Raw genomic sequence first — 72089 nt, forward strand, 5'->3', positions numbered from 1 at the left:
ATTGGAAAAAAGTAGCTTTTCAGGAATAAACTGAATGGAAATGGTGAAGTAACAAGGAACAAGGAAAGATTAGTATGTAAAGGATATGCTCAAGAACGAGTTAACTATAGAGAAACTTTTGTTCCTGTTGCAAGACTAGAAGGAGTCAGAACTCTGCTTGCATATTCAACCTACAGAAATTTTAAGGTATGTCAGAAGGATGTCAAATCTGCATTTTTAAATGGTATACTTGAGGAAGAAGTGTAAATAGAACAACCTAAAAGATTTGTAGATACAAACAAGAAGAATATGGTATGCAAACTGAACAAAGCCCTTTATGGATTGAAACAAGCCCTAGGAGCATGGTATGAAAGACATCATAATTACTTAGTAAAGATTGGTTTTGAAAGGATAAATGATAATAGTAATCTATACTTGAAGACTAGTAAGAACAATGAAGTACTGCTATCTTTTTTTAATTTTTATGGCATTATATTTGGAGGAAAGGAAGCAAGAATTTGAAGAGAAGTTTCTAGAAAAGAAGAATATGGATAGATATGTTGAATGTGATGAATCAAATCATAAACCCTAAGATCTATGGTGATTATGAAAAATGACCAAGCTAGAATTACCTATTTGAGGAGGCATAGAGTCAATGAGAATGGGTGAGTGTGAGAATGAAGCAAGAGAAAGAAATGCTTGTGTAGATGTTATTGAAAGTTGATAAGTGAATCAGAGAAAAAGGCTTAAGTTTGATGTGGAGAAGATTGAATTCTTAAAGGGTTTCCAACCAGATTAAGAGACAGAGTTGACAAGGGGGACTTATCAAGGAATCAACACATGAACCGAATAGTGATTTAAAACTACAAAGTGAGTTATAATCAAACAGATCAAAACCTAATGTTTTCTTTCTAATAATGATGAATAGTTTGTATTGAATCCCTTTTAATTAAAGGTCAACCTAACAATCATTGAAGGACTTAATAGTCTATGTAAATCATTTAGCAATGTGACATTCTAAATGGAATGATCAAAGTCCTCTAACAAGGCCACTTCTAACAGGGTGATTCAATCCTCTAACAAAGTCACATTTAATAATGTGTATTATAACCTTTAACAAGGTTGGCTCCTAATAGAGCTCACTTTGAAAGAGTGAAAAAGAAGTGACATGTTACTGGTGATTTTTTCCCAAATTGGGTTTCCATGTAGAATCCTAGTGTCAAAATTTTCAATGTTTTATTGTGTTTTGTATTTACATGTTTACATTAAAAAAAGTCTATTATAATAGGATAGTGAAATACTAGTAATTTTTTTTATCAATACACAATAGAGACTAGGCTACAACAGGATGTTTAATGTTTTGATTGTTCAAATGGTACCTATGGACCTTGAGTAATTGATTCACCCCTCGCACCCTCTTAGTTATTCTAAACATTCTAATAGTAATGCCCTCTAGAACATGAATTTGCATAACATTAACCATATACTCAAAAAATGTTTATAAGGTATGTGCACACACATTCTCATAATGCTTACCATATAAAAATCCACCATGCAAAGTATAATCTATCATGATCTGCATAGGCATTGTAAGGTATCCTTCATAATAGAAAATTAAGTTATTATAAGATCATCACCTTTGAATAACTTTTATAAATACAAATGATGATTGTTTGGAAGTCGTCACTTCCACATGATGTACACATGGGGTAGGCCCATTAAATCATGTAGTCACACACATGACGTCAATAGTTTACATGAATTTAAAACTCCCTCTAATTTTGATATGATCAAGATCTTCACAAATCAATTGAAACATATCCTCTATTCACTCCTTTGGATGGATGTGTCAAACTCCCTTTGAACATCAATCTTTTGAGCTTCTTATCCAAACTTGCCTTTAACAAAGTGTCTGACTTCCTCTAAATCTGATATCAGTTATTTTTCCTCAATTTAAATGGTTACCTTTATTTGTTTTGTCAATATACTCGAGCATAGGGCCCAATGTCCACTATCTCTAAGTTAAAATCTTACTCACAATGCTTATGCAGTGCTTACTCACTTTCCCTTTCATTTCTGTAGACATAAATTCACTTCCAATACTGAGCTACCTCCATGTTAATTTTGAAGACATATTTCTTGGTGCTAAATAAATTATAATCTTCCTTATTTAGATTGAATATTAAGGCATTTTGTTCATGTGAATATCTTTGTAATCATGGAATGCATGCAACGCCTTCTTTGTACGATTCTTTCCCCTGGTTTCTGGTGAGCTATCATTTTCCATGATGCTTAACGACATGAATCCTTCCAAAGTCCTCTCTTGAAAAGCTGATTTGGGATCAACTAAAAGGTTCTGGTCAATCTTACAACCTACTAGAATCCATTTAGTTGAATATAAATGTTTTTGTTCATAGGGAGGCCTTTGCTAGTTCAGACCAATTTCAGATAAGATGATCAATCTACTTGCTGTTTCAAAATTAACCACAAAAAGAGATATGTTTTTTGGTATTTTTTTTAAAAATGAATGCAATTTAACAATGCAACTATATGAATTCCTAATTTAACCAAGGGTTAGAAAAGAAAATAATGAAGATAAGGTAATAAGAGATGAAATAAAATAGCATCAAAAAGGAAATTCATAAGAGACATAAACCATAGTAACAACACGTTTGTGAGTTAAATTGTCAAAAAGATCAGGTAGGAAACCAATGAAAGTAGGAGCAATGCTTCCTCAAATCCATTGATGCAATCATCGATGATAATTTAGTAAAACCAAAAGATATTTCACTTCTTATCAAATCATAATGCCACAAAAAGTGCACTCATACGAGACGAGAAGATATGAAGGAACAATAGGGTGATTTCTTCTCCAACTCGATACGTTGGTAGAATTCATCAACACACAACAAACACCAAAACTAAAACATTGCATAGTAAAATCAACACAAAATAAACTATTGGCTCCATTATTATCATGAACAAGAATCCATAAAAATAACACACTCCAGCAAGAATAACTACACTTAGAATGAGAGAACCAAAAGCATATATTATTGCATCAACATAACGGCCTAGAATACGTGTTACATTCCTCAATTTATAAGAAATCATATCCTCAATTTTTTTTGAGAATGAAAGATATCTTCATGCAAATATATTCTTAAAACAAATTAAAAAAATCTAATTATGTACAAATCGACTCTCTGAATGGTGCTAAAAAGGACTCCACCCCTGTTTACATCAATTAACGGGTGCATGAGCCTTTACATGTATTAAAATAAAGAAAAGAAGTAGTAGATAAGAAGAATGAAGTTGTAAGAGGATCTAGAAGTCATTGGAAGCTTTGAAAATGGAAGCTTGGCCTACTCTAAATGTTTCTAGGAGTTAAATTTCCATTAGAATCCATTTTCGGTGCATGGAAAGCTCTAAATTTGGAACTAGCAATTAATTGTCGATGCACCTCTGACTTCTTCAAAAAATTTGGTTCACCTTTAGAGTATTGCACCTTTCACACCTTGCACACCTTGTGCACCTTTGGAGCAATGCACCTTAGTGGGAGGTTCAAAAATCCAAAATTTTCCCAAGTGTCAAAACTAAATTTCTAGCTTTTGAGTTTTCTTCCCCTTTATACTAGAGTGATGTCTAGATGTTTTCTCTTGAATTTCTCTATAATCTCCATCACTTGGGAAGCTTTTGGTAAATATAATATCTCATACTTATTCCTAACTATTTATTGATAGTTACTGATATCTATTCGAGTTTCTACAAAATTGTCAAGTCTACTATCAAGTTTCAACAATACCTCTTTAGTCTTGAATGCTTGCCTAATATCTTCATTAGATGAAGCATCCTCAAAAGTTCTTCAAAATTGTTCAACCACTACTTGCACTAACTTGAGTATTGTCTTCAACTCATCTTCAAAAATCTCAAGGGAAATAACATCATAATACCTATCTACATCCAAAATTATCTCTTAAGACTAACCTTTTAACTTCCAAATATCTTCATGAAGTTCTTCCATGACCTTATTTATGGCAACTATCTTTTCAATCCAATCCTCAAGTTTATCAATCTCATCTATTGTATACACTTCCATAAGTGTACGATACCTTTGACCTTTTATTGTTCGGAGTGCTTGGAAGTCGTTTCCCTAGGTATGTACCTCATCCATAAGCCCAAAATCTTGGTCTACTATAGATACCAATTTCTCCGCATTGGAATGAACATTATACAACAGGTTCAAATTAGCCTGTATTATCTCTACACCTTTCTACTCAACATTGTCATGCCATTGCTAACATGCTCCCAAAAATGAATCAACTTGGACATTCCCCTTATCTCTCTTTTCTAGTGCCATAGTGAGAGTAACCTATGGGTGGTCTTGATCTAATGGACCTACCATTCCATGTAGATAGCCTCTTGGTAGCTCATTCTCCTTTTGCAACTTTATTAATTTATTCTCATTTTCATCAAAATGCCTAAAGACCTTCTTGATGCCCATAGTGATCATTACTTTAGTTCTATCTATTGTGGGCTTTCCTAATAGGAATTCTATAATTTGATAGTCCTTAGGAGTCAAATCTTTGGTCTCAAAATGTGGAGGAGGAATGGCTATGTGAGTAACTAGGTCTTGATCTCTATTCTTCATTATGGAGGTCAATTGTTGTGCATCACCCATAGGTGGCTCAAGCCTCTTGATGGCTTCTACTAGTGTATCTATACTCTCATCTTCATCTAGGTTCAACTATTTCTTTTGTCAAACCATAACTTCCCTCTTCAACCAGGCTAGTGCAGTGCCCAATAGAGATAAATATTTGGTTGAAAAGGAGGTTTTCCCAATAGGCCTTTTTCCCTTATCTCTCCTTTTTTGAGTCTTCTCCTTTAGAGAGAGATCTACATTTGGTGTCCCTATATTTGTTTTATCTAAAGTCCTTAACTCTGTATCTCGAGAATTTTTTTGAGGTTCTTCAGGTATCTATCCTTCCTCAGATACTTCATCAGTTGGTATCTGTTCAGGGTCTTCTTTACACACCACTCTCTCTTCTTCCATGATAGGAGGGAGAGGAGTGGCTGACCCTTTGTCCAAAAATAAAAAATCCTAAAATGATGGTGATGAGGTACCAAAAGATCCTTGTGGTAGAGGTGGCATTTGATTCCAATCCTTTCCCAAAGGTTGGTTCGTGGGTGTATCTTTTATTTTATCACCCACCATTGCAGTTCCTATAGGCATAAAGTTGAAATTAGATATGTTGAAAATATCTATTCCCTGCCCCTCTTACTTATCTATCCAATATTGTTTTTCATCCTCTAAAGTTGTAACCTCAATCAGTTGCCTAGGAATAGATGGTGGCATAATGGTGGAGCTTCTCCTTCTCTCTTTCTAGGCAACCCTTGCCAAGTGTGTCCTTTGATTCAATGGGAGATTATCTTCTTCAACTTATTCATCCTCTCCATCCACCTCAGGGATGGTTTTCAGGACTAGAGAAATAGGTATAACCTTTCTTTGTATCTCCTACCTTCTAGTCCTTTTGACTGTAGTTCTAACCTTAGCTTTCTTACCAACTTCTTCCTCTTGTACAAGTGGTAACACCTCTAGTGCTTTCTATTTTGGTTCTTGTTACAATTCATGTTTTGGAAGAGGCACTTGTGGAATATCCTGATCTTGAGTTGCTTCTTCATTTTAAGGTTCTTAGTTCTTAGGTGCTTGAGCTACCTCTTGAGGTTGAGGTTCTTCAACTTTAGGCTCATCTTGCTTAGGATAATCTCTTTTCCTCTTGTTTTTTCCTTTGTCTTCCTAAAGTTACCAACTTCCCTATCATGCTTATGTATCATTTCCAGCATGACTAGAGATTGGATAGGAAAATTTGGTATGGTGACTTTTACACCTTTACCCTTAACTGGGTAGGTTGTGGCTTGACAGATCACAGTCTAAGGAATTGGGTCTAGCTTAAAGGGATTCTTGATCTAGTCCCTTGTCAATTGGATTATATGTCTTGCCTTGTGATTGATATATGTATTCTATTCCCTGTCAACCTCTGCATTCATGGTTGGCCTATCAAATACCTTGTCATGATTGTACAAGGGATCTAAGACATCTTGAGTGTCTTGTTGGATATCCTTTAGTGGGATCTTTACCTTCAAGGTGCTTCCTACCGGATACAGAGTCATCCTACAATAATCCCTTATTCAGATATCATAATTATCTATTGCATTCATCCATTAATCTTGTACTACATCTCCGTGCACAAACTATTTTCCTGCCATATGTTGAACTCTGCCAATATTGTCAAAATATGGATGAGGGTAGTTGTATTCCTCCAAGGGGTATTGATCATGTTCTACATCAAAGGTCATGATATCTTGTTTCTACTTAACTTCAAATGGACCTATATTGATGGGCTATACCCAAGTCTTCTTATGTTGTTTCCTCACTCTATCATATGTAGATGTGAGTTGTCTCACAATCCCTATTAAAATGAGCCTATCTAATGGATATCTTAGAAGTTTCTTTGGATTCATAGTTTTACCCACTACCCTTAGGTAGGTAAATGTCTTGAACTAGATGTAGTAGGCACCTATCTTTGCAATCCTTGTTGTTGCCTCTACTGACATCCTCTTTTTCATAATCACCCTCAATGAACTAGATGATTACAAAAATGAAGCCATCATTCGCTATTTTGTATTACTTTCTCTGATCTGAGAGCTTATTTTTTACTAGTTGGGGGTATACCACATAAGGCCAAGCATTAGCATCTTGCATGCTTCCCCTCTTGAATAGTCTTGGACAGTTAATAGTCCTTTCCACCAATAAATACACCAAGTATGATGTCATATAAAACTTAGGGTTGACCTTTACTCCTACCAACTGCTCATCTAAGTTTTCACTTAGTATTGTAGCCCAATCAATTGGCAATTTAGCTATTCTAATGGTCTTGATGAAATGTACCATCCAAATGTTTAGGTGTCCAGCTGCCGATAGACCCATAACCCTTCTTAGAAGTATAGTGGATTATCTGATGTCATCCTTCATGTATCCTCTAGTCATGTTTACCTTGCCTACTCTTCATCCCACTGATGTTCTATCAATCAAGAATGATGATTGTATGATTTTTGTAGCCTTTTTCTTGTTATCCCTATACCATCTTTCTACTTGATGATAAATAATCTTAACATATTGATCTAATTTTGGAAGATGTAAGACTTTCTTAATGTTCCTCCATCTTATGTCCAAGACTATCTCTCCTTTTATGCTTTTCACAACTCTTTCTTTTGACACATAGTTTTCTTCCAAGGTCATAACAAGCTTCGAAGATTGCACTGATGTAGGATATGAGGCCACATTAACCAAGCCTGATCTGATAAATGCTGAGACCATCAAGGACCTCTTCTTAATCTTGTTTCAAATTATTAGGAATGTGTTCCAAACTATATGTCCCAATTTCATATCTCTAATTTCTGAATGTCCATCTTGGAAGCATGATTTCTTCGGTGCACCTTGAAACTTGAAGACAATTGGTTTTGGAGAAATATTCTCTATGAGTGAGGATGAGGAGGAAGCCATTTTATCTATACAAACATAAACACATTAGTCTGGAGGGATGAAAATTGAACCCTAACAAAACCTTAATTGCTAAAAAGCCAAACCTTGAACACCAAAACCCTAAAAAGCTACTCAAAACCCCCCTTATAGCTTTGATATGTAGTTTAGTGCACCTTGTACACCTTGATAGGTGCACTAGGTGTGCTAAATAACCTCTAAAAGGTTATTGAGTGTGCAGTGGTGCAAGTGTGCACCCTTGTGGAGTGTGCACATGTGCATGTGTGCTACTTGAACATGCATCTTTCATGTTGTTAGATGGGGGGCTAAGTAATTCTATAGGGTTAAGGATTCGCACCCATGCACCTTTATGGGGTGCACATGTGCACACCCTTATATAGTCTAGTGTTAAGGGAAAAGCAATAGTACACATATGTACACCTAGCCAAGGTGTGCATTTGCGCACCACTGCCTATGTTTTTAGGTGTTTTTGCTTTCGAAAGGTGTACACATGTGAACCTTAGATCAGTGTACATGTGTGCACTTTTACTTAGAGGTTTTTGTTAAGTTTGTTTTAGGTTTTGTGAATAAAGGTGTGCACCTACACACCTTGGATATGTGCACATGTGCACACCTTTATTTTGTTGACTTAGTGTTGTGTGCGTAGGTTGCAGATATTTGGCAAACCTCTGAAGGTGCAGAGGTGCACTCATCCATGCTTTGAAGGATATAATGAGTGAAGGAAAGGGTGATGGCCCTGGGTATTTATAGACCCAGGGTCATGCAGACCCTTTGGATGTACGTACTTGCACATGTACATAGGTGAGCACTTCTAAAGGAAAGAACATGCACACTAGCACACCTAAGAGAGGTGCGCAAGTGCGCTAGCTGTGCCAATGCAGTCCTTCACACATCAATCACATTTATCTCCAAAATTCCTCAATTCTGATAACTAGGTTTTTCAACTGAAGGGCTCTAGCTTGACTCAAACTCTAGGTGGAGTCTCAAAAATGACTCAGACCTTGGACTAGGGGTTTGGGAAAGCAAAAATTTACTAGGGTTCCCCAATTCTGGAAGAAATGGGGCATGCGTTGTGAAACTACAACAATTTCCCATCTTGAGAACATGTTGATTTGTAATGTTGATTACTAAATAACTTCTACAAACTCTTAATATTATGTCTTCCCACTGAAGTGGTTATTTCAATCTCTTATGAGGGTGACATAGATTCGAGGCTAGCCATGTAATCTGAATGGGTCTATTTTGCTACAAACACCCATTCTCAAATATGTGGGACCCCAACATTCTTTGGATTTCTTATACATGATTTAATTTATACATATTGTGATTAGGATTCTCAATATCCTCATGACTTTGTATTTGGCATGCCAAATTATAGTTGAGAGAGTGTGGAATCTTGTCTTCGACGTGGTAGTCTTTGTTGAATATCAAATCTCTTCCAAATTTCACATTTTCATAGGCCAAAAACCCTATGTTCAATATGGTTTCATGAAATGAAATGGTCACCAACAATTGAGATGACACCCAAAGTCTCCTCGAATTTTCATTCTGATCAAATATTACTTTCCTTTTCTGATGGTTTTTCTTCCAACAATGGCGAAAACTCATCACTCCAAAGTAAAAGGAATACATATTAAATCTCCATGTAAATGAGAACAATATTGAATAGGAGATGAGATGATGTCATGTGTCTTGGCATATGAAAAACACATAGGATGGATGACAACTGTATAACTAAATTTGATTTTCCATAATATGTTGTGTCATTTCTCTCAATAACTGATAGTTGCAAATGTCTTTGTTCATAAGTTCATGTTGTTGAACCTTCACATATTCCTTTCCATAATTCTCAGTCCCAATCACTTTCAATATCCTCAAGTGCCATTTATTTTAATAGCACTAGATCGCTCCATTAGGTCTCCCTTCTCCACTAATTTTTTGGGTATACAATTTCTTTTCATGTGTGGATCTTCAATGTGGTATGATCATGTAAATTGACAGTAAAAATGTGATTCTCCCAAATGATGTTTGTGTCCTTGCCTTAATTCCCCCCACTTTTGCACCAAACCATGTACTGGAAATTTGTTTGTGCTCATGAAGATCTGGTCTTGGTCCTTCCAATCTAGGAATTACTCTCATTGCTACAGGGTTGAATTTCTTGCCGCCTTCTATGGCCATTGCCAGGTGTAAATAACATAGAGTATTGGGTTAAATGTATGGATTCACCATTTCTATTGTTTGTTTATTTTATCTTTTGAATTTTACTATCAAATTCCATTCCTCAAAACACCAATATCTTGGAAATCGATTCATATAGTCATTCACAATGATCATACAAGGCATATAGATTCAATCATCACTTAGTGACTTCCATTTTATGGGATTCACCATAAATTAACACCACTATGATTTGAAATAGTTATTGAAGATTACACCTCAGATCTATCACTCCATTGCACTCAATTTAGATTTGACTCTTTATGACTATCAAGATTGTAATATGTGCTCTAATATCATATTTTTTATTTTCAAAGGTTGCTGCAAATGTAATGATATTGCCTTCAAGGTGTATACTTTCCATAAACAACGATCTCATATTTATATTAGAGAAAGAATCAAGAGTAGACATGTCCCTTCGTGGGACATGTCTATTCATTAACATAATGATATATATATATATATATCCTTGTATTAAATTATCTAATATAATAACACATTATTTAACATGTGATTATATAAATATATAATATATATAAGTACACACACACACATATAGATATATAGATATATAATATCTCACATATACATTTAGTATCATAGTTTATCCAACTGAAGCTACCTAACATCAACACTAAACACTAACCCTAACGATAATTATAAACTTAAGCCAGATCCAATCCCTAACCCTAATCCCAAATTTTATATAAACCATAATTCTAATCCTAACCCTAAAACTTAACCCTAACTAAAATCCCAACTCCAAGCCCAACCATAGCCAAAACCCTAACCCAACATGTTTGTCCAACCTAAGAATCATTCCAAGTTTAACTATATCACTAACCCAAAATCTTACTCAAACCCTTACCATGATGCAAATGCTAATCACGACCCTAAATCCTAACAATCACCCTAGATGTACTTAAAACCCTAAACCTAACTGTATCATTAACCCAAAACCTATCCTAACACTAATCATGATATAAACCAAAGCTATAAATGTCATCCTAACTATAACCCTAACTAAACCTTAATTTAAACCCCGACAAGCATATTTAATTTAATAATATACCCTACCAAGATAAACCTAGCCCTAACCATAAGCTTAATTCTAATAATTAACGTTAAACCCTTATCCTTACTCTAATCATATGCTATAAACCCTAATACTAGATTATAAACCCCAATAAAAAATGTTGAACCCTAATCTTATCATAAATTACTTAACCCTAATTCTAAATGTAGCCCTAATCCTAATCCTAGCCATTGCATAAACCCTAGTCTTAGTCCTAATCCTAAACCTTACACTTACCCTAACCAAACCCTAATTGTAACAATAATCCTAATCCTAACTTCAAAACTTAACTATAATCCTAACCCTAATTGTAACCCTGACACTAATCCATACCCTAATCTTAACCATTTTTTAAGCCCTAATTATAACCATAATTCCAATTGTAATCCTGAAACCTAATCATAATCCTAACCTAATTGGAACCCTAACCCCTATCCTATACTAGCCATAATTATTTTGTAAACTCTAACACTAACCATAATTCTAACCATTACCCTAACCCATAGCATAATCCTAATTCTAACAATAATCATAACCTAAATCCAAAGCCTAACTCTAACTGTTTCTCTAACCATATATGACTCTAAACCTAATTGTATTACTAACAAAAACCTAACACGAACTCTAACAATGATAGAAAGTGTAACCTTAACCCTAAACCATAACATTTAGTTAAGATATATTGTATATAATTACAAATTAATTTATCCAATGTTTTACAAACTTCATAGGAGATACTAGCAAATACATAATCTAAATGAAATACGAGACTTTTAATTTAGTCAATATTCAACTTTAATAAAAATTAAAGTTAAGCAAATTGCATGCCTAGATACATCTAAACATTTAATTTTTTCAACATTCAACTTCATTAAAAAAAATTGGAAAAATTCTGAAAGCGTAAATCTATCTAGACTTATTAGTCCCTACCTGTTTATAAAGGCAGGGAACTAATGTAATCTTTTACCCCCCTTCCAATTAATTTTCAAGACAAAATCTATTTTTACAGCTAAGGTTTGGGATTCTATATTTTATAATTCATTTATCACAACTAAAATTTTCATTTCTGATTGGTGTAAGGCTATTTTCTTGGCCATATTAGCTTTTTTTTGAAGAGATAAACATCTAATTAATGTCCTATTAGTACATACATTTCGGAAAGCGTAATGAAGTCCAAAGAATCTGTGCAATGTGAAGTCTTCAATCGCAGAAGAAAAATACTAAGGTTCTTAAATGCTCATAAAATACCCACGTCAACATCTTTTCTAAAAGTACAGTGTTTTATTTATTTATACACCATTCTCCAGACATCTGGAGTCTTCAATTTTTTATTCTAACTACTGGAACGCAATGTTAATTAGCATGGGTGAATTCTGAGAAATCAGCTAACAGGATTTTACTTAGTAACTTTTAGCCAAAATCAAGAAAGTAAAAATGCTAAATTTGATAAAGCGTCAGCCATAGAGGGGAATCAAAAATATATATATATATATATATATATATTATTAGTTTCTTAATAATAATATAAAAAAGCAATAGTTTTGAAATAAATTTATTATTACATTATAGTGTGATTTAGTTTATAATTATATTATGCTATAATTTGTTGACATTTATTTTTTAATTATTGAAACAAGAAAGAAGCATGTACATATATTATTGTTAAAGTTCAATGATTTACTTTAACGAAACTTAATAATATTAAATAATTATATTATATTTTATTATTCAATTAATTAAATTTAAGTAAACTTAAGATATGATTTTAAAAATGAATTATTATGAACTAATTTTGATTTTGTTTCTTGTTATTTATTCCTATTTTCTTAAGTAGAAAACTATAAAAATTAGAGAGCAGTGTTCAAAAACATTCTCCCTTCTTCTTCGTTGTTGCAAGAAATTCTAGAATCTTCTCCTTTATAGAGGATAATCTTTTGATTTTGTATAAAATCTAAGTACTTTTAATATAAATCTTTAATCTATTTTTAATGATGAAATTTAACTGTATACAAAATAATTAACATATTCATTTACAAATTTTTCTAACAATTAGACAACATTCGTTGAATTCATTTTAACGTAAATGTATTTAATTCATTTTACAATTAGATATAATTTAGAAATATAAATAAATTTCAAACATTCTTCTAAAAATTAATTTCAAGAAATATTATAACTAAACTATTAGAACGTAAATGTATTTAATTCATTTTACAATTAGATATAATTTAGAAATATAAATAAATTTCAAACATTCTTCTAAAAATTAATTTCAAGAAATCTGACCTTCATTATTGCAGTCAGTTTTCTTGCACAAATAAATCTTTAATCTATTTTTAATGATGAAATTTGTAAAAATGTATACAAGATAATTAACATATTCATTTATAAATTTTTCTAACAATTAGACAACATTAATTGAATTTAATTTTTACGACTACACTATTATAACTTAAATGTATTTAATTCATTTTACATTTAGATATAATTTAGAAATACAAATAGATATCAAATATTCTCCTAAGAATCAATTTCAAGAAATATGATTGCACAAATGATTACATAACTAGTATTGTTGTAGGTTAATACCACACTTATTATCCACCTAAAAATAGAAAACACTACAAACTTGATCCAAAACAATCAATTCAAAGTCATGGCACACAATAACACATTTCAGTTCACACATAAACATTGCAAGATGATTTTCTCTATGAACCTACATTGATAGCTACAACTCCACTGTGACCCAAAAGACAGGGACTCCAGCTCACAAAGAGCTCTTGTTTTATATATAGATTAAATATTTCCCAATATTAACAAATTAGCGAGCCAATTATATACATCTTCAATTACATATTCTACCATTAAAATCAAAACTAAATCTGACGTACAAATATCTAAATTTCAATGTGCCAATGGAAAACTTACTACGCTGATTTGAGGCATTAAACAATTCAACGATTCTGTTTGTTGGGTCTATCATGTTTCGGTACGACATTCAGCATGTGAACCACATTCAACATGCATGATCACAGCAACTGATTCGGAGGGTAACTGTTCTATAGTACTAGGGGATGAGGGTGAAATGTGTGATGAATGCATTTAGAAAGTCCGTGAACATCCATTGAGTGGTGATACTGTTTTCTCAAGCTCTTTTGCTGTACATGTAAAGTAGTTCACAAGGGCGAAGTGTAAATTGTTTTAAACTTAATATGGCTTCCTTTGATTCAGTTTAGGTAGTGGAGACTTTTATATTCCTTTGACATTTAGTTATTGTTATGGATGGCCCGCATATTTGTTTCTGTGTCCCCTTGCAATATAATTTCTCTGCATGTACATTACTACATGGGCCTTGAAGACTGATCTATTTCAGTCTTCGCTGGTATCTAGGTATTAAGTCTGATACTGACCGGAATTCACGATCCCTGCCACACTTTTGAAGTGTATCTTGCTTTAGATGAAAGCGTATATACTTCATTAATGGAGGATTCTTAGGTTCATAAAGTCTTTTTTAGCTACTTGATTCTTGAGGAGCAGAGTACAAGCCTTTACGCCGAACTTCAGCAAGTACTCTGGGGTGTTCCAATCTGCTAATTTCGTTAGGCACAAACTCTCACCCGAGTCCGTCGGTCCATTATGATATCACTCTCACCCCGCTCCATTAGTCCATTATGACATCAGGGTCTTGCATTCAACAAGTTTGGATTTCTGATAAGCTCAATGAGATCTTTCAACTCCACCTATAGAACAGAAGACCCTGAAGGTTTTTTCCAACTCCACTAACCAACCAAATGCCCTTAATTCTTAAAACACAGAATTCTAATTTGAATTTTATAGGCTTTTGCGTTGAATTTTATAGGCCGAGACTCTCTCAGGTTGAAGCTTCTCAAACCACCATAAGTTGTGATTAGTAGAGGCGCAACATAGGTTTGCTTGAGAGGAAGCATCCATGGCAGATAGAAATATAGAGGCCATGGAAACAGAGACACCAACAGGCAATGGAAAGGCCTTAGAGGGTGGTGCAGAATTCGATTCAATACAGAACAGTGAATTGCATGTGCAGGGATCTGTAAAGCCACAGAAAGAATGGAACATGAGGCAGGCCTGGAATGCTTTTGTATGGCATGGAGGTTCTGTTTTTGATGCCTGGCTCAATGCCGTTTCTGCTCAGGTCCGTCATGGCTTTCTCTCTTTTGCTTTAGATACTTCTTGTACTTGTATATATAAGATGGGATAAGACGAATGCTGAAGCTTTTTAGACCAAATGGTAAGCATACCTCATTAAACTGAATTTTCTTGTTTACATGATTGCTTCTAGGGTTATCTGGAGTAAAATCAAATATGGGTATTGGGAAGGGGCTAAAATTGATTCAATTTGTAACCTTTCTCTCGTTGATTTAACCTGTTCTGGCCTTGAAATGCCACTAGTATTAAGTTTTGTTTTGTAGAAACTAAGTGTTTCGACTGTATTATCAGGTTGGATCAGTGATTTTGACTCTGCCATACACTTTATCTCAAATGGGTTATGGTTTGGGCGTCGGATTCCAGATTCTTTATGGTGCCTTTGGATGTTGGACTGTCTATCTCCTTAGTTACCTCTATGCGGAGGCCTCGTCTCGAACCAGGACGGCTGGATTACTTCACCAGAAACACATACTTCAGGTACAACATGATGGTTAGGGTTTAACTTTTTACTGTAAATATTGAAATTCAAACCCACCTGACGAACTCTATATGACTATTGTGAATGGACTTATATTTGTTAGAATTGATTTGTCTTAAAATCTAAAATATGTTAAATAATGAAATAGGGTTTTGACGGTTTTAGATTACAGTATTTCTGTATTCACTTATCAGCTGTAAAAGTTTATTCTGGCAGTACCATGAAGTAATAGGTATTGTAGCTGGAAAATGGCTTGGACGCATCGTACTTGGGTTCAATATGACAGCCCTTACTTTTGCCTGTGTGTTGCAATTGATCGCATGTTCCAGGTATTCTCACAATGCTTCCCAATTTGTTCGACGGCTTTAACAGGCGTTAAGAGGAATTCTCATCTGTTAGAGCTATCAGATTTCTTCAATTCATTAGTATTATTAGTTTGTTTTCTAGATTTGATTGCGTGAACAATTTTTGTCATCAATGTTCTGGATCCCAGTATATTTAGTGTTTAGGCTGGTCTTTCTTGTTGTTGGGTGTTGTTGTTCTTGGTTCACGTGCTGTCTTCCTTTTCTTACCCCTATAGGATGCCTGGTCTGCAATCTATCTCATTTCTCCTCATTTTCTTTAGCATGCGTCCTCATGATAGATCACGTAGTGTGATCCAAAACGTTGATGAGAAAAACTGTTCCCACAATCAAATCCAGAAGTCAAACTAATAATTCTTATCTGTGTTATGTATATAAGTTGACTACACTTGCATAGCAGGGAAGACCAATAATCTGTGCAAATTGTTGAGCTAGTTGTTCTTAATTGAATGTTTCAATTTTACTTGTTCTTTTCTGAAACAGTTAGATACTCCGTTCTTCATAATCATATGGTCTACACTAACATTCTATTGATGCAGTGATGTATATTACATGAACTCTAACTGGAACAAGAGAGAATGGCTTTATTTATTTGGGTTTTTGGCAATACCAACTGTTATGTTACCATCTCTTCATAATTTCCGTCTGGTGTCAATTCTGGGGATTGCCACAACCACACTGACATCAGCTTACATGACAGTTGCTGCCGTTCAACATGGCCAGGTCAGTAAACAGGTCTTGGTTTAAGATTTTTAATGTCCTTGCTCTCCTGCATTCTGGTGATGGATCATGTAGTATAATCTGAAATATCTATACTGAAAACGCCTTTGTTTAAGGTGTCCTTCATCGTCCAAGGAATTAGAAGCTTATTCCAAATGAAACTTGCATTTGTAGATTAAGAATGTAAAACACCAAGGTCCAAAGAGCATGGTGCAATTTTTCTCAGGGGCTACCAACATTCTGTTCTCTTTTGGCAGCCATGGATTGTGCATGTGATTTCTGTAACCTTTTTCTGCTTTTGTATTCCTTACAAATTTAGTCTTTCAAATTCTCTAAAATTGTATACCCAAAGCTGAAATGAAATCTCATACTACTATGTTTGTACAGAGAGCTGATGGAGGCCATGTGGAAGCCTAGGAATTACAAATATGCGTATGTGACTGCAGTGCTGTATACCTATTTGCTGACAGTGCCTGATTCAGTTTCTGTTTACTGGGCCTATGGAGATACACTCTTGCACAACTCTAATGCATTTGGAGTCCTACCGCACTCCAAAATGAAAAATGTTGCTATCATCGCCATGATTCTACATCAGGTATGAACTCTTTCCGACCTCAGTACATCTTAGATGACGATAATCAAATGAGGTGAGTTGAATCTTACCTTCATTAAGTTGATCTGTAAAGTCTGTCCAGCTTACCATCTAATTCCCCATTTCTCATTTTTACAGATTATCATTTACCCATTACTTTGACTCATTCCCTTGAAACTCATACTCATCCCTCATTGATGGATTACCAATTTAGACCAGATATCCCTAATTCCACAGGAACCAATCTCTCATTGGTTGAAGTGGTTCACATGGCATTTACTAGTGAAGAGCTCTGATATATTAATCCCTATAACCATCACCTATTTACCACAAACTTAGGGAACATGTAATCCTGTAAAATCACTCACTTCACCTAGGTCACTGAAAATTGAAATAAAAAAATCCTGAAAACGACAATGTTAACCTAAAGACTATACTTACTTCTAGCATGAATATTTCATTTCAAAACAAATTCTATTAGCTATATCTGATCGCCATGACCCAAATTCATGACTGTTTAGATTGGGGTATCATTCTCTAAACCTTGGGTGACAATTATACTTTACTACTGGCATAAATGTTTCGTTTCAAAACAAATTCTGTAAGTTCTTTCTGATTGGCGTGATCTAAATCTATGATTGTTTAGTTTAGGGTTTTCATCCTGTAAACCTAGGATAACAAGTGGGTATTGGGCTTTGAACAGTATGTGGCGTTGATGTTGAATGTAAATCCATTGTTTCTGGCGTGGGAGAAAGCAATGGGTATTCACACTTCAAAGGGATTTGCAGTGAAGGCATTAGTGAGAATACCAGTGATACTGGTCATATGGTTTTTAGCCTTGGCTATTCCATTCTTTGGTCCTATCAACTCGGTTATGGGGGCTTTCCTCATTTCATTTTCAGTGTACATCATTCCCAGCATTGCCTTCATGCGGGCTTACATCAAGCGAGACATTGAAGAGGTGAGTACACATTTCATGCCAAATATTTCATCAAAATTTCATCCAGTCTTCAACTGCAATTTTGTTTTTATCATGGTGGTTAGTTTAATTCTGGTATGACAAAGGCTTGTGCAGTATAAACAGGGTAGTATAATGATGAAATCTTCCATAGATAATTGTTCTTGATGTGAGTTATGCCATTCAAGGTCGCCCCACGTCACTATCCCTAGGCAACGTAGTCAATCAAGTTCTTGTCTAACTAGTGATATTTTTCGCTCAAATTTATTGACTTTACAATCAACTTTGAGACTTTTAACTGATTCAATAAACTATTCTAGATGTGAAGTTTGTCCAAGAAAACTTTACAAATCCACTTTGAAAAATTTAACTACTAAGGTAGTATAGATGTAGAGTTCAACTTTGACTAAATTAATATAGGCGTTAATAAAGATATATTTTATACCTTCATATATAAAATGAGAATATATTTTTATTTTGAGGTAAAGTGTGTCTATATATAGATAAGAATTAGAAGGAGAAGTGTGTCTATATATATATATATATAAGAATTAGAAGGAAAAACATGGTTAATAAGGTAAATAAATGAAGTACATATGGAGTTCAAGATTGCATGTGGTTTAATGGTTTTAAATGTTGTGGAATATAATATTTTATAGAGAATGAGACATAATCATTATAATCTATAATAGTAATAAATAAGGGAAGAGATTGTTTGGTTTTGCAATTGAAGAACAATTATCATTCATAAAAGAAATGAGGTTTATATATCTTGATTTGGAAACACTTTTGAGAGTTATTTATGTGCATTAAATCAAAATGTTCCTTTTTGCTCTATGTGCAATTGACTTTGTAGTTTTAGATATAGTCAATTAATGTGAAATTTGTAATATCCTCCCCTGATTTGAACTTTGACTTGTAGAAATTTAACTTAAGGAATACTGTCAGACACTTTGTATGCAAACTCATAAAGCTGATTTCCTTAATAAATTGCTTTCCAATGAGTAGATTTACGAACAACTATGAAGTGACATTAAAATGCATAATACACATCATAACATTTTCACAAACACTTGGCACACATTCAACAGTATATGAAAAATCTAGAAACTCTTTCAATCTGCTGATAAAGGGTGATTTTTAAATGTAGATGTGCACTTACAACTGCCTTAAAGGCTGCAACAACTATTCAGACTTGTATTCAACAATTATTATGCAAAGTATCAAAATTTGACAGAAGAAACTTGGAATTAATTGCCGTAGTATTTTGCAGATGTAGTTGGCAGCCCTCCAAACTTCTAATCAGCCGGAAAAACAAGTAAACTTGATACCAACACTGTTCACGTCGTACTGTAGCAAAATACTGTTCATGCCGACTGTAGCAAAATACTGTTCATGCAGCACTATAGCAATAACTAACTTCAGATCTGCATCTCAAACCCTTGTAAATTTCTTTATGCGAACGCCCCAAATGAAACCCAATGTGTTTCTTGAAGTGAAAACACCCTTGATTCTCCTGACTGTGTCTTCCAACAGCGAAGAGAATGCTAGCAAAGAGGGATTCCGTCCTCCAAGCCCGATAACCAGATATCCAACAACATAACATTAATCTTCATCCAAGCATACAAAAAAAAACTCTTCCATTTCTTATATAGTGTTCTCATAAGAGCTCAATCCTTTTTTTTCTCAATGTGGGATAAAGCATAACTCCCTTTATGTACCTTATGTCTCCAATGTGTTATAAAAATAAAGGGAACTCTTTTAATTTAAATATTTCCCACAAACTATAGTCTATGCATTAATAAAGTTAAATATTTAAATTTAACTTTATAAAATGGCTTTATCAATGCATAACAAATCTTATCAATGATAAATAAGTTTTCCTGTCGATTTTAAACAATTACCATCAACATTCCACTGTGACTGAATGTCCGGCCATGTCCAAGATGACTTACTATAAATAGTAAGTATGCCCAAAGTTGCCCCAGAACCCCTCAGAAAGACCTGCAACTGAAATTGTCTAGGCCAAATGGCTTTTAAGCCCCTTTAATGTCCTAGTTAGCCTACGAGACTATGGGGAAATAGGCTAACGACAACATCATGCTATGAATGGTAGAAAGGGGACATTACAGTCCGCCCTTCCCAAAATTGCTTGTCCTCGAGCAATTTCAGCTCTAGATGCTGCAATATCTGCTCATTTTCCCAAGTAGCATCATTGACAGGTAGGTTCCTCCACTTCACTAGATACTCCCTGATAGTCCTCCTGCGAAGCACCCTCTCCCTGGAGTCAAGTATGGCCTCGAGAACTAAGATAAGCTTTCCCTCATCATCAAGAGGTGGCAATACTACTGAAGGCACCACATTGTGACCCAATGCCTTCTTAAGGCGTGACACATGGAACATATTATGCACTTTACTGTCTGTAGGCAACTCCAACTCATAAGCTACTTCGCCCACTCTCCTGATTACTTTGAATGGTCCATAGTAGTGTGGTTTCAATTTCTCTGCTCCACTCTTCTTGAGAGAGGACTGTCTATACGACTGTAACATGAGGTACACCATATCTCCCACCTCAAAAGACCTCTCAACCCTGTGCTGATCAACATATTGCTTCTGTTGATTTTGTGCTTTTTGCAAATTTTCCTTCAAGGATCGCATAATGTCCTAGAACTCCTGCAAAGTATCCTTGGCCTTAGGCACCCTGCTGTCCCCAAATAACAAATCCAAAAAATTAGGAGCATCATACCCATACAGTGCCATAAAAGGGGACATTTGAATAGACATATGGAAAGAGGTATTATAGCAGTACTCCCCTAGATGTAGCCACTTCACCCAAGCCTTCTGCTCTCCTGCAATGTAGTTTTGAAGGTACCCCTCAACCCATTTGTTCACTATCTCTGTCTGCCCATCAGTTTGGGGGTGGTAGCTGGTACTCGGAGTGAGCTCTGTTCCACATAACCTGAACAACTCCTGCCAAAAGTGGCTCATAAATCTGTTGTCTCTGTCACTGACTATGCTCCGTGGTATCCCATGTAGTCTGAATACCTTTCGAAAAAATAGTTCTGCTGTTTGTGCTGCTGAATATGTAGACGAAATTGCAAAGAAATGTGCAAATTTCGTCAATCTGTCTACCACAACAAAGATACAATCCCGATCCTGTGCCTTGGGGAGGCCTGTGATAAAATCCATGGAAATGCTATCCCACTTCTTCTCTGGTATGGGTAGGGGCTGTAGTAAACCACCCGGAAAAGAATGTTCCTGTTTGTTCTGCTGACACACAGGGCATTCCCTCACAAATTGAAGCACCTCTGATTTGAGTCGTTTCCAAGTGAAGCGCTCTCTCACCTGCCGATATGTCTTACAGAATCTGGGATGTCCTGCCATTGGTGAATCATGAAATGCCCTCAAAATCTTCTGCTTCATAGCAAACCCGGGTACTAAATAAATCCTTTCCTTGTAGATGATCAGATCATTTACGACAGTGTATCGACTATCTTGAATAGCTCCCTCAATAATGCTAGATGCCCAACTATCCTTAGCATATTCTGCCAAGATCATCTCTCTCCAATCATCCATGACTATCCCAACAGCAAGCAAATGAGGCCTTCTAGATAAAGCATCTGCAACCATATCTTTCTTCCCTTTGACATAGGCTATGTCAAAATCATAGGCCTGTAATTTACTCACCCATTTCTGTTGCCTGTCATTAAGGTCCTTCTGTCCAAGGAAATGTTTGAAGCTATTATGATCTGTTTTTACTGTAAAACGGCTTCCCACTAAGTACTGCCTGAACTTAGCTAGCGCGTGCATGATTGCTAGCATCTCTTTGTCGTAGATGTTGTAGGTTCTCTCCACACCTTGTAATTTTCTACCCTCATATGCGATGGGATGTTTGTCTTGCATGAGAACAGCTCCTATGCCCTCTCCTGAGGCATCACACTGCAGCTCAAAGGGCCTGGTGAAATCTGGAATGGCTAAAACAGGACATGTACTCATCAGCTCCTTAAACCTGTCAAAACAATCCTGAGCCCTCTCTAACCACTTGAAACTATCTTTCCGTGTCAAATATGTAAGTGGTGCTGCTATCTATGAAAATCCCTTCACAAATCTACGGTAGAACCCACAAAGCCCGAGAAATCCCTTGAGTTGTGAAGTGTTCCTCGGTGGTGGCCAATCCAGAATGGCCCTGATCTTGTCTGGGTCAACCCGAACACTTCCTGCACTAATAATATGCCCTAAATAGAGCAACTCTGTCATCCCAAACTCACATTTACTCATCTTGGCATATAATGACTCCCTCTATAGAATACTGAGCACTATATCAATATGCTTCAAATGTTCCTCCCAAGTACGGCTATATATCAGTATATCATCAAAAAATATCAACACAAACTTCCTCAACTAATCTCTGAACACTCTATTCATACAAGATTGGAAAGTGGCAGGGGCATTTGTCAACCCAAAGGGCATGACTAAGAACTCAAAATGTCCATAGTGGCATCTAAAAGCTGTCTTCTCCACATCCACCTCTCTAACCCGTATCTGATGGTAGCCGGATCTCAAATCAATCTTGGAGAAGTAGCATGCACCATGCAATTCATCAATAAGCTCATCGATGCGCAGGATAGGGTATCGGTTCTTGATTGTCTTCTTGTTTAGCTCCCTATAATCAATGCACATCCTCATTGTACCATCCTTCTTCTTCACCAATACTACTGAAGAAGCGAGAGGACTTTTGCTTGGCCGTATGTGCTCCATGTCAATCAACTCCTTAATTGCTTTTCCTATTTCATCCTCACATCTCTTTGGATGGCGGTAAGGTGTGATGATAACGGGCTTAGCCCCTTCCTTTAATTCAATAACATGCTCGATTCCCCTATCCGGGGGTCTCCCTAGAGGTATCTCACCAAACACCTTAGTATGTTTGGTTATTATTTTTTGTACATTAGGTGGATACTCTTGTTTATGCTGCTCTGTCATCTCAGGCATTACTCTAAACTCTGCTGCCCACTGCACCTGATCATGTCTAAAGAAACTCTGCATCCGCTTGAGTGACACCACTCGAAGTCTCCCATCTGACAAACCTCTGAGCACTATCTTCTTACCATTTGCCTCAAACCTCATTTCCATTTTCTCAAGGTTAAATGTAAACTCTACCAGAGACTTCATCTAGTTCATCCCAAGCACCATATCCTGATCACCAATGTTGACTGCAAAGAAATCTCCTGTCATGTCATAATCTCCCAAACGAAGCTGCAAGTTGGAGATTTTCTTGGTACATTCAATTTTGAAGCCATCGGCAACCATCACCTTAAATCCCCTATGCTCCTCTGTATGTAGCCCTCTGCGTGTCACAAACTTCTCATCAATGAAGTTATGTGTCGCCCCTGTATCAATGAGTGCCACAACTCTCTGTCCATCCAAGGTTCCCCTAACTCTGAAAGTGACGGCCTCCTGTATACTTGACAACTGAGCTATCGTGCTATCACCGCGTGCTTCCTCCTGTGAAGAACTATCATCATCTCCATCTGATTCAGATGACTGCTCTGAATCTCCATCTACTGACTCTTCGGCTGAAAAGTACTCCATCTGCTTAGCTTTTGCTTTCAATGGACACTTATGTGACAAATCCCAAGGCTCCCTGCAATGAAAACAAAGCTTCTTCTTCTTGAGATCATTAAGTGTCTCATTGTCCAACCTCTTACTTTCCTCCTTAGCTGGCTGAACCTCTTTATGAAAAGGTTTCCTGTCCTTATCTTTCCTTGAAGGGAAACTCTTTGCCTGGAATTTATTTTTTGAAGATGAAGAGGAATCCATGTCACGAACTTTCTTAATGGCTTCCTGCAAAGTGGGAGGGTTGAGAGCTTTAATCCACCCTCTCAACGGATCAACTAACCCATCCATAAACAGAACTAGTATCCTCCGTTTAGATACATCTGTTACTAACACTACAAGTTTCTGAAACTCTGAAATGTATGTTTCCAATGATCCCCACTGTTTAAGCTGAGCTAACTCCTTGAAATGGAGTTCTGGATCCTTCCTATCAAAACGTTCAATCAGCCTCTCTGTAAACTCCACATATGAGGTAATGTTTGCATGTCCCATAGTGACCATACCATGATGCCACCACTTGTGTGCTAACCCATCCAGATAAATTGCTACGTACTTAATAGGTTCTTCCTCGGGCATAGGGTTCAACTGAAAGTATGTGTCAAGCTTTTGAACGCAAGCTCTTGCTGTAGACTTTCCTAAGCCATCATAATATGGTAACTCAAGTCTCCCTACTTTCTTCCGTAGCTCATAGCTTTGGTTCCTGTCATGTCCATGTGGCATATGTTTCATCCGCACATCCATATATTCCCTAAAGGTAATTGCAGCAGTAAAATCTGGCCCTCTGGCTTCCTAATCTCTCCTCAACTGGTCCTGTATATCAGTAATCTGGGGCTCTGGTACGAGCTGCTCTGGAGCTCTAGGAGGAAATGTAGGAATCATGGGCCTTGAACTCACTGTCCTAGCTCGCTGGGGTGCATGACCGAAATTGTTCCCAACTTGTTCATCTCCATTATGTGTCCCATCCTGATCATTTCCATTCTGATTGTTACCATTCTGATTATTTCCTCCACCCATGTTAGCATTCAACCCCATTTGATGAGCCATCATCTGCATCATAAGATCCAATCTCTGATTCTGTTCATGTGCCCTTTGTTCTATTACTTGCTGACCCTGTACCAAAGTCTCTAATAACTATAAGAATCTTTCCTCTCCAGGCTCTGGATCGGCATTTCCACCTCCACCTAATCTTGTATTCCTGTCATCTCGGTCACCCATATTGCTGTCTTGATCAAAGAATACCTCCGCTGTGTCTATATGACTGGATTCTATATCCCCCTGTACGAATGAACTAGACTGTTTGCTTTGCAGGTCTGAACTCCTACTTTGTCTTGCTCTGGTATTGCGGAAATTATAAGGCCCCTATCGCATGCTCAAACATAAATGCTCTGATTTTAGTGTTTTGACATTTCATCAAACACTTTCCCCTCTATCCGCCAGTTCCAAATTTCCTATGAGACCTCCACAGGATGGCATGACTTATAGCTCTGATACCACTGTAATATCCTCCTCTGATTTGAACTTTGACTTGTAGAAATTTAACTTAAGGAATATTGTCAAACACTTTGTATGCAAACTCATAAAGCTGATTTCCTTAATAAATTGCTTTCTAATGAGTAGATTTATGAACAACTATGAAGTGACATTAAAATGCATAATACACATCATAACATTTTCACAAACACTTGGCACACATTCAACAGTATATGAAAAATCTAGAAACTCTTTCAATCTGCTAATAAAGGGTGATTTTTAAATGTAGATGTGCATTTACAGCTGCCTTAAAGGCTGCAACAACTATTCAGACTTGTATTTAACAATTATTATGCAAAGTATCAAAATTTGACAGAAGAAACCTGGAATTAATCGCCGTAGTATTTTGCAGATGTAGTTGGCAACCCTCCAAACTTCTAATCAGCCGGAAAAACAAGTAAACTTGATACCAACACTGTTCACGCCGTACTGTAGCAAAATACTGTTCATGCCAACTGTAGCAAAATACTGTTTATGCGGCACTATAGCAATAACTAACTTCAGATCTGCATCTCAAACCCGTGTAAATTTCTTTATGCGAACACCCCAAATGAAACCCAGTGTATTTCCTGAAGTGAAAACACCCTTGATCCTCCTGACTGTGTCTTCCAATAGCGAAGAGAATGCTAGCAAAGAGGGATTCCGTCCTCCAAGCCCGATAACCAGATATCCAACAACATAACATTAATCTTCATCCAAGCATACAAAAAAAAACTCTTCCATTTCTTTTATAGTGTTCTCACAAGAGCTCAATCCTTCGTTTTCTCAATGTGGGATAAAACATAACTCCCTTTATGTACCTTATGTCTCCAATGTGTTATAAAAATAAAGGGAACTCTTTTAATTTAAATATTTCTCACAAACTATAGTCTATGCATTAATAAAGTTAAATATTTAAATTTAACTTTATAAAATGGCTTTATCAATGCATAACAAATCTTATCAATGATAAATAAGTTTTCCTGTTGATTTTAAACAATTACCATCTACATTCCACTGTGACTGAATGTCCGGCCATGTCCAAGATGACTTACTATAAATAGTAAGTATGCCCAAAGTTGCCCCAGAACCCCTCAGAAAGACCTACAACTGAAATTGTCTAGGCCAAATGGCCTCTAAGCCCCTTTAATGTCCTAGTTAGCCTACGGGACTGTGGGGAAATAGGCTAACAACAACATCATGCTATGAATGCTAGAAAGGGGACATTACAAAATTACTTTGTATTTATGAACTTGATCTCTTATGATCTTCATATCACGCCTTATAAACTTGTATAAAGTTAGAATGCTAGATAATGATAATATTTTACATTCCAACCTCAAGGTTTTTCTATAAAGCTAGTGGTATTTAAAAACACCTTAACAACAAGGTCCAAACATTCTCATGAATTATAGGATGATTACCAAGTGATTCAATATGAAAGGATGGTTGTAAGTAGATTTGTTAAATGCATTGCTTGATTTGAACACTAACATGAATGATTTTCTAGTGTCAATTTGTGATTTTCTTTATATAAATGGATAGATAATTGACATGATAACCTTTTATACATGCACATAAAACCAAATCGTGCAAACTTAAGTAAAGTCAGCTTGGGGCTAAAGTTTGAATGAAGCTTCAATGTTTGATTTGGATCTTGCAAATCAAAAGGGTTAGGAACATAACATGGAGCTATATAGATTACTTTAGTTAGAAAAGTCAAATTGGATATATGTCAAATAGAAATGATAAGAATTAGACATATAAGCCATTTGGACTAAAATCTTGTTCATATAAACTAAGGGCTACACAGTAGCACTTGGCTAGGTATGAAAGCCCAACTATGCACAAAAATGTATCATATTCTAGTATATAGAACATTAATACATTGCCTCAAACTAAAAATAAAATTAAATAAGAAAATTCATCATCAATACATTTTCATTATTACATTTTGCTCTCAATTTAAAGTGTATGTGCATCTCTTATACAACATTATCAAACATGTATAAATAAAATGCAACAAATATACAAACCAATGTGATAAGGATTCTCCTTTCATGCTCTTTTCTTTTGCGCATTTTGTCATAATTTATGTAAGATAGCACTTAAAAGATTCAATAACTAGATTTTAAATTGTATAATAAATCAAACACAAAATTCAATAACTTTGATGGTCATGTACACCCCTATCTAAGATCATATTAGATACATAAATTTAATTAAGATAAGCATGTAGTCCAATATAGTGATAATGAAATACATTGCTTAAGATAATCATGTAATAAATCAATAAAAATGATAAGCATGCAACCACATATAATCGAACATGTACAAAATGAAGGTAACATAGCTAGAAGTATACATTTTGAAGAGTGCCAATTGACTGATGATATGAATGAATATGGGATTACTATGTGGGCACGATAATGGTAGTATAGTCCTCAATGGTCAAAAATACATGTGAAAGTGTAATAACCCTCCTTTTGTGGCATTCGTAAGCATATGCACACATATGGTAGGATCACTAAGATATGTAGGATTGTTGGCATGAAGCTTGATAAGATTAAAGGATTAATGGCATAAAGTCAAGTAATGGTTAAATTGCTCAAATATATCAAGCATCATCATGAGATACATGGTAAAAATCTATATAATCAAAAGTGTTAATAGAAATTAATGACTTTGGGGAGAAAGAATGATTCCCCTAATGCATGATCCTAAAGGCATCATTTAGCCAAGATATTCTTTAATAAATAGATAGATATAAAATCCTCACTATTTACTTTTAGTTGAAATGCTACAATATACAACACTCATATACTATAAAATAGTTTGGAAAACCAAAACTTGTTGGAATTATTATTTCATTCAAATATCATGTTCATGTACCTCCTATAACTAAAATGACTACAAATGTTTGTTGTTAAATAATTACAAATATATTATGAAATTATCTAGAATGTTTTTTTCTTTGACAAAAGGCAGCAAGGCCTATATAAAATTATATTAATAAAAAGAGTTTTTACATAACATAGAAATAATGATGAAAACAGAGCATTCAACTTGAGATTGATGAACAAAATGAGATATTATACTAATCCTAAACCAAAGAGTAAAGTGAACTGTGGAGGAGATGATAGAAAATCCCATAAACATGTCAAGGAGTTTTACAAAAAAAGACTCAAAACTGAAATGCAGAGACTATCATCCATAGATAGAATCCATTATATAGTTTGAGAATAAAAGTTGAACAAAGGAGTAGGCACTATTCATCCATTCTATCATGTGGCTGAGGCACATTTCCATGAGCATGTTCGTGCAAGGAAGAGGCATGACACAATGGTGGTTGTAGAAATGATTACCAACAGAAAGAGGACCAACAAGAGGAGCTTCTTTGCCTTCATGAGCATGTTCGTGAGGGTATATTTCATTGGATAATAGAGTTGATTATGCAAAACTCAAGTGCTATTTGCATTTATGGTTTGCATGATGTTTGGGAATTTGAAAATTCGTGGCAATGGCCCTTCAAAGTGGAGTGTTCTACCATCACAAACATGGTTTATGAGATTGTTAGCCAACTTATTTCCCTCACGATATGTGTGAATGATGCGAATCGATGGGAATATTAGCATAATACTCCAAATTTGGGCCATAATATCTTTGATGTGCCAGTTGGAGCACTTTTGGTATTTGCTGCCCTCCACATTAAGTGTAGAGTCCCCCTCAATGTGAATCTTTGTACAACCTATCCATAGGGTGTGTTGAAGGCTAGTTAACAATGCCATTGCTTCAGCCTAGTTATTAGTCCCCTGGGGAATTGGCATTACATGCATCATAATGTGATCACTAAAGAGATTTCAGATTACACATCCAATACCAAATTGTATTGGGTTGCCTCTCGAGACTCCATCAAAATTTGGTTTAACATATGGGGGTAGAGGCGGTCTCCATCGAATCTCCTTCTTGTTCACCTTTTGTTTATTGGTGGTAAATTGTGACCCTGGGAGAGGAAACTTTTTATTTGGGCAATCTTTCAAAATCTTGCTATCCTAGGATGAAAACATTGAGGATTGGTTTTTGTTGATGTAGACATATGTTGAGATGACTTCCTCAATAGAAGTGTCTAACTTGTTCAAGAACTTCACAGTTGTGGAGGATGTGTGTTTGAAGATTCTCAGATTTCTTTCCCACCATATTGACCATACTGTTATTGCAAGAATAAGGATCCAAATGCATGAAAAGAATGAATCTTTGAATAGGATTGGCCATGCTAGAAACAAATCCACAAGGGTGTTATGAAGAGGCATTTGATAGCTCAGTTTTCATGTGACCAACAATCTAGGACAAACTCACATGAAAGAAAGAGATGATTTGATGTTTTTGTTGTCTTATTGCACATTGTACATTGGAATTGATTTGCAATATTCAGTCTCGCCAACCTATCACTCGTAAGGGCACTATAATTGATAGCCAACCATGTAGGGCAACCAACTTTAGGGGGAACCATATTTTACTAACAAAATATGTATGGTTTGATAAGTGTTTGATGTTCTTGTATTTTTTTAATTGCAAAATAGCTAGCTCTTATTGAGTAGAGACCATTGGAAGCAGGAGCCCATATGATTATGTCATTGTTACCATTGAGGAATACTACACGCCCATGTAATGTATTTTCTATTAATTGCTAATAGAGAATTGGGATAGGCAAAGTTGATGGATCTTTCCATATCACCCGATTGGAGCCCAATTCCATAGCATCAACATAATTAATAAGTGCTACACCCTAGAGCTGTGAAATAAAGGGATATATGAAGTTGAGATCAGGATTTCTTATCAAAGGTGGATGTCCTCCCCAAGGATTATTCCAAAACTTTACTTGTTCCCCATTGTTAACTTCCCAAGTAACAAATTTTGTGATAATTTCTCTAGATTGAATTAGAAAGTTCCATGTCGCAGATCCCATTGGAGGATTGACTACTGTAAAAATTCTAGTGTTGAGAGGAGAGTCAAGATATTTTGCTTGCATAAATTCTACCCAATATGCATGAGGCTTTGCATACATATTCCATGCTAGTTTGGCACCAAATGCAATATTTCTTATATGAATGTCATGTAAACCCACTCGTCCTTCAACTTTCTATTTGGACATATTTTTGATGGAAATCAACAAGACCTTTGTTTTGTTAGTCACATTAATTTTCCAAATGAAGTTACCTATGATTTGCTCCATCATTTTAATGACTGTGGTAGGGGCTTTGAGGATAGCAAGAAAATAGTTTGTGATTGCAGCAAGGCATGTTTTGACCAAAATAATTATCCCTGATAAGGAAAGCCATCTAGCTTTCCATGAAGATGTGTGAGCTTCAAGCCGTCAATTATGTTGTGCCAATACTGAATTTTATTTGTCCCCATGAAGAGTAGAATCCTTGGATATGAACTTGGAAGGTGTGCCTCTTTGAAGCCTAGACAGTCTACTATCATATTTTTAGTTACCTGATTGGCATTAAAGATAAAGACAATAGATTTTGCATGATTAATCTTTTGATTAGATGCTAATTTATAAAAATCAAAAACTTTTTTCATTTGCATAGCTTCTTGAATGTTTGCTTGGCCAAATAAAAGAGTGTCATCTGCGAATAATGAATGTGTGATTGAAAAGGTTGTATTGGGGATGTGAATATCATTCCAAAATATCTAGAATGTTGAGATCCCCAAAACGTTAAAATATCTCATGCTTGAGAATTATTTGATAACTCTAGATGAAGTTTCCCACCAAAATCAAAAGTTTCTTATCCTCTAAATTCCAAGTAAATCAATGGGGTAACATCTATTGAATTCTAGAATCCTAAAGTATTGGGTACTCAAATTTGTCAAGTAAACATAATTGTTCAACTTTCCAAATTAGGATTTGATATAATTTAAGAGATTCAAAATTATGGAGCTCATTACCTTAATTAAAGGTTGGAGGACTTAGAATGGGCCAAACATGCTAGTAGATGTTAAAGAGTTTCCCTCCATTTTTTCATGTTTTTAAATGAGATCATTAATGTTGTTCTAATTTGTGTATTGTGGAAGGTGGATTTCCTTAATTAAATGATGTGAGTCCATGGAATGACATGCTTAGGAATGAAAATTTGATGAAATAAATTTTTAAAGGGGGATCTAGAGATTTTCATACTTGAATGACAACTTGAGGATACTCTGGAGGTTTGAGGTTAGAAGTGTGGGAATTTACACACCTAGTGTGCCAAGCCAAAGTATGTTGAGGATACTATTGAATTTTTTCCAATTGGTAGACTAGCACTAATAAAAAAATGGTGTCAATAGTTTAGGCCATAAGAAACAACTATTTCAATGTGCTAGGGGAGGCAAGGATCTATAAGCTTCAAAAAAAAGAACAACACAATATAAAATATTAGGCTTTGAGGATACTTAAGGTAGGAAGGAGTATTGTGATGGGGGAAATTTGATGCTAGAAAGGGTGAGAATTAAGATTATTAGGTTAGGAGATATTGGATGCTAAATGGAGTGAAGACTAGGATAATAACATATATGATACTAGGGGGGATTAGTTGGGCACCACATACTATCTATGAGAATAATAAAATGGAGACTTCAAAACCTAGAAAAAATTAGGAATCATGGTGTAGGAATTAGTGTTTGTAATATCTATATACCTCATTTTTTAGGTTTATTCGCAATGTCGAGTACATTATCTAGTGGCATTTAACAAAGGTCAATGATCAAGGATTGAGGATCATGAATGCCATATCTTTATGCTTGCCCCAAGATAGTAAATTAAAATTAAAATCTAGTAAGATATAAGGAACTGTAGTTGTGGGGGCATGCATAATAAAAATGAGGCATAAGCTAATAATCAAAGAACATATAAATACCTAGAGCACATGGTGTTATAAAGTTAGGGATATTAAAGCAAGAAGTGAAGGGACATTACCATGGGAAAAGTATTGAATTTTGATTAATTTAACATATTAAGGTTTTGAGAAATTGAATGCCAGGGGGAATGAAACAATAGAGGTAGAGAATAAGAGGACTGAGGAAGTGAAGTTTAAAAGGAAGATATAATAACACAAGGAAACTTGCAACACTACTTAAAGCTATAAATTAACTTGGGTACTCTCATATTTAGGATTTATGATATTAGTATTCTATCCTTCCTAGTATTGCTTTCTCTCTATCATTGCAAATTTGGATGCTCTAAAATCTTTTGTTATTTCTAAGTAGAATCTTTGAGATAAACATTCTTCTAATGGACCGGGTACTTTTTAATGCTTTTAGTTCTCAACTTCTTCACGATAGTATCAATTATAACCATCAAACATAAAAATGATTTTAAAGTGTGTAGTACAAGAAGTCTTAGACTAGCACGTACATTGACTTAGATCAAATCCTTCTTCCATACAATATCAAAGAGATGAATGGGGTTACTGCCTATCAGGAAGAGCCAAGCCACTTGGATTATACCATTATATTGTACAACGTGTAATAGGGATTACTTGAGTGTGTGTAATGTAATAGACTATATAATACCAAATTCAATGAATTCAACTAAATGCACAATATAAAAGGTTAAAGTATAAGAACAAAACTCAGATTTAGAAATAAGATGACAAGAGGAACTTGATGCTAAAAGCTAAATATAGTTGAGTAGTTCCCTAATAATTTGAAGATATGCATGTAGACGAGTTAGGGTTGAGAATAATGTGAGCAAAGATCTAGGTAGTTTCCCTTAAAATATGGAGCTAAAGGCCATATCTTTGAGTGCTTTAGCCTTAAGTTTTTAAGAAATTTGATATTTGAGAATGTTTGTTGAACTCTTCTTTCTCTAGTTGTATATTTGTTGTAGTCTGAATCTTTTGGATCTACCCTTACACATATAAAAGAGGAGAAAATGTTTTGTTGTATAGGGGCTATCTTGGTGAAACCATGTCTTGGTGTTCCACCTTCAAGATAGAATTGATAGTGATGATAACAATAACATTCCAATAGAGGAGCATATGAAAATAAATTAACATATATTATAATGATTACCTAAGTTATTAAACTATTTTTTGAATCTCAAATAAGGTGATGGTGAATTTCTCTCTTGAAGTCCTGTATTTTATTAGTACAACATGCTAATGCTAATGAATAACAAAAAACAAATGATACATGAGATCAAAAGGTCTTCATTGAAGGGGAAATGCACTATTATGTGTGTTCATATTGGGGGGATTTTAAATAGGTGAAAAAGGGGCAATATATTGCCTAAATAGAGGGGAGGGTAGTTTTTAAGGGGTGACGGTGATGCAGAGAGCACAACAAGATTTGTGCTTTATGGGCTTCCCCACTTGTATGCCTTTAAACCCAAACTCTTGGATTCTAACTTTCCACACACCTTCAACAAGGTCTACTTTGTCCAGTCAAGTGATTTGGACACCCTCAAGCCCAAATCAAAGTTTGTCCAATTCTTGGCTTTATGGACTCCTTCCCTATTCTAGGCAAAATGAAGAAATCTTACCAAACCCTTCCACAAACTCAATCTAATGATTGGGATGGCTTACATAGACTATCTGCATAGAGAACCAACCACTTGTTTGACTCTTAGATGCTCACAACACTCCAAACCCCAATTAGGCTAGTAGCCCCAATTAGGTCATCCTAATGGGAAAATTGGGAATAACTTGAAATTTGTCCAAGTGACCAAGAAAACCAAATGCTATTTGAGATACCCTTTTGGGTCTTCTAAGAGATTCCAAACTCTTAGGTTGTGGTTCTACTCCAACACCTTCTAACTTATTCCTTGCACAGAGACCTAATAGGCTTAATTAGGTTTGGTTTACAAAGCAAAGGGCAGTAGATGGGTGCATAGAACTCAACCAAATTCTCAAGAATCTTTATCTACCTCCAAATACACCCGATCTACCATTTACATCACCACCTTGGCATTTTGGTTCATTTTGCAACACCATTTGCACATTTCACGGTCAAATACACATGATATTTGACCTAGGATCACTGCTAAAAAATAGAAACCTTCCAAATATTGTCTCTAGCCTTTGGAATCCTATGGTACATTGATGTAACTTTCTTTTCCCAACTGGCCGTGAAAATCCAATGGTGAAAATGCAAGTTAGGGCCCCATTTGTATGAAACCCTTATAATTAGGAGGGTTTCAGACTAGTCTCTAGACAAAATTGGCTCTAACTTATTTTAGAAACCTCATATTGAAACCAAATCAAATGCAAATGAAAGCTACTTCAAACCCATATCCAACCATATCAATTGATCATATGCACCAATCTATACCAAGCTATACACATGCATGAAACAACAAATAAATAAATAAATCTAGTTTGTTCTTTATTCATTTAGCAACAAAACGGTACAATCTTTCTCCTTTGCACATGGGAAGTTCAATTTTTTTGCAATTTTCTATTTTGACAACATTTTGTACTTTTTGCAATAACGTTGCAACTTTGGCAATTTTGCCTTTATGACTTCCAAAATGACTTTAACACCTATCCAAAACATTTCTAAGGATAAAATAACCTATTCTAAGCCTCCTACTAAGGTCCTATAGTCTAAATGAGGCCCAAGGTTTATAAACTACCTTTCGAATCTTTAGCCTTATAATTTGGACCCTTTGACAAGAAAGACAAACCATGGTCATCTTTTTAAGATTACATTTGGGTCAAAGATAGGTTTCCACTTGCATATAGAGAAAGAGTATCATTTAAAGGCACACGAAACATTTAGGATGACTAACATATCTTCACTACAAGTGAACTCGAAATTAAAAAATCCACATGGAAGAGAAGAGGGAGTCGCACTCATTTTAAGCTTCAAATAACCCACAATCCAAGCCCTAATCATTTTGATGGTTGGTTGAAAAATAATGAATCTCTCAACAATAGTTCGTTCTCAAGACGAGATACCCCAATCTTTTAAGATATTTGGTAATAGTAACTTGGCCGCATCTTTCAAACATCATATGAGTGTTGCAAACAAGATTTCCTTCTTCCTAAAACTACACCCTATTTCCTTTAGTGAAATCTTGCCAATAGATGTGAAAGGTGAGGTCAAACTAGTAGATGTTGAAGGAACCAAATTTGGTAGGGGGCTAATTCTTCGACCGATGGCAACCAATATGAACCATAGTTTCAAAATTTTAAACCAATCAGAGTTGAAAAGTTTTTTTTTGTTACATATTATAACTTTAATGATGCTAAGCTCATAATCATCTCACTATTTTAATCTAAATTATTTTGATCTTTTTTTAATCCCCATAAATTTATTTCAAGAAAGAGGCATATTACAAATTTTTTTTAATTAGTATGTTTAATTATAAAAATGGATGAATGGAATTGATATTGGTAGCTTCATTTTTTGTTTGATGAATAGTTCGTTCTCTATTAAATTGAAATATTAAAGTTACATATTCACAAAAAAAGGGCTGGGAGATACAAGATCACCCTGTGAGAGTCCATTCAGCTAGGGGATATCAGTAGTTATATTATTGGTTGCTTGCTTGAGGTTTTTATTTATTTTCTTTCCATGACCTTTTAGGCAAAATGTCATATATTTTACTTTATGAAATAATATAGTGATTGTGGATATAATACATTATTTAAAAATAAATAAATAGTTGAAGTATTAGGAGTAAAGAAAAAACATTCTATTTCTTTTTAGCAAGATATTTTGATGTTTCTTTGTATAACAAATGATATTAAATTATTATTTATGTGTAGATTAAAAGTGAAAATGTGCGAACAAAGGGGAAGGTAATGTTTGGAATAAGTGCACTTGTGGCAACTTGGGTTTTTGTGATTGGCTTTGGATTTGGAGGTTGGGCAAGTATGACAAACTTTTCAAAACAGGTTCATACATTTGGATTATTTCAAAAATGCTATCAATGTCCACCAAAGTCATAACAATATTGGATACTACATTGAACACATGTTAATAAAAATATCTATTTATAATGTTACATATTTTTTCTATGTTTTGAAATGGTTGTAGTAAAATTCTTATTTATTTATGAATTGAAATATTAAATATTTATAAAATTTAAATTTGATTGATTTTAAAAAAATATGTTTTAGATAAGAATGTAAATTTATTATTATTATATGAGTGTGTAATAAGAATAATTTTATATTTGTTTTAGTTCATTTCTAGAAAACATAGACATCTATCTAGGAATTTGATAAAAGCACTTCAATATCACAATTTTAAAATATTAAGCATTAAATATAACTAGAGTCTAAAATATATATAAGAAACAAGTGACTACTAGACATTCTACCTTCATTTTAGCTAAAAATATGATACATGCTAACTATCATTTAAAGTTTTGTCATGCTCCCTAGAAGTAAAGAGATATAGGCATGGATTGTGTACTGCAAATTTGTATAGGATGCTTAGTTTAATTCCAAAGCACAATATGCAATTGTATGTTTCATGTTTATTACAAGTGTGAATTGTACATTCTAGATATGTTTAAAACTATACCGTACAAGAGTTTTGATCTATAATACCCCACATGTTTTCTACCATTCCATTTGGTGATGTCAACATCTTTTAGAAAAGTGAGCATATGGATGGTGAATTTTAAGTTGTTTGATGATATTTTATTGTGATTAAAATGTCTATTATGGATGTTGAATTTTGATAACTTGTTTATATATTTTGTATCATGTTATTTAGATGATGATATTCACTAGCATATGATGATGTAAGCTATATTATACTTTTTTCAAACCTCATACTTGCATGCGTATGGTTGGCATGTATATTTTATACTTCTCTTTGATATGTTTGATGTGGTTGAGGGACAAAGTCATAGTCACTTGCTTAACATGATGATGTAGCTCAAGGGTGGAGAATCCCCAAAGGAGATGTCCAAACCTTGCAACAATGTGTCACACAATGGAAACACATCAAAATACAACAAAAGACTTTAAATGACAATTGAATATGTTAGGTTGTAAGGCCTTCTAGGTTACAACAACTACAAATAAAACCTAACTTAGATTTAATCCTAGATCTACCAAGCCCTAACCCCTCTTGAGCTTTTGCAAGGATGCCTCAACACTTAAGGGACCATTCTTTCTCTTTCTCCCTGCTCTCTTATGACAATAAGCTCCAATTTAGACATAATAGGTATTCAAATATTACATATCCCAAGAAAAACATATTAGACTAGGTCATTCTAAATTTCAAATAATTATAACAATAAATTAATTCACCTAGAACAATCTAACCACCAATTTGGCCATATGGTCCATCTCAAGATCCACACCATTTAGCTTCATAGATCGATAACTTCCACCACAATCCTCATCAATCAACTAGGGAACACAACTGAACTAGTGACTTGAAGAACATGACTGATTAGAAAAGAACATGTCAGTTCTCCCAATCCTTACCACTTCACTAGGAGCGATCAGAGACATAGAATCCATGAACACCAATTAACGAACTCTTTCATCATGCATGCCAAGGATCTCCACAGATCAAGTGCACATAAAATCTTTGAGAATTAAATTAAATATTTTTATTAAATCAAAAGACTTATTAAAAAGTCTAATTCTGAAAATAAAAGATTTAATTAATTACTAAATCAAAATCCAACTTAATTGCATAAATAATATCAATTTGATATATATTGCATATTGAATTGGGTTATATATTAATTATAATTAAATTTTAAATTATGCATATTGTATGAACAACCATCAAAATAATTTAGTTATAAATATGTTACAGATACTAATCGTTAATTAAATATTAATATGTAAATAAAGTTGCACATTCAATTTAGTAAAATATAATTATCAATTCAAGTTAAAAGTTGAGTGATTATTATGAATGAGAATTATTGATTAAAATAATTCTTTTTATTCAATTAAAAGGATGAGTTAAGAAACTTAATTGGAAGATTGATTATTAAATAATAAATCTTTTTATTTTGCATAACTAAGTTAAGTAAATTTGATACTCACTAATATTTTTGAGTTGCATATTTTAATTATGTCAGAAATATTAATATGATTAAAATAGAGATTATGCAATTTAAATGCATTTGATTTAATAATTAAACTTTTATTATATTTATAAAGTCTAGTTAAGTAAGTTAACTAAAGTTGAATTATAATAATAATTTTTTAAAATTGATTTTCAAGTCTAGGTTGTTTTATTTTTGGGATTCCTCTATTTTAAGTCTTAGCTTTTGAATTTTTCTATATATTAGATGAGATTGTCAATTTAGGGGTTTATTATTATTAGGGGGAAGAATTTTTAGGATTTTTGGAGGAAAAATAAGAACTACTTTTAAAATAGGATTTTGGTTGAATGTTTGTTTCTTGTTTTAAAATGGCTTCATGATTTTGAGGTAGAGTTTTGGATCTTTGTAATTTCAAATTTTTTAAAAGACTTTAATTTTGGGTTTTGAGTTGGTCTCTTTATTTTTTAAGTTGATTTTTTGAGGTTTTCTTTCTTCAATTTTGTTATTGTCTTCTTCATGTTAGTATAAGTTTTCCATCTATTGTTTTACAGATTTTTTTTTATGTGTTGTTGAAATAGATTTTCAAAATAGGATTTTGGTATTGAGGATTTGCATATAGATTTTGATGGAATTTTTTTGTTCAGGTTTACCTCTTAGAGTTATTTTCTGTGCATGTTTGATTTGGGATATTTGCCAAGAAAGACATTGCCATGCTTTTGAGAAATTTTAAGCAATTTAATTTTGAAAATTATTTGTATTTACCTTTTATAATTTTCTACATTTGCATTATTCTAGATTATTGCATATTTATCCTTTCTATTATAGACATAGAGACAAAGAAGATATAGATATAGATATACATATAGATATAGATACATATTTATTATAAAATTTATATTTAGAACAAGAGTTGCACCATGCAGCTAGAGTCTTTGCCTTGGGTAGGGGAGAAGTAGGGAGCTCTCATTTGGCTTAACGTTGCACAAAATAGTGATTGACATTAGATGAATCATTTCCAATCTTGCACAAAGGCAGGAAATGTGATAATTGAGGATTAAAAAACCTACCCAAAAAAGTTGGAGGACACATATGGGGTTTTGTTTTAGCTCAATGCAGTGTCATAATAAATAGAGGTGCATCGGTGTATCATATCTTCTAAGTATCTCTTAAATAGGGTATGCATAGTGTGCACCATTTGGTATGATGAGATACTATATTCCACTGATGCTTCAACCTTACTTTCCATCTGTAGAAACCTAAATCTGATTACATGATTTAAGTAATCATGTTTAGTCATATCCTAAGGAATAATTGATTAAGTATTTAATATTTAATTAATTCAATGTCATCCCCTAGTAATTAATTCATTTAATTGACTATAGCCCATTTGATAGAATTAAATGACAACCAAAGGTCTAATTACCAATTAAATCCCCATTCTTTATTAAATAAAATAAATGCAATACATCTATTTAATTTATTCCCAAAATTCCCCTTTGATTAAATAATTCTTTTTAAATAAAATCCTCAACCACTAACCCACCCTTAACCCAATCCTAGATCCTTATTTCTAACTCAACCCAACCCATTCACCCATGCTAACCCATTTAATTACCCAACCCACTTGCATTCCTCTAACATGCCACTTGCCTCTTAATCCCCCCTCTAATCCAAGCCTAATTCTCATCCTAATTATGTGCATAACTTTAATCATGGGTTAAGAATTCTTAACCCAAAGTCAAACCTCCCATCCCATCTCTTACACCTCTATTACACTCCCACTCATATGCATTAAATGCTCTTATAGATACTTAATGGATTCTTAGACATCCCTTACACTTGCTTACATTCCTCTTACACACTCCAACCCTCTAATAGCTCCTTTGTCCCCCTACTTTCCCTCCATTTTGCTCATCCTCTCACATCCTCTCTCCTTGTGACAAGTGTCACAAGGCTATGGATTTGAGAAAGAACAATCTATTTGCTTCCATCTCCTTGCATCCTAGCCCTCCCTCACCTTTTCTCAACTATGCATCTTGGCCCTCGATTCCACTGCCCTTTTGCCTATAAAAATGAACCCATCTCCCTTCACATTCATATCCACTCTTTATGCTAATGTTATAATGCTCTTGTGAAGAAAAAAGTCATCCAATATACCCTTACCATGCTCAAATTCACTCCCATCTCACTCTTCCATCTCCCATCCATTGAAGGCTTGAGGCATACTTGACCACATATTTCCATCACTTGGACAAAACCTCTTCAACTTGGAGTTACTCGGAGGAGTGAGGTTTTCATTCCTTTTAATTGTCTTTGGTTTCATGTTGAAGGTCTTCTCATAGGTGTTAACCTTATTTTTTTGTTGAATGCTTTGTCTAACCTTGGTATTCCATTGGCAATAACAATCATAGGTGATACACCATGTATGATTAGCATGTTGCAATCTTATTTCATAAGTATATATCATTTATTATTACCTTCATATGAAAATTGTAGCTCAACAAATATAACTCACGGTAATGGTAACTTCCTTGCCTGATTGCAATAACTCGATTGAAATCCATACCACATAATCGTTAGCAATTTGGATAAAAGTGATATGTTAGGGTTGTCATTTATGGCAACATATAGCTTATTTTGAGACAACAAAATGAAAGGTTAAGGTTAAAGGTATAATACTTAGAAAATTGTCTAAGTACATATCAACATATCAGTATACAATTAGCCTATTTTGTTTAGTGCAGTTCATAGAAGGTACTTGGGAATATGTGCACTTATAGGGAAAAAGAACATATTGTATGTAACACATGGGTAAACACGTTAAGGATTTGGCTATGTAAAGCATGAGTTATTATAGATTTACTGATAACAATTTACTAGGATGGAAGAGAGTTAAATGACAATGTTGGGATGACATCCTAAATGTTAACCCACACATGGAAAAAGATAATTCAAATATTTAGTAAAGTATCAAGCAACAAGGCTGACAAAATAAAGAATTTGGTCTAAAGGAAGAAAATTTTGGTTTAACAATGTGTGGCAGTATTGTAATGATATAATGTTTGAATACATACTTTATGTGATTGGTATTGATGCAAAATTAATGCTAGAATAGAGCATAACCTTTGTATTTTCATTTTTGAAGAAGGAACCAAAAGGACATATTAGATATTGAAGATATCAACACTATGTAATGGTTTTTTGTATCCATGTCTATTTTGATAGCATTGTAAAATTGTATATGGATGTTTGAGTAATAGGAGCTTCTTGTACTTACTTTTGTATTATAATACCAACTCCTAATAGAGTTGAGGCTTCTAATAAGGACAAATACAATATATAGATGTAATAATAGACTCCTAACAAGGTCAATATCGTCCAAAAGATACTTTTGATTAGTGGATCATTTTGTGGGTACCATCCCCACCAAGATTTCCCTTAACCAAGCTTTCACTAGTTAACAAATAATGGTGTTATGAGTTGCATTATGTTATGCTTATGTTTACTTTTCAGTTTGATCATATATGCAAGTCTAAATATTGTTAATAATATCCATAGTTGGGAAAAAGTTTATGGAACACTAATTCACACCCCCTCTCGGTATTCCCTATTTCTAGAAATTAGTAATAGAGCTCAGTTACTCAAAGGAGGCCTATAAGCTTGAGTAATATATCTATGGATATAGATCAATTACAAAAGAATCTTGAGGAAGCTTTTGAATAGCTTCATATAATTATAGAGGAAAGAAATAAATTAAAGACCAAACTTAAAGATGCACAAGATTTTTTTCAAAAGTTGAAAGAGGAGACTAAATCATCTAGATGAAAAAAGAAAGAGTCATGTGATTAGATCAAGGATAGTGAAGCAGTTTCAAGACTTAAAAAGGAGAATGAGTTCTGAAACATGAACTTGGAATTACATGTTTGAAGATTAACATGATGGAAGATGAAATTAAAAGTCAATCAGATTTGAGATTTGAGAATGCAAATCTAAAATCCAAACTTACCATGGTGACATCTGACTTTGAGACTACAAATCTACAATATACAATACTTGAGAGGTACAAAACTATTATTAAAGAAGAACTTATACAAATAAAGAGACATCTTGAGAAGTTATATATAAGCACTAAGGAGATTGATGAGCAGGTTATGACACAAAAACATGTTGGAGATAAAACAAGGATTGGATATGTTGAAGGAGAATCATCTAAAGTATCTAAAGTTATCGAAGAACAAGATCTAGTGAACCAACAACCCAATCAACAAGAAGATATGAATAAAGTAGTACCTAATCAACCCAAATAAGTAAATAAACAATTTAATGGAAGATGCTTTATAGGTGATCAACTTGGACACACAAAGAAGGACTACACAGGTAAGTATACTAAATCCTTTTTTGGTTATTGTTATAATTACTTTCCTTATGGACATAGATCTAGTGAATGTAGGAAACCTAGGTAAAATAATGATAATAGAATGTACGAAAGTATGAACCCTACAATAAGTAAACTGTTGGGAGCAAAAAATGTCATAAGAAATGGAGTTATGTGTTATAAGTGCAACAATTTTGGGCATATTACTAGGGATTGCAGACTACAAACTAATCATTTTGGACATAGATATGGAAATAGAGTTATAGCATCCCATATTTACAATAATTTTGGATATACAACAAAATTTTGTAGAATGAACAACATGAGAGCATCTAACATGAGATCACTAAATATGAATCATAGAAGAAATCTAAACAACAATTTAAGAAGGAATGAAGGTGTGAAAGGAAAACAAGTTGAAAGTATTAATAAAATATTTGTTAGAAAAGGAACACTTGCAAACACTAAGGTATATATGGATAGAAAAGACAAAAGACACATAAGAGAAAAAGATGAAATAAGTAATTGTTGTTGAGAACCCCTTATCAACTTTACCTATAATTTTGCAACACTAAAATAATGGATAATACGCAAGATAGTCATTAGACCCCTTATTCGAAGAATTGAGCTTTGTGCATTTGAAATTAGCTCAAAATAAACATTAGGATGATATGATTAAGATCATAGAAAATGTTACAAAGATGTATAAGCTTGAAAAATATTTGAAGATCTACTAGTTTTAACAACATATTTTTGATTGCGTCTACTTCCACAATTAATGCAAATGAGCTTTTGAAAGAATTAAGGGTTGCAATCAATTAATTTGATCACCATTTGATTGATGAGGGTTTGGAAGAACTTGGCAAAGAGATTGAATAAATATTTGAAGGAGTTTTAAGGCAAATACAATGAATTTCCATAAAGCCCCTAATTTGTGATTTGAAAGGTATTTATTCATCTGATAGATAATTTCTTGAAGCAAATTTGAAGGAAAATTATGAAGGATGGATTCAATGGTCTTTGATATCTTAGAAAAACCTAGATATAAATTCAAAAGAAACCCCATTTTACTTTTTGATGATGATCTCGATAGAGCATTTTTGCAAGTACTAGAAGGATTATTATTCATGGAAGATATTAATTCATGCATCCACTGTAAGTTTGACACTTTAGGTGAAATGGATTTATATAATGAATTGAATAGTGTCTACAAGTATGATAATGTTGGTCCCAACTAGTATTGAGAGGAGGGGAGAATAAGTACACACACTTATATAAAATCCATCAACTAGTACATTGAACTTTGTCGCACACTTCATTACCACCTCTTGAATGACTAAACAAATGATAAATGCTATGTAGTAAAACCATACAATATTCCACACAAAATCATACACAAATGACACATATATTTTTAATTTGAAAACCCTAGTGTGAGGGTGAAAATTTGGGTGGGAATAATATGCCCCCTAGGTTTTCCTTGTAAGAAAAATGTTGTCTTGTTAAAGGCTTACATCTACTCAATCTGAGAACACATCCTGTTAGGAATGCTAGTAACCTATTAGGATTACAATATCCTATTAAGACTACCTTGTTAAAGGATTTAGATATCTTTCTCAAAGATACCTTATTAGAGAATTTTAAAGACTTATAATAAGTCTACCTTATTAAAGGCTTACAATAGATGCTATGGCTAGAAAAAAAACTAAAGTACTGATCTAAATGTATGACACACCTTGCTTGATAAATCCTCTGCTACTGCATTCTAAAGATGTTATGATCTTCCATTGTTGTTATGGCTTGGGTAAGCCTTTCTCTAGATTCCACTGTTCTTCCTCTCATGCACTTTGTACTTGTTCATTGATCATTCTCTATTCACTACTAACCTTCTCTGATAGGTTCTTTGGTTCACATAGTTGCTGCAACAACATCGTTCTTGGCTCTTCCTCTAGATGATAGTCTTCTTTTCTCCTTATTTTTTTGCCAAAAACCACACACCCTGAATGAGTCTTAAGTGATCTTTTAAATCACATTATCTGATTATAGATGGAAACCCTAAAGTTATCTCGCTCAAACTATAATTTGACTTTTGAACTATACAATGAGCATAGTGAGAAGTCACCCATGACTACCTAGACATAGATGCCTATACTTATAGGCCATCTTGTCTATCTGCATAGATGCCTATGCTAGACCTAGGACCTTGTGTTCTTTAGCCTCATTTCACCACATTTCTTTGTTGCATGTCTTTTTCATATTTAGACTTCCTCTTGTATTGTCATATTGTTGTCCAAGTTTTAGTTCATATCTTTTTGCTCTAGATTTTTAAGTCAAGTCAAGTGTTAATGTCTTGAGTCTAAGTCTAGATTTTCCATAAGATGGCTTTTCTTCTCATCATTCCTTTGAGCTAACCTAATGCAGGAAATCATATGAGCAATGCACCAGTCCAGTGGCTAGGCGATTAGGTTTTGGAGGGTCTGTTATGTGTTTCCTTGATGAGAAGAAGATCTAGATATCTTAATGATCCATCTTTCTTTATTGTTAATCACGTTGAAGACAAAGATTCATACTATGTTGCAATTTTCATGAAAGATATTGTAGATGATCAAGATATAATGATGGGGAAATAAATAAATCATCATAAATGGTGAAAGAACGTGGTCAAAGGTCTCTATCTTAAGGAAGGATACATTTACAAGAGATCACCAACATATTCAGAGAAAATGGTAGTGAAGAACATCAAAGATCGAGGCTAAAAGATGATATGTAGATTTTGAGAACAAGCCAGAAACAATATTAGTTGAATTCAATGTAGAAATGGTGAAGAACACAGTCAAAGGTGGTGATAACTAAGTCTAAATCGAGTCAACAATCCAAAACACATCTGGATGTCCATGTCATTGAGTTTAATATTCAAGTCACCTTGGACATAAGACCTTTTCCATAGTTGTCATATCTTAAAGGAAATGATCTATGCTCATCGTTATGTCTCTATAAAGAGTTACATGAATAATAACCAAAGAGACATAATGATAGCATGACTCATGGAATAGGTGGTACCTCCTTTTAGTCATGCACAATAATTAAGAAAAACAACAAGGATCGTTGATCTCAAGTTAGATCTATGACTGTCGCTTTCTTGTTATAAAAAGATAGGAATGTTTTAATCATTGCGACAAAGTGAGAAAGTGACATGTGTTCCTATGAGCCATTTCCTTTTGCAACTAGTATAGTTTCAGATGAGGTGACAAGTGTCTTTATTTGATTGGTTCTACATGAGACAAAGTTAGGGTTAAGAAGAGATTCTTTTCACCATCAATCTGTAGATCAATCTACACTTGTCATTATGTTGCTATGGAAAGTTGGTTGATTATTAATCATGGTGACATAACAACAATTCAACACGTGTCCTAATGGGCCCATTATATTCCACAAAGTTCCAAAAAGCAAAGCAATCCAATGTCAGATTCTCCAAGCAATGAAATGGTGCTTGTTTTCCATGATGCACATAGCTGGAAAATGGACCCATAGTGTAGAGAAAAACAAAGACTTAACATCTTTTATCACCATCATCAGATCACAAAGAGATCTATGCTTGTTGTTATTTCACTAATGAAAGTTACCCAAACGTTAATTATAGCAACATAACGATAATTCAATGCATGTACGAAAGGGACCCATAGAAGAAAGTGCAAAGAAAGAATTTAAAAGGGGTTGTAAAGATTTAATCTAAATCTTTGATTTGAGATCAATGATAGAAATTCAAAACTACATTGACCTTTATAATATGAATTATACAAACTTGGTGCCAAACAACAATATATGAAGAATTGAAGATTTCTATAGGATTTTCTAAAGTTGCTAGAATATAAAAAATCATCATATATTTTTAGAAGTACCATGGATCCATAATCATCAATAGAAAATATGCCACATGTTTATATTGTTGGATAATTTCATATTTTATTCTCTTTTCTATTTTGTGACTGTTGCTCTATTGAACTGAGGAATGATAGAAAACTATAAATGTAATCATATTTGATAATACAAAGGTAAACAAACTTGATGCTAAATTGTTTTATAATTCTAGTTACCCTATTTTATTGTAATGTTCTATGGGCCATGCATAGAGTAGTTTTGCATTAAGAGTTGAAAGAAAATCATGTATGATTCTGTGAATAATTAGATGAATTCCATTTTTCCATTTACTTTCTTCATATATAGTTCTAGTTCTTCTCTTGTTAGTTTCATAATATGTTAGATAGTTTCATGGGAAATAAAAGATAAATGTGTATGAGTCTATTAGTCATTGGTTGGATTCCATTTCATTCAAGACTAATAGTGAAAGAAATTCCATTTCTCCTCATGTGCATATCTTGTTCATTCCTCTTCTGCATTTAGATGGTTAATCTACATTTAGAATAGAAGTAAGGGTTAGAAATATCAAGATAATCTACTATAGTCATTCCATTGAGTGTGATAGCTTATTCAAATCCATCTTGCCTAAATTGTTTGTGCCTACAAATAATTTGGTTATGCTTTACGACTCTTAGGTTAAGAGCTTATAATGTCAAAACTTCTAATCTCATAAAAAACATATTCATTACAATTCATAGGTATCTATACCTAATAATTCAAAGAGAAGTGATAGAATACATACACTGACCCATTTGTTGGTAAACATTCTTTTGTCTCTTCAAACATTGGGTATCAAAGAGTTAGGTTATAAAATCTATGATGAGGAAAAACTGTTAACGAATAGTTTTTAGTGACTCTATTGGGGAGAATTCAAGTGAAAGCTTTGAAGAATTTCCCTTCATATTAATTTGTACTCTAATTTCAAATATTTGAGTTTCAAGAAAAGAATTTTGGTAATCAGGTGTTTGCCATAAGAACTTGATACCAGTTTTATAGCCTCAACTTGCTAGAGAAAAGAAGCAAATCCAAAGTTGAAGACTAGTAAAGGTAAATTCAAAACACTATTTTTCTGAACATTTGATGCATCCTAGATTCCAAATATACCAGGAATGCCAAAGAGAAAGGAAAGATTGGCCCAATATATGAAGAGCTCAAGAAGGCCAATTTTCCTATCCTAGAAGATCTTTGTAGAAGCGGAAGAGCACATGCAAGGGAATCTATGACTAAAAAACTCCAAGATACTCACTTGTCTACAGTTCCTCCTCCTAACAGAACATAGATAAGTCAATCTTCTCCTTCTCCTATTGCCAAGACTTGCATTCCTCTCATTTTTGATGCTTTGTTGTTAATTGGTGAACACTTTCGATTTTTGTTACTTTTCAGATAAACCAAAATATTATACCAGCAACTATGGCACAACCATGGGGAAATGCTATTGGTCCTCTTGCCCTTGGGGCTAATAATGATGTACCAAGAGCATCAAGGATGAACTTTCCAAAATTTATGGTGATGGTACCACTTTTTCAAAACAACACTTAAGTGCTTTCCATAAGGCTTGTGGTGTAGTAAATCCTCAACATGAGGATGTGGCTATCAAAATGTTTGTAGATACACTTGTAGACAATGCTACTGATTGGTTTCAAGACCTACCTGCAAGATGCATCATAGATTGGAATATTATTAAAGGAAGGTTTGAGGAATGTTATAAAAGTACAGAGGATGCACAAGTATTGTTGTTGCAATTAGCATAGATAAAGAAAGAACCATCAGTTTCTATGAAAGATTTTAATGCAAGGTTCAATAAAATCATTAAAAGAATACCTACTGCAAGTGTACCTACAAATGATAATAAGAAGACTTTCTACATTAGTTCTATGCCTCTTGATCTAGGATATCAAATTAGAAGAACAAATGTAGCAAACTTATAAGCTGCTCAAACATTAATTGTGAAGATGGAGGATGACATGATAGCCTTTGGTAAGTGGAAAAGACAATTCCAATCTAGAACCATGGGTGATACAACTATTACTTCTAATTATATAGAGGTTATGCTTCAAAAATTGTCTAATGAGCTCATTTTATTGAAGAAAAAATTCAATAGGCCTACTCATTCTTTTCATCAACCTCATCAAGAAGGTTCTAAAAACCCAAATGGAGGTAAAGCATTGCAAATATCACTTATTCAACAAGGATTAGCAATTGAAGGTTCCCCAAAAAGACAAAATATGTATGCTTTTCATATAAGGGCAGATCATGGTGGAGATACTTGTATTGATATGATCAGATATAGGGAGATGGTGGATAAAAAAGAACAAACAATTGAATATCCTGAAAGTGAGGATGATCATGCTCCTTATGTTGACTTTTAAAATTATTTCTTCGAGTATGAATGAGATTCAGAAGCAAGAGGTGACTATTTTGCTACTCTAGAAGGACCTTAGTTAACAGTAATGACCAAAGGTCAGAAGAATAGAAATCAAACCAACAATTCAGTTCCTATAAAAAATAATACATCGTCGATCAAAGATGATAAAGATAGTGGCATAGTAACTTTAGCTACACAAAAGGAGCACAAAGGTAAGTTAGCTAATTCGTCTAATATCATACAATACTATGAAGAGGTAAGAATCCAGATATCTCCATTGGATTACTTGAACTCTAATCGTGATCAATTGCAAGGATTAGTTGAGCACTATAATAATAAGGATGGGGGTCATGTTAATATTAATGCTAATGTTGATCATCACAATGAAGCTAGAAGGAGTGGAACTTCTTTTATTGATGAATATTTTGCACTCCCTAAGTTGTTTAAAGAAAAATAACCTCTTGTTTTGACTGCATGCCCAAATGAGAAACCAGATCCCTTCTACATTTCTTGTTTATCAATGGAAATGGATTGAGTAACTACATCATAGATTTGAGAGCCTCTAATAATGTAATGCCTCCCTATGTAGAAAAAGCTTTAGGCCTTCTATAAACTAAAACTTTTGGTAGATGTTATTCAATGGATGCAAAACAAGTGCCTTTTCTTAGACATATAAAAGATGCTCAAGTTGCCCTTGCTACTTATCCTTCCAAAAGACTCAAACTCACTATTTTAGTGGCACACATCCTTGTAATTTATGGCATGCTCCTAAGTATAATTTTTTGCAAAGACGTGGGGGAAGAGATAAAACTAGATTGGTCTTGTGCCACTATCCAAGTTGGAGATAAAAAGGTGAAGCTAGAACCAGAAGAAAAGGTGAAATTCACTTTCCTGAAATTAGATGATCCTAGGTCTCAAATCTTGTATCATGAAATGCAATTTGGTAATTATATGTTATTCTTTGACACCCTTGATATTTTAGAAGAATTAGAACAAACTAAAGGTGATCAGTTGTGGATTTTGGAATTTGATGGTAGTTATGCTAATGCTGGTTCAGGTGTAGGAGTAGTGTTGACATCACCTAGTGGGGAAATGACTTTCTTGGATTATAAGTTAGATTTCAAAAATACTAATAATAATGCAAAGTATGAAGCTCATCTCCTTGGTATAATGCTAGAAAAACAAAAAAGAGTTAAGATACTCAAAGCTCAAGGAGATGCAAAGTTGATGCAAAGTTGGTGGTGAGACAAGTCAAAAATCAATATACAATAAAAAAACTCAAGATTGAGAAGCTATCTAATAAGGTGTGGTCTATGAATTTTTAAAGAAAATAGTTTGGAAGGATCCTAATCAATTACCTCTGTCATAGCAGGAAATCATTCAATTTCAAAATATTTTGAATTCAAGGCAAGTCTTTCTTTCTGAAGCCCATGATAGGATTTTTTGGGCTCCAGCTAAGGATGGAAATTATTCAGTGGAAGAGGGGTACAAACTTTTAAAATATAATGGTTTGAATAAACCTACCTCCAGAGCTTTTTCATTTTGTTGGAATCCGGTTGTTCTTCCTAAAGCAGGTTGTTTCTCATGGCTAGCACTTAAACACGAGATTTTAACTAGTAACAGATTGAATAGACTACATATTGCTCCTCCTTTTAAATGTGTTCTTTGTGAGGAACAAGAAGAAACTGTGGATCACTTGTTTGTTACATGTTCATTTTTTTTATCAATGTTGGTGCTTCATTTTGAGTAAACTTAATTACCTTACTTCTTCGCCAAACAATCTTTGGGATCTCTTTCAAGCTTGGCCACTTCTTTATCAAAAAGCACTGTTTGCAAATCTATGGAAATGTATACCAGCCTTGGTAGTTTGGGCTATCTGGTGGGAATGTAATAAGCATATTTTTAGAAAGGAATCCCAAACATTAGACATTGTTTTGATTGGTATTGAAAAATCAATCTCGGAAGTGACTAATTCTAGTCTAAAAGTGATTAAATTCAACCCGATTGTGACCCATTAGGTTTCCCAAATTGTCCAACAATGGCAACAATTATTCATACGAAATGGGTGGAAAATTAGCCTCTCACCCACATATCTCTTACCTAGAGAGAAATTTTGGAGACCCCCTTCATATGGTTTTTGGAAGTTCAATTTTGATGGAGCTTCAAGAGGAAATCCAAGTCCATCAGGTTTTGGAGCATGTATTAGAAATCCCTCTGGTCAAGTTGTGGCTATCACAGTTTCTCCTTTTCCCATTGATACTAATAACATAGCAGAGGTCCATGCCCTATTGGCCGGGCTTATTTGAGCTAAACAAGGCTGTTTCCATAGGTTACGTATTGAAGGGTATTCTTCAATTATTATTGACACTTGTATCCATAGGCACATCATTCCTTGGAAGCTAAAATATGTTCTTAACCAAATTTGGAGACTTCTCGATGAATGTTTAGATATTTGCATTTCGCATATCTATCGAGAAGGGAATAAAGTTGCAGATTTTTTTTCAAATTTGGGTTGTGATGGGGTTACTGTCCCTAGTTTTCATCCTTTACCTTTTATTGAGAAATTTAAGGTTCTACAAAATCTCATTCAAGATGACTTGGAAGCCTCTATCTGCCCGACATCTAAATTTCATGCTTTAGGTGCCGAGTACATGCCGAGTCCAATAAGAAGATAAGATGCTGAGAAAGTCTCTAGGTGCCGAGATGAGCAAGTTATACTTTGGTGCCGAGTTAGCTATGTTCTGGCGCCAAGTAAAGCAAAACTATATAAGGTGCCGAGTTGGTCAGTTCACACAGTTGGTTGCTGAGTTCATCAAGTTGGTAATTGAAGTATCTTCTCGGCATCTGAAGTTCATGCTTCAGGTGCCGAATAGATGTCGAGTCCAATAAGAAGATAATTGACGCTAAGTAATGCAGATTAATATTAGATACCAAGAAAGTCTTTAGGCATCAAGCTGAGCAAGTTATACTCTGGTGCAGAGTTAGCCATGTTCTAGTGCCAAGTAAAGCAAAATTATATCAGGTATTGAGTTGGTCAGTTCACATAGTTGGTTGCTGAATTCATCAAGTAGGTAATTGAAGTGGAGCAATACTGATAAGTATTAGATGCCTACGTTTAGGTGACAAGTAAAAATAACATGTTCCAAGAATATTTGATAGCCTTCAAGTATTGAGTTAAGGTGCCCAGTTTAGGTGTTAATCCTATTCTACTTTAAATGTGATATATTTCGACTAAAAAATAATAGGTGCCGAGAACATTTGATATCCTTAAGGTGCCAACTTTAGGTGCCGAGAGAGTCTTTAGGTGTCGAGCTGAACAAGTTATATTTTGGTGCCAAGTAAGCTATGTTTTGGAGCTGAGTAAAGAAGAATTGTATCAGGTGCTGAGTTGGTCAGAACACATAGTTGGTTGCTAAGTTCAACAAGAAAATAATTGAAGTGGAGTAATTCTGATAAGCATCAGATGCCTACATTTAGGTGTCGAGTGAAGCAGAATTGTATTAGGTACCAAATTGTCTAGAAAGCATGGCTAATCTTGTTCTAGTTTGTATGTGATATATGCCGAGTGAAAATAATAGGTGCCGAGTGGTGCCGAGTTAAGGTGCCAAATTTAGTAGGATTGTTTTAGGTATCGAGTAGAGTTCTTGGTTGCCAAATTCAACAAGAAGGTAATTGAAGCAGATTATTGTTGCTTTAGGTGCCGAGTGAAGCAGAATGATATAAGGTGCCAAGTTTAGAAGGATTGTTTCATGTGCCAAGCAGAGTAGATTTTTTAGATGCCGAGTCAAGGTCATTTGTATTAGGTGCCAAGTTGCTTAGAAACAGAGTATGACTCAAAGTTCATTAATGTCGTATGATTTTATCAGAAGCATTTATGATGACAGGACATGCATAGTATATTTTGAGTGTTTCAAATCTGATTATTCTCTAACGACATTTAATTTCTATTTCTGTGATTCGATTTCCTCATGTGGCTAAAATCTGAGTCATTAAAATGCTTCGTCATTAGTACTTTTTCCAGCTCTTTCAAGGACATTTTTTGTGCGAGCATAGATGGCTTATATCATGTTCCACTGTGTAATTTATTACTTGAGGAATGACATCTTCGATTGCACATATATGCAAGAGCTCTATTCTATGATCTATGCTACAAGATGATTTTTGGGTGGGATATAGCTTTGGCTTGTGAAATGTGTCACAAACAACATTTTTTCATCATGCCAAAGAATTTTTGTATATGCTTACCTCTGGAATTGGAGGAAATTGTGTTACCGAGTATTATTTTGGATGAGGTGTTGGATCAAATGTTTTAAATTTCTTTACTCACAGTCCGAAGAGCTATTCAGCATATCATTGGCAAAGAATTTTTATATCCTTCGACACTTCTATTTTTTTACCCATCCCAACTCATTTCAGTTTTCCTTTCCAATGCTATGGATCTCTTGTAGTCTCCTGAAATGCTTCAAGCTTTGGCCCATAAGGTAATCCGACATCACTTCTTGGTTGATAACAAATTGATTGTGGCTTTGCAAAAGTATGACTTATGGAATGGAGTGGCATTAGTCGGTGGTTTGTTCTCACATTTTCAACTCCTGCACAATCATGAATTTTATGTTGTTTTTGAGGTGCTTAAGCATGCTATAGACACTGGCAGTTTCATTTATTTAAAACATGCTTTGCCACTTGAACCAAGATTAATGGGTGTTCATTTGGTGGAATGAATAAAGATGGTGGGCCAGGCTATGATTGATTTGCAGAAGGAAATCTAATGTTTCAAATTCTAGGGATTTGAATGTTGCTTTTGTGTAGCAGATTGAATAGAATTTTTGGGATTTAATTAATGAGGTTAACTTGGATTTGGATTGGATTCATGGCAATTCAGAGTTTTTTTCTGGCTGGGGCCCTATTCCTGGTGGGCTTAGGTCAATTGAAGGTGGTTTTATGTCTGATTGGGAAGATTTTTAAAATAAGTGCTAAGTGCTAATTGCTAGGATAAGTTTGTCATGAAGATAGTGCTTGGAAAAGTCCAAAGAAATCATTGTCTAGGTACTTTCTGGTTCTTCGTTGGGTGGTAGTTGATACACCCCTTGTAATTATTTTCTTAAACTATATAAATCTATGTATATATTAGGGATGATGTTGGATTTTCTTCACTGATTCTTTCCCAGTTGACCTCATTGAATCAGTCTTAATAAAATATTATAGTGGCTTGCCACTTTTGCCTATAAAAAAAAAAAGGTGTGGGATGAAATTGAGATTTTGGATGCTTTCTCAATTACATCAATACCCAATGAATTCAATTCAAGAGTTGATTCTTTGGCAGTTTCTACATCATTGCTTCTACCATATCCTCATTTCAAAGATTAAGTTTATAAAGTAGAAGTTTTATTCAAGCCTAATGTCATTGATAATGAAGATTAATGGTAGGTGTTTGAAGATGATAAAAACATACTAAAATTCATTAAAGGGGAAGATCCTTTTGAATTCTTGTATTTGAAGGATGTACTAATGCAAATGGTGATGATTTAGTGACAGGTGATAAAAAGAAAATAGAGCTTGATATGATTCAATTGAAAGGTAATAAAATTCCACCTCATCTAATCTCTTTAGAAAAACTTTTTGATAGGCATGATGCATACATAAAGAGAGAAAGAGATAAGAAAGGAAAAACCTATGGTGAATATGATGTAATCAATATAGGGACAAAAGTCAATCCAAAGATGATAAACATAGACAAGTGTTGCACACTAGAAGAGAGGATAGAAATTAGGAAATTACTCATTGAATTTCAACATGTATTTTCTTAGAGCTATGAAGACCTAAAGAATTTCATGGGTGGGAAGTTCAAGCATGAAACCCCTCTTAAACTAGAAGCAACACCATTTAGATAGAAACAAAGAAACTATAACCCTATAGTTGAAGGAGAAATCTTCAAGGAGATTGACAAAATGTTGTAGGCCAAGATTATATACCTTATTCATCATTCCACTTGGGTTGCTAATTTTGTGCCAGTGAGGAAGAAGAATGGAGAGATAAGGATTTGTGTGGATTTTAGAAATCTAAATCAAGCCTCACTCAATGATAATTTTTCTCTCCCTAATATGGATCATATTTTACAAAATATTGTAGGATCATAAATGATATCCATCTAAGATGACTTTTTAGGATATAATTAAATTTAGGTAAATGAAACAAATTAGTTCAAAACTGCATTTACCACACCATGGGGTACTTTTGTGTAGAATAGAATGCCTTTTGTCTTAATTAATGTAGGTGCAACCTTTCATCATGGCACGAATTTGGCCTTTGAATATTTGAAAGATAGAATTATTGTCATATACCTTGATGGTTTGATAGTCTTTTCCAAGAAGAAAAAAGATCATATCAAAGATCTAGAAAGGGTGTTGCAAATATGTAAAGATCATGGTTTCCCACTAAATCCAAAGTAGTCAATATTATGTGTGATAGAAGGCAAGCTATTTGGTCATATTATATCTCAAGAAGGAGTGAAAATTGATCCAGATAGAGTTAAAGTGATCCAACAATTAAGTCTACCATTAAGTAAAATCAAGGTAAAATCCTTCTTTGGCTAGGTACATTTCTTGAGGACATTTGTGCTTGACATCTATGAAATAGTTAAATGTATAGTTGATATGATGAAAGGAAATAAAAATTTCAAATGGAGTGATGTTAGGAAAAAGGCTTTTGAAGTTATTGATGCAGGAGCTTTTAGTGGCTTTCTAAGTAGGAGCTTTTAGTAGTTTTTAAAAGCTTTTAATGTTTTCCTTAGTTTTTAGAAAGTTGGTTTTTATTAATAACCTCAAAATATTACTTCCAATTTTGAATGTTGTGAAATGTCCCTTTTCTATGATTTTATATGATATTTCAAGCCTCAAATCAGATCTTTAAAATCAAACAACCAATATTTCAAAGATCCACCAATTTCTAAATAAACCCCAAATCGGGTATGCTAGAAATAGTGCCAAAAGCTTCACATCTTCACCTATTATTAATAAATTTGAAAGTGGACATTTTTATAGAAATTTGAGCAGCATAAAAGCCTATAAAATGAAATTTCCATATCTATATAACATGCACACAATAGCTCCCAAACGGAGGACAAAAACAATGCTCATAGGGCTCCCGAAAATAGCACAAAATAACCCGAAATCAACATAAAAACTTAATAATCTATCACAGAAGTATAATCATATAAAAATACATATTTCTAACTATTTTAACATTTAAAAGTCTGATATACAACAGCAACCCAAACTAATATGAAATACTCAACTGGAAACACCAAACTCTTACAAAAAATACACCCGAAAACTCACAAATCTGCACTATTCAGCACAAAGGCAAACTCTGCATGAGCATGCACATGGAATGGCTTCAAAATCCCATCCTTAGCCTTCTTGGAAACCTGCAAACTCCCGTTCTTGGGTCTCCTTCTTCACAGGTTTGGCAGCCTCTGAAGAACAACAAAGCAATGCGCAAAAATCAAGTTCTAGAATCAGCCCAAAATGCCTTCAAACCCCTTAAAAGAGGGCATAACCCTAAATCACGTCCAAGAGGGGTTAATAAAACATATTTTAATAATAATTTTCATTTATTAGTCCATTAGCTTCCAAAGATTATCCCCTTTTTCCGAAACTTCACCTTTTTGGGCATGCCTGCCTTAGCAAAGATTATTATTTTTAATTATTTGAAAAGGGGACATGACAAGTCCTCCCCTTCCAAATATTGCTTGTCCTCAAGCAATGGCTGAACAATAAACCAATCAATCCACCTGGATCCCAAATGTAGTCATGAAGTATACTATTGTCAATTAACATGGGCTCCTGCAATATCCTCTGCAATATAACCAAGAGGAATCCATAATCAAATTGACAATTACTGCTCAACCAAACTCCAAAGTCACAACTTCCAAAGTCAGAAACCCACGAGACACAAACTCTTAGAACATCAAAACCCAAGTAAAGTGGACAAATCAAACTGCCAACATAGTAAATACCATCAACGCATCCCACTGGCTTATACATAATGTACAATCTAACTCTACAACAATGGTGAACGCTCTCGAATGAAACTGTACCAAGTATGGAGAATCCACACACTATACAACTCCTACAATCAACACAACTTTGCAGATCACTAGCCACTGTCTCATAACTCCCATGCACCCCTGATGGTGAAAAGCCATCACAAGACAAATAGCAAGAAATGGAACCCAAACCAAATTTGCCTGCCATCAACTCCTCAACACAAGGATCAAATGCTAACTGATGTACATACCCTACAATATAATGTTGATAAAAAAAACCAACCTCATTCAACAGCTCACCATGAACAAGTGATAGAACCCACTGTGACTGATCACCAACTAAGTCAGGAGATGTCATAGCCAAAGGAGTAGAATCAATAATAACACCCGTTGAAGCATCACTCCAAAACTCCTACTCTAAGTCATGTATTGTCAAGCTGTCAACTACAAAACCTATCGCCATGTCATGCCCATCACAACTCTCATCCCGAGGCATCAAACTATCCCATAACTAATGATAAGCACTACGAACCAAAGTACATCTATGTATCATCATCTCATCATCATGGTCATCAAAGGTGAATTGATGAGCATACCTCACAATGTAATGTCAATAGAATGCACCAATCTTAGTTAGTGGCTTAGACTGCAATCCAGATGTAACTAACTGGAATCGATCACTAACCAAGTTGGAACTGACTACTACCTCTAAAGATATCACCAAGGGAGTAGTATTACTAGTAGGAACCATGCCAACTGTCAGCTCACCAACATCACACATGGTCTTTGATACACCATCTCTAGTCTTTGTGTCATTAGTACTAGAGGTCACCACCATGTCAGGCATACCACAACAATCTGCTGCAGCACTCAACTCAACTGAACCTGACTCTAGTGGGGACAAACTTGATATGCCAATGTTAGTATCAAGGATGGATGCATCCCCATCTCCACTGTCTTTGAAAATCTCGACCATGGACATCCTCGGATCACCAGACACCACAGCTTGTGACTGTACAGAATCTAGTAAAGACTGTAGTTGCTCTAACTCCATGGTCACCTTAGCCAAATGAAACTGTGACTCCTTGAAAGCCAACTATGTACTCTCAAGAATCTCATAAGTCACCTCAAGCTGCTGAGTAAGCTCACTCACCTCATCTTCCTTGGCCAACAATGCATTGTATATTGTACTGCCCCACTCCATAAGATAATCTCTATTGGCTACCAGTTGTATATAATCCTATCTCAAAATCTGGATAGCCTCCCATAAAGAGTGGAACTTTGTTAAGGAAAGATAACTACCTCCCTACTCATCACTAGTAGGAGAACCCCATCCATAAATTGCTAACAATTGACGAACAACATCGAAATATTGGCAAGCAATACCAATGTCTCACTCACTAATTCTTAACTGACTAGACACATGACAACACTGGCTAGACTGTATCCTACAAACCTCCTGTGACACATTATCTAAAGGAGTATCCTCAAGGTTACTGGTCTCTAGAGTATTACCATCCATATCATGCGAATCAACTCCAAAGCTCATATCAACATACGTAGTATCAAAAACTGTAGCATTGCTATCCAACTCCTCTATACCAAAAGAAACCACCAAGGAAACTAAGTCTTCAAAACTGCCCACTGCATCCTCCTGGATGTCATCAACGCCAATATGATCCTGAGACTCATTTGTACACACTACCAAATATGAAAGATCATCAACACATTCCAGCAAGTATGGTCGACTAGATATATGAACAAAGCCCAACATCGATGTATAAAAGCTAATACCAACATCGGACAAGCTGCTAGCACAAGAAAAGACAACATCATGCAATTTGCTAATCAAATCCATGATAGCACCCAAACAAACACTGCTACCAAAAAGTGTTAAAGATCTCCAGTCAATTGAATCCCAAACGCCAATATAACAATCTCAAGTCCATATCTGTAAACTAGAATCGGCTGGTAACTCAAGAAAACTCCTCACCTGAGTAATATGACCAATACCAACTAACTCCACATACCTGTCATGATGAGATAATGAAGTCACAATTCTATCTTTGTTCACTTTCAGCTAGCTGGACAAATCATGTGAAGTACTACCAGCCTCAACCTTATGTGACAAAGCATCTAACTGTGCCTGGTACTCTTTCTCAGAAAAGTCATGAATTCTCAATGTTTGCTCATCTCTACCAGGTATCTCACCATCATGCACAACAACATCCTCATAATCATCATCTGAACCCACTACGCTGTAGTCACTGCTTGTTGTAACTATACCATCCTGAATACCTATGACATCACCCTTTGATGACCTGTATACAATTGTCTCAATTTGAGTATCAAGTTGACCATTAATATCAATCTGCGTAATACCCTTTCTCACTACCTCCTGTGGCAGAGTAGAATCTGAGACCTCTACTTGGCTATAAGCTAGTTTCTCAAACTCCTCATGCAAGTTCTTGGTAATTGTGTCATCTGCCCTATGAGAAAATCTACCAAATAAAAATCCAGTCAACTTACCCACCTTAGCTGGGTTGGACAACATGTCATGCATCATATGGTGGTGCTCAACCAACTATTTAGACATGTCATGGCTTATTTTCCTAAGTTTATCTCGAATGTCTAAATAACCATCCTTTCTATTGTTCTGACTTTGGATATCAATTGTCCAAGATCGTGTCCTCTGAGACTCTGTACTATACCTGTCCATTCTGGATAAAGTAGAGTGTAACCCCAATAGATTATAACTTCTTCAAACACCAAGAACCTAACATGCAAATGATTAGAAGTAGCATGCAACCATAGATTTTGACATGCAATTGATTAGAAGCAACATGCAACCACCAAATTCACCAAGTACTAACATGCAAATGATTAGAAGTAGCATGCAACCATAAATTTTGACATGTAGCTGATTAGAAGCAACATGCAACCATAAATTATGACATGCAAGATTTAGGTAGTTGTCAAAACTGACATGCAAACTTCTACAAGCCCTCAGGCTGGCAAGAACTAGGATCTGATACCACTGAAATGTCCCTTTTTTTTTGATTTTATATGATATTTTAAGCCTCAAATTAGATCTTTAAAATTAAACAACCAATATTTCAAAGATCCACCAATTTCTCAATAAACCCCAAATCGGGTATGCCAGAAATAGTGCCAAAAGCTTCACAGCTTCACCTATTATTAATAAATATGAAAGTGGACATTTTTACAGAAATTTGAGCAGCATAATATCCTATAAAATGACATTTCAAGATCTGTATAACATGCACACAATAGCTCCCAAACGGAGGACAAAAACAATGCTTATAGGGCTCCCGAAAATAGCACAAAATAGCCCGAAATCACCATAAAAACTTAATAATCTATCATAGAAGTATAATCATATTCAAATACATATTTTCAGCTCTATTTTAACATTTAAAAGTCTGATATACAACAACAACCCAAATTGATATGAAATACTCAATTGGAAACACCAAACTCTTACAAAAAATACACCCGAAAACCCACAAATCTACACTATTCAACACAAAGGCAAACTCTGCATGAGCATGCACATGGAATGGCTTCAAAATCCCATCCTTAACCTTCATGGAAACCTACAAACTCCCGTTCTTGGGTCTCCTTCTTCACAGGTTTGGCAGCCTCTGAAGAACAACAAAGCAATGCGCAAAAATCAAGTTTTGGAATCAGCCCAAAATGCCTCCAAACCCCTTAAAAGAGGGCATAACCCTAACTCACGTCCAAGAGGGGTTAATAAAACATATTTTAATAATAATTTTCATTTATTAGTCCATTAGCTTCTAAAGATTATCCCCTTTTTTCGAAACTTCACCTTTTTTGGGCTTGCCTGCCTTAGCAAAGATTATTATTTTTAATTATTTGAAAAGGGGACATGACATGTTGGTAGTTCATTTTATCTCAGTTTTAGGAAGCTTCACAAAAAAAATCAGCTTTTTTTTGAGTTGTTTTGAAAATTACCAAAAATGGCAAAAAAATAGTTTAATGAAAAAACTACCAAAAAATGGTAATTTTGGGATTTGTATTTAAAATTATAATTTCTCTTATTGTAGGAGAAGAAGGATTTGGAAGAATAACAAAGAAGAATTTGGAGTTCTAATATTTATTTTTGTGTTCTTTCTCTCTTATGTTTATGATAATTATTTGAGGAATTTTGGCTCCATCATCTAGTATTAGAGTACAAAAGGTCTGGGAAAAGGAGATTTTTGTGGTTGTGTGGTTTTGATTTTATGTTTATGTAGGTTGAGAAGAGGAACTAGTTTCCTGAAGACTAGGTAGAGAAGATAAAATACCTAGGTTGAGGCAAAGACAAAGCAAAAGCAAGGTTAATGGAATTGTTTGAAGAACTAGATTTATTGATGAAGTATTTGCATAAGAGGAGAGAAGAAAATAAAATAAAAGAGAAAGAGAGGAAGAGGAAAGAGAAAGAGATGAGGCAATTAGAGTTGAAAAAAATGTTAAGAAAATTACAAGAATGCTGGCAATGATTAAGAAAGCTAATGAAATTAAAAATGCAAAAATGGTACCTACCAGTCAAGAAGATCACATGCCCTATTCAGAAGATTATTCAGAAGAAGAAAAGGAAAGAAGAGACACAAAAAATAAAGGAAGATCCAAAAAATGAAATGATGAGTATACCAATGATTGTTTTGACATCAAGAATTGAAGAAGCCAAGATAAACATAGCCACAAAAGAGTCTTTTTGTCATTTTTAGCCTTATGTTCAAAATGGAAAAATAAAAATGGTTGTTTATAATGAGATTTCTAATGAAGATGATTCAATTTTTTTTAATGAGGTATATGAATGTTCCCAAAGGTATTATATTAACTGTGGAAATGGTAGATATGCTTATATATTATATGTTGAAGACATAAATAATTATGGTACAAAGGTTTATACAAAAGAAATAGAATTTTGGATTTTAAAGGATGAGAAGATATTGAGTAGAATATGGATTAAGAAAAATGAGTGGAAGAGGGATCTAGTGATAGATGTAAAGATGAATGATAAAATGTCAAAAAATTGGAAGACCGGGAAGAAGGAAAAGTTTGAGACAATGAAATCAATGTTTGATACAATACAAGGAAAAGTTCTAGAAAAGAAACTATACACATTTTACAAAAAACTTGCAGGAGCTACACTTTTTCAACCAAAGGAGAATGATGTAGGAGCTTTTAGTGGCTTTCTAAGTAGGAGCTTTTAGTAGTTTTTAAAAGCTTTTAATGTTTTTCTTAGTTTTTAGAAAGTTGGTTTTTATTAATAACCTCAAAATATTATTTCCAATTTCGAATGTTTGTTGGCAGTTCATCTTATCTCAGTTTTAGGAAGCTTCACAAAAAGAATCAGCTTTTTTTGAGTTGTTTTGAAAATTACCAAAAATAGCAAAAAAATAGTTTTATGAAAAAACTGCCAGAAAATGGTAATTTTGGGATTTGTATTTAAAATTGTAATTTCTCTCATTGTAGGAGAAGAAGGATTTGGAAGAATAATAAAGACGAATTTGGAGCTTTAATATTTATTTTTGTGCTCTTTCTCTCTTATGTTTATGATAATTATTTGAAAATTTTTGGCTGCATCAGTTATCAAGGGTGCTATTGCCAAAGCCCCTGTGCTTATCCACCCTAACTATACTAAAGAGTTCATCATTTACTATTATGCCTCAAAACATACAATGTCAGCTATATTGATGTAAGAAAACAAAAAAAGAATACAAACTCCAATTGCTTTTATGAGTATACCATTAAAGAATCAAGAATTGAGATATAGATGGAAAAACATGCATATGCAATGGTGAGAGCCCTTAAAAATTTCAAGTTTTATCTATTGCATTCTCATTGAGTGATGCATGTGCCAAATCTTACAGTGAAAAGTATTTTGACACAACAAGAGGTTGGTTGTAATAATAGAGGAGTTTGGATAGCAAAAGTCCAAGAATATGATATAGAAATTAGGCCAACCAAACTTGTAAGAGGCAATGTACTCTATAAAGCCTTAGTAGAAGATCAACAATTCAAAGAAGAAGATACTCCAAAAGTTCTTATAGTAAGTCTTCAAGATCCTTGGTTCTCAAACATTGCTTATTTTCTGACATATGGTGAATGCCCTAATGGATTGACTACTAAGAAATGAAGAGATCTAAAAACAAAATCCTTGAAGTATGTGATTCATGATGATGTCTTGTACAAGAGAGCAATTGATGAAACATTTTGAGATGTGTGGATAAGGACCAATAGGTAAAATAATTGACATCTTTTCATAATGAGGCATGTGGAGGACACTTTTCTTCTACTGTCACTACTTTCAAAATTCTAAGACAATGTTATTATTGGTTTGGCATGTTTAAAGATGCATATAAGTGGGTTGCTAATTGTGATAAATGCAAGATGTTTACTAGTAAACCTCAGCTTGCTTCCCTACCTCTTAGGCTAGTGATAATTGAAGCTCCTTTTCATCAATGAGGTTTAAATTTTATAGGCCCAATCAATCCTCCTTCCAGTCAAGGACACTCTTACATACTGATTGCCATAGACTATTTCAGTAAATGGGTTAAGAAAAGCCAATGAAGAAGACTTCATTAGAAGTAGTATGCAAATTTCTCAAAGAGCATTTATTAATCAGGTTTGGAGTTCCTATAAAGTTGATAATTGATAATGCATCTTATTTTTCCTCTTCAGAGATTATTGAATTTTGCTATGATAATGGTATTCAGGTTGGGCATTCCTCTAACTATTTCCCTCAATGAAATGGGCAAATTAAGTCTAGTAATAAGAATCTGATTAATATTTTGAAGAAATTAGTCTCAACTAATCATAGAATTTGGCATAAGAAGATTCATGATACTTTATGGGTTGACATAACCACACCTAAAAGAGCTATAGGAATCTCAACTTTTGAATTCGTCTATGGAGTGGAAGCTAATTTGCCACTGCCTTTAGAGCTTGTTGCTTGTAATTAAAAGTTTATGATTGATGAAGATGTTTTCAAAGATGGATTAGAGAAGAAGATCTTGTATCTTACCAAACTACAAGAAGAAAGAGAAGAGATGGTTGATAAAATCACTAAACATCAAGGAAGGGTTAAGAAGTTATTTGACTGAAGAGAAAATGCATAGAAAGTTCATGGAAAATGATTTGGTGTTGCTATGGGATAAGAGACATGAGCTAAGAGGTATGCATTCTAAGTTTCAATCTTTATGGAAAGGGCCATTTTAGATCAAACAAGTGAATCAGAGAAATTCTTTCAAGTTGGCATATCCCATTGGAGAAACCCTACCATGTTCTAATAACGGGAAGGATTTGAAGTTGTATCAAATGCAAAATTGGAAGTAGGTAACCCTTGCATAGTAGCTTGATATGTAGGTTTTCCTTTTATGCAATTTGCTTTATCTTAGTTGCTTGCTTCCCTAGGTAGTTTGTTTCTATTTTCCTAGTTTAGTTTTTTCTTTTTGTTTCCAAGTTGTCACCTTTTGTGCAGAATCAGAGATTGCTAGAGTTTTTTCAAGCATTATCATACTTAAATCCCTAGATAGAGCCAACTGTTGCCCAAGTTTCAGTTCATATCTTTTTGCTCTAGGTTTTTGAGTCAAGTCAAGTGTCAATGTCTTGAGTTTGAGTCTAGATTGCCCATAGGATGGCCTTTCTTCTCATCATTCCTTTGAGCTAACCTAATGTTAAAAATCATATGAGAAATGCACCCATCTAGTGGCTAGGTGATTAGGTTTTGGAGGGTTTTTTATGCATTTCCTTTATGAGAAGAAGGTCTAGATATCTTAATGATCCATCTTCCTTTACTCTTAATCATATTGAAGACAAAGATTGTAATGATCCACTAACAAAGATAAAACTAAACCATGAACAAACATAAAAATCGTTAGAATATTTTTATTTTTATTTTTATATGTCATCATATTACAAGAACAAGTACAATGATTGAATCATTCTTAAATCGTAGACCTCAAAATAAAAGAATATATCATCTAAATAAATTTCCATAAAGATGTCTATACATAATGAGTTTAGTACAATAGTGATGAACAATATCATTCAAAGACGCCTAGGTCCAACATATGAACTTTACAAGTATCAAATTCAGTTTCAAGAAGTAACTTCAACAGTCTTCCTTAGCACTAGTTATTCAACTTGAACACCTAAAAATTACACAAACATGCAACACAACACACAGAGGGCTCAGTACACACTGAGTTAAAAAGCATAGTCCACCTACATACATGTCAGAATAAACATATATATAAAATTGTAATGCAGATATCTAACCACAAAACATAGTGCAATTCTAATATTACTATGCAAGAAGTAACATCTCCTAAACAATGCAAAATTAAAATCGCACTAAGAATAACTAGTTAATGAACCATACATTTACTGAGGTGTCATCACTATGGCGCTAAGATACTGCTTCCGTATATGGTAAGCCCATAGACAACACATAGTGGGATTCTCTATAATACTTGTGAAATGATGTAATAGAGACCTGCCTTGTTCTCTATACTTAACCTTACTGGTTTAAGTCATAGGTAAGGCCAATTATCTTTTATTTATAATTAACCCTCCCAATTCATCTTAAAATTATCACTGAATTAATTAACTGAATAGAATAAATCGATATTTAGCCACCTCGATATACGTTCATTACAGCTATCCTTAACATACACATCAAATATATATTCTAAGAATGCACATGCAACTAATAACAAGTCAGTTTTCTCATGATATGACATTCTTAAAATTCTCATCTTCTACTATCAAATTTGAAAGTAAACTTAGGTTATTTTAACAACGGAAATAAATACTACAATATTAAAATCTCGTAAATATAACTAAACTGCTATAACAGTTTAATGATATTTACTAGTCGTAGTACTATACTACTTATCCCTACTGTTATTACAAACTAAGCTTATCCTCCGAATTGGCCAAGATAATAATACAATGTACATATGATATTCTTTCTTTTAAATGACATATCACCAACATATATCATAATCCGTCTTAAAACAACTTTCCATTTCATTTAAGAATAGAAATACATCTTTATAAAGCAAGATTCTGTTTCAAACATCTTATTTCAAAACAATCTGTAAATGCTTATTAAAACACTTCATAGTAAAATCAAGTATTACTTAATCCAAGTGTAGCCAATGCTTAACAAAAGATAATCTACAAAGTTACTGAATATCCAAATGTCTATTGATGTTTTACCACTGTTTAACGATAAGATACCACCTAGTTATATCGACTATCAGTATTTAAAATACAATATTTAATTCAATTTAACATACGACTCATAAAAATGCAATATAACTTACATTATATCACTGACCAAAAATGATTAAGATGCAAAATCCCAAAACTATAAGATGCTCACTAGTTGTTCACATAATGACCCTGGTGATACAACAGCATCTATCGATGTTCTTGTTATAGAATAATGCCTTATTCAGTTGCAAACAATACCACAAAACAATAGTTAAATAAAAACTCAATTTCCATTGTAAATTGTGTTGTCGCAGAGAAACTTTTTCCTACTTAATTTGAGTTTCCTATTGACTATTTAACACAATGTTAATACCTTCAATTATCCCAAAAACTACCCACAATCTTTCTATTTTTTATATACAATAACCGAGATTATATAATTCCAACATAATGTATATTAACAATGACATAACCCTTATCTAAATCATTTATATTTTAAGAAACAGAGTAACTGTGCCCCTCACTAGTCACGAGTCTTGCTACCTAATGCGAGCTCGTGTCTAGGGCTGAACCACACTAGAATGTTCAGACAGTGTATTGGCTGTTAAACATGGAACATTTCAAACATTCAAAAAACCATAAAGATGCTATGTTATTTACATGTTATTTCAACCTTGTTTGGTTTCATACTAACTGTTTAACGATATGCCTTTGCCCTCGACTATGGTTATGAGTCAATAATTTTAAAACAAACTCAAGACTGAGGTCGAACCTCTTTCCTATTTGCTGTAGAAAACAAGTAAGCTTTGAGATATAGTTTCTCATAGAACTTAGCCTTGTAAAAGATGAATACTCACACATAACACAATCACATACTTAATAACTGTCACAGGCATGAGGTGCCATGCTCTGCACATATCCATCCTTGAGTGTCGATACACAAAATATAAAACTCAAAACCATTTACAACATGCTAATTGAAATTTCATTGTAACTGCAAATAGAGAGAAAGGGAGTAGGGTAAGAAATTTCCCCTACGTGAGTACTGAAGATGGAAAAGTTCTTTGCAATCCAACTCGATGCCAAAACCCCAAAAGCCAAGTCCAAATTGGTAAGCAATCTCTGATGAGAATCTCCATCAAGCTTAACCACAAAAGAAAGTTTCCCTTCCAACCAACACCTTTGAAAATGCCGGTACCTTAGCAATAAGAACACAAATGTAAAACCAATAGGGCAATGCAACCCAATATCTGACCCATAACCAACAAATAACCCAACTCACAACACGAAATGGCCGACTAAAACCTTAGTGCCATAAAACCTCATAAATAAGCATTCAACTCAAATGTGATACCACACAAGGCCATGCACAAACAGTTGCCATGCCACTGCCATAAATGGCTTTCAAAATAGTGAGCATGTTTTCCACATTTAGGGCATTCGGTACCCTTTTAGGGTTCTATGCCATTCAAGAAATATAAAACCCCCTTTTAAAAAAACATAATAGAAAATATTTATGCCAATTTACAACTTAGGGTGTTATACTCTTTTAAAACAAATATATAAGTTTTGTAATTAAAACTATCTCAAAGAAATATGCAATAATCCAAATCCCTTCTCAGTCACACGTTCATAACTACAAAGATAAGTTCTAAATGCATACAACTTATTACCATTCCAATGATTATGAAATGTCAAGTTAACATAAACTATAAAATAGAATGCAGTTTACCAAGAGTTCGAAACATAATGAACATAATCGATACCCAACAACATGCAAATATTTATAAGTTAGTTCAAATCACCAAATCCTAAATTACAATCATTGCTAAAAACATAGTTCTAAATAGAAAATATGTTCAACATCAGTCTCATAATTCCAAAGACATTAATATAACCAAGTTCTTCAAAATACAAACATAACATCAGAAGGAAATCTTATAATAGCAAGGTTCTAATTTGCAGAAAAACCTGAAGTAGTGGTCAAGCATGACAAAGATTCATACTATGTTGTAGTTTTCATGAAAGACATTACAGATAATCAAGATATAATTTAGGAGAAGTAAATAAATAATCACAAATGGTGAAAGAACCTGGTCAAAGGTCTCTATCTAAAGGAAGGATATATTTAAAAGAGATTATCGACATATTTAGAGTAAATGGTAGTGAAGAACATCAAAGACCGAGGCTAAAAGATGATATGCAGATCGTGAGAACAAGACAAAAACAATATTAGTTCAATTCGATGTAGAAATGGTGAAGGACATGGTCAAAGGTGGTGAAAAATAAGTTGAAATCAAATTGATGGTCCAAAACACATCTAAACATCCATGTCATTGAGTTGAATAGTCAAGTTACCTTGGACATAAGACCTTTTCCACAACCGTTAGCTCTTAAAGGATCTATGCTCATCATTATGTTGCTATAAAGATTTATGCAAAGAATAACCAAAGTGACATAATGATAGCATGACATGTGGAATGGGTGGGAACTCCTTTTAGTCATGCATAGTAATTAAGAAACATAATGAGGATCGTTGATCTCAAGATAGATCTACAACTGTCACTTTGCCATTATGAAAAGATAGGGATGTTTTAATCATGGCAACATAGTGACAGAGTGATGTGTGTTCTTGTGGACCATTTCATTTTGTAGCACCTATGGTGTCAGATGGGGTGATAAGTGTCTTTATTTGATTGGTTCTATACAAGACAAAGGTAGGGTTAAGAAGAGATTCGTTTCACCGTCAATCTCTAGATCAATCTATGCTTGTCATTATGTCACTATGGAAAGTTTCTCAATTATTAATCATGGCAACATAATGAAAATTCAAAACATGTCCTGATGGACCCATTATATTCCATGAAGTACCACAAAGAAAAGTAGTCCAATGTTAGATTCTCTAAGAAATAGAATAGTGCCACTTGTTTTCCATGATGCACATAGCTAGAAAATGGACCCACAGTGTAGAGAAAAACCAAGACTTAAATTTTTTATCCCCACCGTCAAATCAAAAAAAGATCTATGATTGTCATTATGTTGCTATTGAAAGTTGCCTGAATTTTAATTATAGTGACATAACAATGATTTTATGTGTGTACAAAAGGGACCCACATTAGAAAGTGCAAAGGAAGAAGTAAAAGGGGTTATAAAGATCTAATCTAAACTATTGATTTGAGATCAATGATGGAAATTCAAAACTATAATGACCATTATAATATGAATTATATAAACTTGGTGCCAAATAACAGAATATGAAGAATCAAAGATTTCTACAGGATTTTTTGAAGTTGTAGGAATATAAACTAGAATCATTGATAGAAAAGATGCCACGTGTTCATATCATTTGATAATTTCATATTTCATTCTCTTTTCTATTTTGTGATTGTTGCTCTACTAAACTAAGGGATGACATAAAACTATAAGTTTAATCTTATTTGAAAATACAAAGGTCAGCAAACTTGATGGTGAATTTGTCTATAATCCTAGTTACCCTATTTTCTTGTCATGTTTTGTGGCCCATGCATAGAGTAGTTTTGCATTAAGATTTGAAAGAAAATCATGTATGATTCCGTGAATAATTAGATGAATTTCATTTCAATTTGATGTTTGTAGTATAGTGATTCCATTTGCTTTCTTCATATATGGTTATGTTTCTTCTCTTGTTAGTTTCATAACATGTTAGATAGTTTCATTCAGAAATGAAAGATAAATGTGTATGAATCTATTAGTTATTGGTTGGATTCCATTTCATTAAAGACTAATAGTGAAAACAATTCCATTTTCCCGCATGTGCATATCTTCTTCATTCCTCTTCTATATTTAGATGGTTAATCTACATTTAAAATAGAAGGATCAGAAATATCAGGATAATCTACTACAATCATACCATTGAGTGTGATAATTTATTCAAATCTATCTTGCCTAAATTGTTTATGCCTACAAAAAATTTGGTTATCCTATACTGCTCTCAGGTTAAGAGCTTATAATGTCAAAACTTCTGATCTTATAAATAACATATTCATTGCATAACATTGCAAGTCATAGGGAGATGTACCTAATAATTTAGAGGGCAGTGATAGAATATATACACTAACCCATTTTTTGGTAAACATCCTTTTATCTCTTCAAATATTGGGTATCAAAGAGTCAAGTTATAAAATCTAATAGGAGGACAAACTGTTAACCAACACATATCAATGGTGACTAAGATACATCCATTATACTTTCATGTTTTACCTTCACTCTTCTATCTTTGACCAATACACCTATCTATAGGTGGTTGCAATTTTACTATATTATGATTTCTTGTTAGCCAATTTCTAATCAATTATAACAAATTCTTCTAACTCAATATTTGAGTTCTTCTTTCACCACTTTCCTAGTTGATGTGACTTAGTTAATAGATAAAACTCTTAAGGAAGAATTTGAGCACCTAGAGACACTTAATGTTGCACAGTACAACTTTTATCATGACTTGGACAATGAGGAATGAAAAAAGAATTATCCAAAGTAGAGTGTGCAACAACTTTTTTTGGTTGGGAGATAAAAGTGTTGAGATCACTAGAGGCCTAATTCATGAAGTTACTAGACTATGTAATGAAGGTGTCATTCCCATAAATGAAAAGAATGTGAAAAATAGGGCGCAAAATAATACTGAAAATAAATGGAATGGAAGAGGCATGCTGTTTATTCTAATCAAATAGAATGATATGAGATTCATAAGTAAGATCTTGACTTACAAAATGAATTCTAGCTCTAGAGAAGATGAAGTATCAGCTGGATTTATACATATTGCTTACAAAATGTGTGTAGATAAGGGGAAAGTGAATCTTTCTGAAATTTTGAAGCAATAATTATTTGACAACCTTGAAAGGATTAAGAAATAAAAATATGCAAGATTCAAATTTGAGTCTCTTATTAACTATCTCTTCTTTCAAATTATGAAATGATTTCCAGATATGCCTATGTTAGAACATACAAAAGGAAAGTGTACTATGGATCTAATCACACATTAGTTTAGAAAATATCTAATAGAGAAGATACATGATAGAATCACTTTAATGGGTAGGTTGCTTTAGACTGAGATGAGAAAGATAATAGGGATCCCTAAATTAGTTGTGGAGAAATACAAGGATGAAAATTTGTTTTAGGGTATAAATTGATAAGACTTGCATGGAGGTTGTAGATTCTGGGGTAATATTTGTTGAATCACTTGATTATGAAGTAACATAGGATACAATTGAAGAATATGCAAAAGAGATACTTAAGTCAAATTTGGATGAAAAGAGTGAAAGATGGGGAACTTTTGAGGAAAATTTGAGTGAAGCTTAGCAACAAATCACCTGTAAGGAAACTAAAAGGAAAGTTGATAACTTGATGAAAAACATAATGAAGGATTCATGGATGACTAAAGAAGAATTTGTTAAGTCAGTCAAGATAGCCTTGGAGATGAAAAATAATGGAAAAAGTGATATTTTATTTGTTAAACCATTGGATATGGAAGCAACTCCTAACACCTCTACAACATAAAGTCTATCATAGACTCCTCCACCAGTTACACCAATACCTATACTAGTTACCCCTTCAATACCAACAACTCAACCTATTATAGTGAATGATGCTCCACCTACACAAGTGAGAACTACACCTATAATGGCTACTAGAAGATCAACAATAACTTCACCATCTATTACAAAATCAATATAAACACAAGTAAAAGAAGAAGACATTTCTAAGAAAAAAAGAGAGTAAATGAAATGGAAACATGCCCTAAACCCAAGAAGAAGCCTAAAATAGAAAAAAATTATTTGGGAAGGAAGAAATTAGATGAGTCCAAGGATGAACCAGTGAAAACAAGAATGA

General features: G+C 34.1%; 1 protein-coding gene across 2 annotated transcripts; it reads left to right on the forward strand.

The window, feature by feature from the left end:
• The first annotated feature begins 14073 nt into the window (after positions 1-14073).
• LOC149572645 (auxin transporter-like protein 1) lies at positions 14074-36245 on the forward strand. 2 transcript variants are annotated; one of them, XM_089813753.1, is made up of 9 exons: positions 14074-14598; positions 14695-15006; positions 15312-15497; positions 15715-15827; positions 16400-16583; positions 16755-16852; positions 16968-17175; positions 17876-18133; positions 36007-36245. In XM_089813753.1, exons 2-9 carry the CDS (start codon positions 14785-14787, stop codon positions 36187-36189), a joined length of 1452 nt encoding a protein of 483 aa, XP_089669879.1. In that variant the 5' UTR covers positions 14074-14598; positions 14695-14784; the 3' UTR covers positions 36190-36245. The 2 variants fall into 2 exon arrangements, with proteins under 2 accessions (XP_089669879.1, XP_089669878.1); XM_089813752.1 differs by having other exon boundaries at positions 14114-14598; positions 14673-15006.
• The last annotated feature ends 35844 nt before the right edge of the window (positions 36246-72089 follow it).

This window comes from Cupressus sempervirens, chromosome 2, assembly GCF_028749045.1.
Source record: "Cupressus sempervirens isolate cs-2001-9-10 chromosome 2, ASM2874904v1, whole genome shotgun sequence".
In the NCBI taxonomy this organism is placed as follows: Eukaryota; Viridiplantae; Streptophyta; class Pinopsida; order Cupressales; family Cupressaceae; genus Cupressus; species Cupressus sempervirens.

Bases quoted from the DNA above. Each gene is read 5' to 3' on its own strand.
- LOC149572645 (XM_089813753.1), top strand. From the start codon at position 14,785: ATGGCAGATAGAAATATAGAGGCCATGGAAACAGAGACACCAACAGGC. The intron at 15,828-16,399 runs GTATTCTCACAA...CTATTGATGCAG, and splicing joins CAATTGATCGCATGTTCCAG to TGATGTATATTACATGAACT. The intron at 16,584-16,754 runs GTCAGTAAACAG...TTGCATTTGTAG, and splicing joins CTGCCGTTCAACATGGCCAG to ATTAAGAATGTAAAACACCA.